Source organism: Rhinichthys klamathensis, unplaced genomic scaffold, assembly GCF_029890125.1.
Source record: "Rhinichthys klamathensis goyatoka isolate OS25496 unplaced genomic scaffold, OSU_Roscu_1.1 h1tg000176l_1, whole genome shotgun sequence".
Classification (NCBI taxonomy): domain Eukaryota; kingdom Metazoa; phylum Chordata; class Actinopteri; order Cypriniformes; family Leuciscidae; genus Rhinichthys; species Rhinichthys klamathensis.
This window is the reverse complement of record NW_026606705.1, coordinates 2,205,392-2,277,480: the sequence shown is the minus strand read 5'-3', so window position 1 is coordinate 2,277,480 and position 72,089 is coordinate 2,205,392. Positions and strand designations below refer to the sequence as shown.

At 38.9% G+C, this 72,089-nt stretch overlaps 1 protein-coding gene and 1 long non-coding RNA gene across 3 annotated transcripts; both read left to right on the top strand.

Annotated features, from left to right (window-relative positions):
* Positions 1-2,281: 2,281 nt before the first annotated feature.
* On the top strand, positions 2,282-5,069 carry LOC130092442 (uncharacterized). 2 transcript variants are annotated; one of them, XR_008807926.1, is made up of 4 exons: positions 2,282-2,453; positions 2,642-2,713; positions 3,594-3,764; positions 4,681-5,069. It is a non-coding gene; the product is annotated as an uncharacterized LOC130092442 (long non-coding RNA). The 2 variants fall into 2 exon arrangements; XR_008807925.1 differs by having other exon boundaries at positions 2,283-2,417.
* A 27,542-nt stretch (positions 5,070-32,611) lies between these two features.
* LOC130092436 (gastrula zinc finger protein XlCGF8.2DB-like) lies at positions 32,612-33,904 on the top strand. Its single transcript, XM_056260295.1, has one exon. It carries the CDS (start codon positions 32,782-32,784, stop codon positions 33,724-33,726), a length of 945 nt encoding a protein of 314 aa, XP_056116270.1. The 5' UTR covers positions 32,612-32,781; the 3' UTR covers positions 33,727-33,904.
* Positions 33,905-72,089: the final 38,185 nt, after the last annotated feature.

The following is a 72,089-nucleotide window of genomic DNA, read 5'->3' as shown; positions in this document are numbered from 1 at the left end:
ACCTGATCTCACAGAATTCCGTGAAATGAACACGGACCCTTAACTCAAAATCCGTGGCAGTTTCACGGAATCGCCGAAAATTCCGTGATGTGCCCACGGAAGTAATGCCTATGTGAGTCAATGACAGGCAGCATCCGTGGTCCACACACGGACAGTTACAACACACACGCACTCCCCCAATTGACGTCGTTTTATAATTTGGAAAGGTATCGCTTTAAATATTCAGAGTTTACTTAAAGTACTTTACTTTAAATATTTAGTTTTAAAGTGATTTTAACTTGATATTGCATTGTTCTGTCGTCGTTTGATCGCTAGGATAACGTCTGGTCACCCTGAATTCCGTGACCGTACCACGGAATATTCAGTGGTCGCCACAGATTGTTTCACCTTCACTGGACGATATTGCCTATTGCTGATTTTGACACTTTAGGCTATTCAAGTTGTCTGTGTTTGCGATGAAATGTAGCCTCATTAAAATGTGAACATATTATCTCCCCCGATCAGTTTGTAACAGTTTTCCTTATTGTCAAATTCTGTGATGGCACCACGGATTCTTCTGTGACTGTACCACGGAATATTCAGTGGTCACCACAGATTTTTTTCACCTTCACTGGTGCCTATTGCTGATTTTGACACTTTAAGTAGGCTATTCATGTTGTCTGTGTTTGTGATGCATGTAGCCTAATTAAACTGTGAACCTCTTATCTCCCCTGACCAGTTTCTATAGCCTTTTGCTTATTGACAAATTCTGTGATGGCACCACGGATTCTTCCGTGACGGGACACACGGATAACCGGATAACTAGAGGCAGGCTTGATCAATCAAAATCCCCATCCATCATCTTAGTGTAAATAATATTTGGACTAATTTACCATTTTTTTTATGTTTACTCAATTGACAGATAGGCATATACAGACAACGAAAAAAAAAAAAGATAAAGACTAATAATAAATTAATGTTAAATCGGACGAGTCTGTTGCCATGACGGCGGCCCCACTTTCACGGTTTTTCCGCCATTGCGAGGATCCCCTCTACAAATCGGTATGTATCTCAGACCTGCTACCTATTTACTATCTATAAATGTTGAATTATAAGTTTTAATGCGTTTTAGATGGCTTGTATTGTTGATTGCTAAATAGTTGACATGATATCTTGTCTGTAATTGTTTTTCTCTAAAAAAGTATGCATTTTTACATTACAAATATTTAAAAGACGTTTTCTCAAAAAAAAATTTTTCATTCTCCAGTAACATTACATCTCATCCTATGTAGCACTATCATGTACACCAAAAAAATATAGAGGAAATCGATTTTTTTTTTCTCCAGTATTATTTTCTAAGTAATGAACGCATATAGGCCCTATCCTGAAATTAATCTGATATTCTTTTTCCATTTTATGTGTAAACAAAATGAAAAAATAATTTTGAACCTGGCTTTATCATATGCATATGTTCAGATTTATGTAACCGAAAATATATATGCAAACTTGCGCATATTTAATGAGATAATGCCTACTTTGCATAATTAAAAATACACATTTCAAAAACTTATAATACATTGTTTTTATATACTTGTGTAATTAATCAACTGAGGAAGTTTCATGGTGATATCTATTATTTTAAAAGTTTACCCTATTCACCTGTAGTGTCTCGCATTAATGTAGACATTATATTTTTTTCTCAGAGATGTATCTAATTATGCTTTCTTGTCTGGTCTACAGATTATTTGCTGTTTTACATCTTATCTCCATTTCTCTATCTCTATATCGTTTAGAAAACAAAGGCACTTTTAAGAGCCACTCTTTCAATCTCTCTCTCTCACTCTGTTTCTCTCTTAAGTCTCTCACACTTTCTCTTTCTCTCCTGCACCCCCTCCTCTCTCTCTCACACAAACACACACACACACACATTCATCTTCATATCTGTATTGTGTGTCTATTGTCTATATTTTTGTATTGTATCTGTGCGTGCGTGCACCATGTCGGAAAACCACCCAGGAGTCTTTGAAGATCCCAATGAGGCCAGGGGCCATATGGCTGCTGAAATTAGCAAGGCTCTTCTCCGTGAGGCCAGGGTGAGAAATTTTGATAAACTTACACCCATGTCTCTGAAAATCACTATTTACATATTGTTTGTTTGTTCTAGTTGCTGTTGAGGTATGATGTTCTAGACATTTAATGGACATTGGAGTAGTGTAGTATTTTATATCTTGTAGTTTTAGTTTTGTGTTTTTTATTGTTAGTTACTTTGGAAAAAAGCGTCCATCAAACATAACAATAAGTCTGATATTCTATCAGAAAACATTAATATTTTATTTTCATATAGGCTGCAATGGCAATGGGAAGCCATGTCCCTCAAAAAAGAAAGAGGACTAAGAGAGGGAAAGCAGTCGCAAGCGTAGCGGCCACAAGTAACAGACGTAAGAAACGTCAAAAAGCAGAACGTCGTGCATTAGGTTCGTTGTTTATAGCACTGTTATAGTTTAATAATGATAATTATCTAAATGTTGGTGAGTGAAAAGATGGTTTGAGCTCACTGAGCCAGATGTATGATGGAATATTGTGAATTTTCTGGACTAAAATATATGATGCTTTACAGTAAGACCCTGATAGAATAGATAACCTATTGTATTGGCCTTTGCAGCTTCTGAAGTTCAAGTGATCACAGTGTCTGAGGAAGTCCCTCAGATCGAAGAAGAGATGACTGCAAGTCTTGGTGAGTATGTGTCACAGTCTTCGCCTGCACCTGTCTGTCTTAGTCATCTTCACTACACTACCCAGAATCCTTCTTGTCTCCACACCTGTACTCACTCCCTCATTATCCACCTGTCCCTCGTCATCATCATCTGTGTCACCTGTCTTCACCTCGTTAGTGTTCATTTGTCTCTGTATTTAGTTTGCTTCTGTTCATTCAGTCTTTGTCGGTCGTCGTCTATGTATGGTTGTATTAGTGTGAGTTTTGTTTGCCTGCCTGTACCTGTTTTGAGTTAGTTATCAGTAAATGTTTAAATTGGAGCCTTCTTGCCTCAGACTCTTCTTCAACCCGCACCACAACCCGTGACAGTATGTCTGTATAATCCCTATAACTATATTTCCTATTCCTCCATATCAACAACTTTTCTAATGGCCCTGTAAACTTTTCCTCGAGTCATTGTTGTTGATGTCTCACACTTCTTCTCCACGCAACTACATTAAAAGTGGTTTGTGTTTGTATTTTGTTGTTGTAGACAGAACATGTGCATTATATTCTAATTTTTACAATTCTACACTCATTGCTTTTGCAAAGCTTGCTTTTAGAAATTCTTGCCTATTTTGGGAAGTGATAAACACTCCAACTCTTCATTTCAAACTGGTCTATTATCGGAAGCATATTACACGGTTTGTGAGACCATTGTGATACAATGGTTCGTGATACCATGATCAAGTCCATATACAGTACATTAAACCAACATTGAATGGACACTGTCGTGTATGGCTTGGTCAAAGTCAGAGTTTAAGTCATAATTATTGTCGTACCATTCAGTATTAAGTAATTTTTATCCATTGTGCCTTCACTCAATCGAAGGGTTGTTTAACAGTTATTTATTTATTTTCAGAAACGTGTCTTCAACAGCTGAGGGACACTCTTGACTCAGTTGAGGTTAATGTGGCAGCTGAAAAAACAGCATGGGCACAGCGGCAGCTACACGCTGATACAAGGGCAAAAGCAGCAAGGCCAGTGCTGCTCGATGCTAAACTGTCCGCTGAAAGAGACTTCTACCAAAAATGTCACAGGTGCGGTGGTGGAGAGGCAGTAATTAGGTGCCTGGATTGTGTGCCACTGGACATGGAGTATCTATGTGGAGGATGCGACATGGAGGCTCACAAAAAGAATGTGTTCCATGGCAGGGAGGCACTTTTCCATGGCTACCTGGAGCCTATTCCCCCCACAAAGGCTGTGGTGATGGGTGAAAACGGCCAGCCTCACTTTTGTGAGCAGGGTATGTGTTTATTAACAATTTATATTGACTAGTAAAGGGTAATTACTAATTACACAAATATTCTTTGTTGATATACTTTGTCAATGGAAAAGGTTTAAACTCTTAATTTGAATCACTCTTTGACTGAAGAAATTGTTTTTGTTTGGCTTTGACTATGAAACGTGCTATTAGTAAGCAAACAGTGATAATGACATGGTAGAGTTGTCTATTTTGTAGATGTTGGTTTTGAATCACTGATCTGACAAGTGATATACCTTCTCGATTGAGGAAAAATGTAACAAACCTCTTTGCATTGCAGTATGTCAGTTGCCATTGCCCGCACATAGGGCACCCATGAGATTGAGGTCACCTCTGGCAAGCATATTTCTGTGGTCACCATGAATGGTAAGTTTGGAAAGTCCTGCTTTTTTGTTTCGTTGTACCGCAGAAGTTAACAATTGCAATCAAGGCAAAGCTTTTCTCTTGAGAAATATACCAATTGCCAAATGTTAATGCCATATCAAATACTACAGTGAATTAATAAGGGACAGTTGAGTTGGAAAAAGTTGATTCTGTGAAACACGTTTAATGTGTCTCTTTTTTCACAGGACGATATGATGTCTGTTTGCCCCGTAAAGTTTGTCCTACCTGCCTTGTGGAATGGACCCCAGGGGTGAAAGAGCTCCTCAGGTACCGTTACTGGCCAAGCGCAAGAAACTGCCAGACACTATATAGTTTTGATGTCTTTGAAGCTTTTGCTCACATCAAAGTATCGGCTCCTTCGATGTCAAGGCATGCCTTTTTAAAGCTACTGGAGCACCGTTCTGTTCAGGCTGGAAGGGCAAATCTGCTTGAATCATTGTTACACACAATCATATTACTGTAATATTGTAATATTTCTTTTCTGTAAACACAATTTTTTTTTTATGTCATAGCCGGGGAATGTCTGTGCAGATACGTTCCAGAAAAGCTTTTTCGAATATTGTTTTTGCAAGCATACAGAAGAGGTGATGTGTGAAGTAAATGACTTTTATTGTCCAGCATGTCACCCAGACATGTTGGCAGTGTGTTGCGATGGCAATCGCAAACATTATCGCTTCAAAAAATCAAGGGGGTATGTTCATATTAGACAGGCATTAATCTCAATATCAAAACCACAGCATTGTCATAGAAATAGTTGCATGTAGAGTCATGTTTGGTCAGTTAAAAGAGGATTTATTTTGTGATCAATTTTAATGGACAGGAATGAGGAACCCTCTCTGTACAAGGGGTTATTTCTTGCCAAAGATGAGGAGGTATCATGATGCGTTCACGTGCTATGGAAAATATGATATTTTCCACTTGTGAACTGGTATTTACCAGTGTGTTGCGTTCAAGTGCTTTTGTTGTCGTAATGTGGTAAAAAGATGGAGATCCAGACCTGTTATTTAGCTAAAACTATTTTAGATTGCTTAAGTCATCTGCTACAGCGAGAAGATGATTTATCAAAACTCAAACGGTAAATAATATGATGTATATTTTCTAGATCATGAATAGTACTAGTACATATTTTTACCGCGTTGCTCTCCGCCATTTTGAAAAGGTCAAAGGTTATCTCATCTCGGCAACTCGTGCATCAAAATATTCTACGAGTTGCCCAGTGGAAAATACCACAGGAGGGGGTGTTCATGTGCATTTTCCACGTCGGCTTTTGGTATTTACCATTATTACGTGAACGCACCATCAGCCTTTCTCAACAATGTCAGAGGCAGCAGCATGACAAGAGCATGTCTAATATTGCATATTAAGACAGTATATCTACTGCTTATGTTTGAGTGTCTTTTGTGTTTTCTATTTGTTAAGACGAGTGATATCTGACTTTACAGGCAGATAACAGTGGAACATGTGGCATTTCAAGGTTCGGGCGAGTAAGGAGACGTCAAAAAAAATCATCGTCAAAAATAGATGAACAGGGGATACAAGTGGCAGTTTGCAGGTATGTGGGTAGATCAGAAGTGTGCAATTGTACAAATGCCATTTGTTACACACTGTGGAAACTCATTTGTGGATAAATGTTTTAGAGTCATGTTTAATTTCCTTATGGGAAGTAAAGTAAATCCCCTTAACAGATTTTTTTTCCCTAGAAGATTGTTTTAAAGCTCAGTTAGTCACATATGTAGAGATTGATGGGGAAATGTGTGTGTGTGTGAGAGAGAGAGAGAGAGAGAGAGAGAGAGAGAGAGAGAGAGAGAGAGAGAGAGAGAGAGAGAGAGAGAGAGAGAGAGAGAGAGAGAGAGAGAGAGAGAGAGAGAGAGAGAGAGAGAGAGAGAGAGAGAGAGAGAGAGAGAGAGAGAGAGAGAGAGAGAGAGAGAGAGAGAGAGAGAGAGAGAGAGAGAGAGAGAGAGAGAGAGAGAGAGAGAGAGAGAGAGACTGAGAGACTGAGAGACTTGAGAGGCTTTGAATAGAGGGTTTTGATTAGCTTTGTTTTCCACAGGTCTTATTGTGTAAATTGATCATTAACCATATTGTCCTCTTGTGTATAAGACACGGGATATTGCTGCGAGGACTGAACCACTACCGTGGCGAGGTCTTCGCCTACTCAATGTTTTTACAGAGGGAATTGTCAGAGAGGGCCAATGTGTAACGGTAACTTACATGTATTCGTATTGAACCGTTTCGGTACGAGGCTTCCGGTTCGGTACGCATACAAACCGAACGATTCCTAGGACCATTTTTCCTGCCGACAAAATCCGCACTGGCGCGACCATAGGGCACGACCACCACAACGTTGCGCAACATCAAAATGGCAAACGTAATGGAAGCGGAACGAAATTGCGCTACTCATTATATTGTGCTTCACGGACAGTTTATCAGTTCGGACCAGCAACATCTGTGCAGCGCGAGCCGATCTTGATCAAGCGACGCTTGTTATACACAGCGCTAAAACATCCAGTGAAGAAAACATTTGAATTCGCCACTGAAGTAATAACATCGCTGCGAGATCTAGTGAGAAGCATTGACATTTCTTCGTTATTAACCGTAGATCTCTATTAGATCAAACAGCGCTGACGTGGAAACCAGGAGAAACATTGTGCCGGACACATCTTTTTCCAGCACTTCAAAACTCAAATATTATATATATAAATATATATTTAAATGTTATTTTGAATGTGATGACCATTTATAAACCTAAAAGTTTTAATATATAGGAAAACTATTTTAAAAAATATTTTTTCTTTTAATAAATAGGACATTTATCTGGCATTTCTTTCTTTTTGCTGTATCGAAAACGTACCGAACCGTGACACCACTGTATCGCATCGAACCAAACCATTAATTTTGTGAACCGTTATACCCCTATATATTCTCTTTTTTTTTAATATACACTTTTTTATTATTTGTTTACGTGCCTGGCCTGCCGGGTATTTTAAGTTAAGGTGCTATTTGTTTTTATATTAGACTTTTTAATATTGACTTGCACTAAAGTCCAAAAGTGAAGAATTTATGTTATTTATTACTTGATTGTTCAAGCTACCTCACAGAAGTTGTTGAATGTTAAAATACGGTGAATTAAATAAAAAATAAGGAACATCCTGGATATGTTTTTTCGCTCTTCTTTATTCTTTTTTTTATGTATTATAGATCGGTATCGACGAACAGAGAACTGCAATCAAGGCATTTGTCGATCGGAAAGATGTGTTTGCCGTCCTTACTACGGGATTCGGCAAAAGTTTAATATATCAGCTGGCTCCGATGGTAACTAAGAAGATGGGACGCAATGAAAACCCTGCGGTCGTTGTGGTTTCTCCTTTGGTCGCACACTCGCACTCATGGAGGACCAAGTCAAAGAAGCAACACTCATTATTTTACTACTTCTTCCAGCGTGCGTGCAGTTGAGTTCTGTTGAAACTGTGCTATGCAACTATGTTGCTGACTTACTGCGTTGCTCTGATTGGTTGTAGGTCTATCCAATTGAGTGCAGAGTTTTTGTTTTTTCCTGGTTCGGTTAAGACACGCCTCATAATCGAAGCCCTATGGAGCAGTATCAGACTCACATTCTGACTAGAATATGAGTATGACGAAGTCAGGCTAGCTGTTTGCACTTTGCACGTTAAAATAAACCCTTTGATAAATATATAAAAATGTTTTGTATTTTTAACGGGTCACAGATATGCGTCAATTTTATTTTTATTTAATGCCAATTCAATATTATAATCTTATCAGTTAACGGTTAATAATCGATTAACGAGCGGCGGTTGTCGGTCGGGAAAATTAACCGAAATGAGCATCCCTACTGGATACATTTTGTTGAAATCACATATGAGGACTTCAGGCTGTGGAGAAATGCAATCCTCCCACTGATCTTTATAATGTCATTATATAGATCAGTGAATCCTCCATAGCCACGGAGCGCTGTCATGACAGCGAGGGTATCACGTCGCAGTTACGGCATCGATAAAAGGAGCGGTGTCCGCAGACTCAATGCTTGTAAAATGGCAAATAATCCTTCTGATCGGTCGGTGTATTTTTGCTTTATACATTTTAGGCTTATTCTCAAATTCAGATTGTGTTAGGGGGGCAGGATTATTAGGCCATTTTAATTGGACAATTTGACCGGAGAGATTTTATTTTGTCGGACATTTCATTTTTTTTTTGTCCGGTAATTACCCAGGGTTCCCGCGGGGTCTTAAAAAGCCTTAAAAGCATTGAATTTATGAATTTGGAAATAATACCTTAAAAAGTCTTAAATTTTGATGTCTGGGTCTTAAAATTTGTGCTGTGTCAGTGTATTTAATCGACGAATATAATGACGAAAACTTTTCTTCAACGACATTCTTCACTGACGAAAACGAGACGCTACCTAAATAAAACCTAGTTTTGAATGACAAAAACTATGACGAAAATCATTGACTTTTTCAATCGTTGACATTTTCGTCAACGAATAAAAACTAGCTGAAAATGTTAGATAGTGTCGATCTGGCAAGCGATCCAGTCAGAACTGATGTCCTGCGTGTGTGCTAGATGCACACATTTGTACTGTAACGTGCTGATCTACCCCGTGGTCTCATAAAATGTTAAAGGTGCCCTAGAATGTTTTTTTAAATTATTTTATAATGTTTCCTGGGTTGCCCTTATAATGTTAGTATGTTTTTTAGATCAAAAATAGTCATAATTTAGAAATAAATGGCATTTTTCCTAGCCTGCTTTTAGCCTCTGATTTGAACACTCTGTTTGAAGGGGCGTGTCTGCTGTGGGATTCAGTGCAGAGCCATAGAGAGAAAGAGTTGCGACACGCTTTGATGTCGCCGCGACGGCTGTCACGTGGTTCATGTAAGCTCCAATAGTTCCAAAACGTACGCGGGCTGTCATGTTCTTCTATGGACAGACAGCAGCGATTGCATTATTAAACGGTAAATATAAAATAAAACACACACCCAAGTACTTTTTAAGCTGTTATTGCGTTTTGTTAATGTCAGTTTTGCATTTGGAGAGGCAGGGTGACAACTTAGATAAGTTTTAGGCTATATTTTTGGAGGGAAACGCTAGTGTTCATGTTCGCATGGGTAGTAATAGCTGGCTTTAGCGGCTCTAACTTAACTTTTCCATGTCATTCATCTGATGATGGACGTCTCATGATATTTATTTTAGCACAACTGGGCTGTATTAGGCTATTGATTCCCGTGATCTTGCTTATAAATTCCGCTTCATGATCACGCAAAGAGGTCTGCAGTCCGTTCAGAATTCCAACCAACATAAAATATAAATAATTACGCTGTGCATGTACAAATGAATGATTTAGGAGGGAATAGACTGCTCCCATAACGTAGAAAGCAACGACTATATACAGCAATGTTCGGTAAATATTCAACCGAAAAATATTCTTCATAAAATTAAACCGGAGAGATAGTTAATGAGTGAATTAACTATGTTCCTAAATACATATAAGCACATGCATAGCCCTAACCCATTTAAATAAATGAATTGTGTGTGTGTGTGTGTGTGTATGTATATAATATTATATATACATATAAAATATTATTAAAAATATTATATATTATATACATCAGGTTACCGTAAGTTAGCTAACGTTAGTGAAGTGTTGGTCACGTAAGCTATCGCTGCAATTAACCTATTATCTTCCAATAAACATTTACTAAAACTGGCTACATAAAATATAACTACAGACTAGATTCACGAGAGGTCGGCTAATGTGTGTAAAAGTAAAAAAAATACAGTAATTTCATTCATTTACCAGCGAACGTACTTCGGAAGCACTGAAAATGAATGGGGTTCAATGGGGGAACTATCAGTGTTTGGAACTATTGGCCGCTCCACGACACGCGTTACTTCCGCATTCCAGAGTTCCTGTGGCGGTCTATGGGAGTGTCGCAACTCTTTCTCTCTATGGCTCTGATTCAGTGTAACCGCGGCCACTGCTGTGATTGGCTGACATGCTTGCATATGAAATAGCTACGCATTACATGTGAAACTCTCTCCCGAATACTTTTACTACTGCTATTATATGTTTTTACTATAACAGCTATCGAGATTAACGAATCGTGAGATGTTTTTAAAGTATTTAGATCTATTCCCATCACATAAAATGTTGCCGTGATGAGCATTGAGCAGATGACAGTCTGTTGATCGCGAGACTGAAGATCTAATCATTGCAAAGCAGTTTCTGCACTCTCTCTGCTTTCACCAATGCAAACACGATGATGTAAATACAGTAAGAGCTTCGTTGTGCAGTGTAACGTGCGTCATTGATTTCATAACGAGTTGTCCAGATAAACTCACGCTGTGTGGAAAGATTGTTCTTTGATCGCTTTCTGTATATAATTTATTCACTATAAAAAAAGGTTTGTTTTCATCCAACTAAAAGAAACGATGTGAAGTTGATATTTTAGTCACTGGCTTGACTTACTGATGCATAAACAGTATTGAACGATTTTGAGAGAGATTACCTGTCTGAACTTGAACAATTACACATCAGAAATTGTTGCTTGGTAGCTCGATCCGAGGCCAGCTCTGTATTGGCCCAAGTTGAGGAAACAGTCGGTGAAATGTTTGGAAATTTCCAGAGAAAATAAAATTAACCCATTGTTTCTTCAGAGGCTCAGATGAAGGAACTAAAAAATACTTTTGTGTTCATGTGTACATCCAAACACTGAGCAACTGCTATGCTTCGGCTGCGCAGATCCGCCCTCCGCCTGGCATTGAGGGCTGGCATTATGCAAATCTTCGGAGGCGTACATATTAATGATCCCGACTATTGCGTCATAGTCGGTATTATGTGGAGATTCGCCTGTTTTTCAGGGGTGTTTTTTAAAAACGAGATTTAAATAAGAAGGAGAAAACAATGGTGTTTGAGACTCACTGTATGTCATGTCCATGTACTGAACTCTTGTTATTTAACTATGCCAACATACATTCAATTTCACATTCTAGGGCACCTTTAAAAATGTAAACCAACCCGAAGCGTGCAGCCGTGCACATAGACAACATACAGCGCGCGAGTACTGAACTGATGAGCTCTCTTTCGTGTCTGAATGGACAATTACACACAACATTATGTCTAAATGTCCGGTTTGGACAGTATTCATGTAAACTATGTCGGTTATGTTAAACAGTTGTATCGGGTGTGCATCAGTGCAATCATATCCGCATGTCATTGGACATGAGCCGATGTCTTAAAGTGACAGTGGCAATAAACATAATGCGGTCTGTGTCATTAATTTTGATCAAGCAACAAAATAAAAAGAGAAAAGCATTCACTGTTTGTTAATAGCTTTATCAAGGATTAATTATATTTAATTCATACAAATAATTGTCTACTTGAAAGAATAAAGGATGATGTATGTAAGTTGTTATAAAGAATGCATATATCATTAATTGAAAAGAAGACTGTGTTTTACTTTAGGAAAAGTGGTTGTATTTAATTTGAAGATATTTTTTTAAGTCACAGTAGTTAAATCTGTATGTATTGCATGTTCAAACTTAAAAATCATTCATATTAATAGGTTAATATGTTTTCTCCGGGAGTGTATGGGTTTGGAAATTTTTAGAGAAATTCTAAATTAACGCATTACAATTTACCTAAAACCATTAGATTTAGTTTACAGTAGATTTAGAAAATCTAAAAAAAAAAAAATCTAAAATCTAAAACAATTCAGATTACTAAAATATGACTAAAATTAGTTTTAGTCATATTTTTAGTCAAAAGACTGAGACTAAAACTAAATCAAAATTTGCTGTCAAAATGAACACTGCTGTATGTAACTTCTCCGTATTGTATTTTTCCTCAAAAGTTTCTTTTGTCAACCACGATTATTATGATTTTCGATGTTTATTGTTCAGGGGTCTCTCAGTTCCCCATATTCCCAGCATGGAATAAGTAGCTAGCTAATGTTAAAACACAACTTAACATTGTTCGGCAAACTTTCTTGTGGCCTACTGAAATGTTTTTATTTTTCACACCTGCTTGGCTTATCATCTTTTACCCATTCCACATTTGAAAAATAAATGAACACAAGTTGAAGGAATTTGTTTATCTTTGCTGGTAGGGACGTGAAATAGGTATTAATTAAAAAAAAAATAAAGTCTTAAAAAGGTCTTAAAAAGACTTGAATTTAACTTGAAGAAACCTGTAGAAACCCTGTTACCGGACAACGGAAACCCTGGTCCTGTGGTAAATTTACATTACTCCACCCTTGTAAAGGTAATCCCATTTGAATAGGGCTTGAGACTGTTGCATTTCATCCTGTACATGCTACCCTTGGGAGATATCATTAGAAAACATACCAATTAACAAACCTAATGAAATGCATCAATATAATATTTTGTTTATTTTTATTTTATTTTTTACATAAAACTAGTAATTTTCTATTAAATTCTGAAAAAAACGGAGGTTTTAATTATTGGACTAAAAACCTCTGCACACTTTAGTCATTTTAATTTAAGTTTTCCATTTAGACAGTCCAAATCAATTGTTTTAAATCCACCATCAGTGTAATCCTTTACAGTCACGGCTATTTTAATACAATGCACTTTAACAAAACAAAGTTGAAATTTAATTTAATTTATTTCCCTTATATTCTGCAGAGAAACTGAGATGATATCAGATAAGGATCCGTTTTAGTTAAAATAGATCTCTCTCTATAGATCTCTCTCTGCAACCACAAACTTGGTTTTTAACTACATATTCTTTATGATTTTGAAATACTCAAAACTTCTTTCCAATCCTTTGTAATACGAAGATCAAGATACTTAACTTTATTCATAATTGAGAATATCACAAATGCTCTGTAGTTGGTATAATTATATTTAGATATAAGCCAGAAGAAAAAAATATCAGTGCTATTGATAGCTTTGGGAATCTCCCATTGATTCTTTGAATCAATCCTTTATTTTGTCATTTTGATGTGTTTTCTGTATGTGAGTTTCTATTATGTGAGGAGGACTTTTATTATGGTGTGGCGACATGATGTCATAAGGCTGCTCCTGCGTCTGTGATTCGGCTGAAGAAAGGTTTGTGTTAAAATCAGTTCAACCCGTTCAGACACATATATAGAGAACTGTGAAATAAGTTAATTATGAATGAAGGTAACATTAGTAATGTATTGTATGATATCTAATAACATCAATGAACGTTTTTTTGTGTGTGTAAGTAAAGCACATCCACACATGAGTAACAGAAAAGGTGCGTCTCATTTCGCTCCCTAGATGTAAATCAGTTCATCAATAACACGCTGTTTGTTGTAATGATAGAGAAAATGGCTTTTTGAAACCAATTCAGAGTCAATTGAATCAAATGCTTCTCAAAAGGATTGACAGTTTGTAAATGCTCGAATCACAGCACGCCGACGACACCTACAGTACAACAGTGTAAATGCAACAAGAACAACAACAACACAAACGTGTGTAATGACAACTACAAATCAAATGCCAATGTTTTCAAGACGGTGTAATCTATTACAAATCTATACAAACCACATACAAATCATAAACGTCTAAATATTAATTATTATTGTTGTTTATATAATCTGTGTTCTTTTATTAATTTGTAGTGCTAGTTTTGAGTGTTTTATGGCTTTGTCATTTAAGGCCATTCCCTCGGGACTGTCTCTTTTACCAGTACACTGACTACTGAACTAGGGAGCTGATTGAGATGCACACAAAGATTTAGCTCAGAATAATTTTTCTTTCTGTTAATTATTCTCATCTTGAACATGACAGAGTGTCAAAACAAATAGAAAAACTCCTGGTGAAGCGACTGTGACACACTGTTATAAAGATGGCGTTTATTAAAGAGGAGAGTGAAGACATGGAGATTGAAGAAACATTCAGAGTGAAACAAGAAAATACTGAGGAACAAACAGGTTGGTTTCATTCTTTTCATTCAAGTCTTTCTTCAGTCATTCTGCGTAATGTACCACTGTATCTCTATTTATAGATGCAACTTGTCACAACTTAAATTAGTAAAACAACAAAGAAATAGCCAAAACAAAACCGTTATTTTGTGTAACATCAAACCGTCAATTTCTATGACTAAATTATGCAACAGTTTCTAAAAAATACATTTATTTAGCAAAAAATGCAAACCCTGAAATGTGAGTGATCAGCTTAAGTGCTGTCTTAAGCACTGTTGTCTAATTTTTTTGTTTTGTTTTTTTGTCGTCATCCTCAAAATCACTATCAAATCAGGGTATTGTAAACATTACTTTTTTTCCTGGCATACTGATTTACCGGTAAACACTTTTACTAATTGAAACTTTGTTGCATTGTTTTCCTGTTATCTCTGTAAAGCTGCTTTTAAACAATCTGTATTGTAAAAAGTGCTATATAAATAAATGTGACTTGAAAAACACTTTTCTCCTTTTTCAGGTACATTGTGTAATATTTAGGAGGATCTGTAGACAGAAATGCGATAGAATATACATAACTATGTTTTCAGTGGTGAACCATTATGTGTTTATTACCTTAGAATGAGCCATTTCTGTCTACATACACCGCGGGTCCCCTAACATTGAAATAGATGTTTAGTGCCGACATGTTTCTACAGTAGCCCTAAACTATGGAGCCAGATCAGACTCATTAATAATTCACGCAAAACATATGATTCACACATGCGTAGACAATTTCACATGCGTGAAACCTAATTCACGTACACACAAAAACAATTCACGTGCGTGAAAAAAAAACATATTCACAAAAAGCAATTCACATGCGCAAAATAAAATTATATATTCATAAAATACATTTCACAAATGCAAAACACAATTCGTAGATATACAACTGTGCACAAAAACCTTTGAATCTTTAAAATGTACGAGTGTGTCCTTGAATTTGAATGTGCAAATCGTCATTCACGTACGAATCGCCTTGGATGTGTGTGTGTGTATTTTTGAGACTTTCCTGGCAGCGCTTACTCGTAAAACAGAGCAGTCGTACTCTTCAGCCAATCAGATTTAAGCTCATCAATCGACCAATCAGTATCACGTGAGGGCGGGCCTACCTGCATGTTTGTCATCAGCTTTCGACCAGTTCATGGCTGAGCAGAGGTAAGTGCAGTTAATCGTTCATTTCTGTGTTAACTGAAGTTAGAGATCAGGTGAAGCAATAGTTTATGAACTATTAACTGATGTAAGCAAGTGTTGTTGTAATCAGATGTCCCATATCGTGTCAAAAATAAAGAAGGATGATGCTTGTTTTGTTGTATTTTAGACAGCTCTCAGCTACAATCATCACGCTAATGATTGCAAAACAATCATCTGTGGTCAATACCCAACCTAGCTCTCTCAGCACTGGCCTCATCAAGATTGTTCTGATAATGGTGAATAGACCTATTTAATGAGCACCCAGTGTTTATTTGCTATTTGTGTATGTTGTTAAATTATTATTAACACTTGTTTCCCTGCATTTTTTCAGGATTACTCACCTTTGGTGTGACATCTGGATAGCAGTCACAGACATCTTAATTCATGTTGTTTCTTTATTCTCTTTTATACTTTTGTTTTTATGTCTTAATTGGTAACACTTTACTATAACGTTTCATTAGTTAACATGAACTAATAATGAACTGCACGTAAACAGCCTTTAATTATTTTTTGTTAATGTTAATTTCAGCATTTACTAATACTTAATTAAAATATTGTTAACATTAGTTAATGCACTGTAAAGTAACAATAAACAGCTATATTTTTAACTAACGTTAACAAAGATTATCAAACACCGCAACAAATGTATTGCTCATGGTTAGTTAATATACATTAAGTAATGTTATTGTACCATATTGTAGTGTTACCAATATTCAACATGCATTTCCTTATGTTTTGTGCTGTATTGTCATCTTAAGGTTTTTAAATAAGGTTTTTTATTGTCATCTTAAGGTCTCACAGGACAATATTGTGAAGCTTTAATTTTACTTTGCTTAGTAAAATAGGCAAATCTGATTTTGTGCTGATAAGACAAAGGTACTGATCAGAGAGAGGCAATTAAGATTATGCGACTAAGATTACTCAGTAAACTCTATTCAAATACCATCACTTAATTTCCCACGTCCTCTGTCTGCACCTCTCGTACTATAGGTTTTTACTATTTTAAATATCAGAACAAAATCTGATATGTCCTAACAGAGAGGTCTACTGATGACTGGATTGAACACAATTCATTTGTTCACTTTTCACTTGATGTATTGCACTTATATTTATATACTTTAAAAGCAAAGTAGACTCTGACTGGATCTCACAACTCTGGAAGAGATGTATATTTCTCTGTACTGAATGTTCATGATCTTCATATGTAACAGGAACATTAATCATGATCAAGTCATTTTATATATATTTTATTCCCAAAGGATTTCGGAAAACGTTAAAATTAATAAAACGTGTACATCAAATTGAACTATGTCTTTGAATCTTTTAATTCTGACAAGAACATTTAATAATGCATGCATAGCAGGGCTGTATTCCTAGAGCGTGTACATATAGTCTGCAGGAGACAAATGAATCATTTGTAACAATGCATCACTTTCAACCTCTTGTTGAAACAACTGTCAAAATGGTTGGCTTGCAACAGGACTGTTTTCAAAGATTTACAGTAGGAATGGTAAGATCACAGTACTGGTTGTCTGCAACTTCATACATCATCTGTCTCGGAAATCTGAAACAATAAAACTACATAATATATGATGCTTAAAACAAAACATGTCTCCTAAATATGCACGTCATTACATACATTATCATCAGTTGAATGTGTGGTGGACAGGACATGAAAATCCATCAATACTAAAAATAAATGTTTATGTTCACATGTGGACTAAACAGCAGTTAATAAACTATTGCATCAACTGATCTCAAGCTTCTTTAACTTCAGTTAACACAGAAATGAACGAGTAACTGCACTTACCTCTGCTCAGCCATGAACTAGTTACTAGTCGAAAGCTGACGACGTAACATGCGGATAGGCCCGCCCTCACGTGATACTGATTGGTCAATTGATGAGCTTAAATCTGATTGGCTGAAGAGTACGACTGCTCTGTTTTACGAGTAAGCGCTGCCAGGAAAGTCTCAAAAATACACACACACACATCCAAGGCGATTCGTACGTGAATGACGATTTGCACATTCAAATTCAAGGACACACTCGTACATTTTAAAGATTCAAAGGTTTTTGTGCACAGTTGTATATCTACGAATTGTGAAATGTATTTTATGAATATATAATTTTATTTTGCGCATGTGAATTGCTTTTTGTGAATATGTTTTTTTTTCACGCACGTGAATTGTTTTTGTGTGTACGTGAATTAGGTTTCACGCATGTGAAATTGTCTACGCATGTGTGAATCATATGTTTTGCGTGAATTATTAATGAGTCTGATCTGGCTCCATACTAAACGGACAAACTACTACAGAGCACGTTTCTTCACTATGTTGTTCTTCGTGTAAAGAAGCTAGCAAAAAAGTCAGCGAATAAAACACTGACACAATGATGAACAATTACCAATAATTTCCACAATAACATATCGTTTTACTGTATACAGGGTTTCCGCAGATCATTAAAGTCTTAAATTAATAAAGTCTTAAAGTCTTATTTTTACTTATGAAAGGTCTTAAATTGTCGATGGCAATTTGACTTAGACATCTAATGTTTTCCAAATTAAAACTATCTAATTAGCGTACTTTTTAATTTATCATTATTCTTTCTTTGTGGATTTGCTTGTTCACGTGACATTTCGCGTCACATTCGCGGCAGCATTGCGTCTGTCTCCTGCACGCGAAACAGGAGGACAGAAGCAGTAGTAAGTTTGTAAATGTCCGTTCAATTGTAAGTTCATTGTGTGTGTAGTGGTGTGCGATGTGCATTGTATATTATGACATTGTAATCAATCACTAAGCGGAGGCACTGTGAGCTGACATTGCTTTCACTGCGTGATGTGTGCAGTTATAGATATGTCCCTAAATTAGTTTTTATCTTATATTTATATCGTATTATGTTGTTATCATACAATATCACATCAGCAAGAGGGCCGTTTTCCCGTGCACAATAGCAAATGTGATATTTATTTTATATAACTGTTAAATGAACAGTGAGTTACATTTTATAGCAAGTGATTGTTCATTGAAATTTTAATGAGAATTCTCGTCAGCGAAGTAAAGGGAAAACAAACAATATTGTTCGTTTTCCCTTTATTTCGCCGAGGAGAATTTCAAAATGAAACCGTAGCAGTCTCAATGCAACATAAAGCGATAATTTTTTTGAGTGAAATCCACGTTTTGAATGAATCATTTTAATGATTCAATGAACAATCACTTGCTTTTCGTGAATGAATCAGCCGTTTGAACAAATCGGTTGAATGAATGACTCCCTAAGTAAGACAGTGACTTTCCGCCACCTACTGGCGGCTTTAGTTTCATATTTAAAGCAGCCTACCCTTTAATTAAAATTTTTAAATTAGAAATCAGTTCATATTTAAATTTATGCAATTGTATGGAGTGGTATTGTGTTATTATTCCAATATAATTTAATTGTTAGAATTTGACATAAAAGATGATGCATACCTCTAATTAAAAAAAAGTCCATATATAGGTTAAACTGCCCCTGGAAATCAATTTAAGGTGGCAAATATTGCCCGTTAATAAAATAAAAAAAATAATTTCTGTCACTGCTGTGAACTGACCACTGCATAGAATGTGAAAAATATGAATATATTCGTGAGTCAGCTGTCAATAACAGGCCTAAACCAGCCCATGGCACCAAGCACAAAAACACAATCAGTAAAATATTATCTATCGAGACATATTTTTGTCAATATTGCACACCCCTAATGTAAGGTATTAATTTTAATTTCTTCAGGTCTTAAAAAGGCTTAAATTTTACTTTATTATTCACAGGGTTTCTGCACACTTTTTAAAGTAAACATCATTTCTTAACCCTCTGGGGTCCAAGGTGTTTTTGGGGTCCTTGAGATGTTTTGACATGCTCTGACATTTGTGCTTTTTTCAGTTGCTTATAAACATATTACTGGCAAAGGTGTAATTACACTCTATTTAGCACAAACAGGGCTATCATAATATGTTATCAACATGTATGTGTACATGTTTGTATTTTTGAGAGAATATTGTTTATGCGTGGTTATTGAAAAAACAAAAACTTAAAGTTTCTGAAATAAGGCCACAAAACACATACTAAATATGTGTCCACAAGACTTTTGACTAATGGATGTTGTCGCCTAGAGTTTTTTCTTCAAAATGATCTGAAAATCATCCCGCCTTATCATTCACATAAAACAATAGATTGGTTTAAATTTAAAAATGACACTTTTTGTTTGGAAAGGCAATATGCGCAGGGGTGTGACCTGCTGTGATTCACACCTGAGAAGACAATGGGCCCACATAATGAGCGCATAATGGGGCTGCATACTAATGAGCCTTTCATTCAGGTGTCGCACTGAGCCACAAGAATGCAATGAATATATATATATAGGCCTATATAATACAAAATTGGTTCACAGTTCCAATTATTTATTTATTTTTCAAATTGTGCTTGCAAATTGTATAATATCAAATGTAAACATTTCTAGTAATTGTGCAGTTAATTCTCATACTGTTTTTACAGAAAGTTTGGGAATATATCCCAAATGTGTCACTAATAAAACACAATACAAATAATTTAAAGAGGAGGCTTATATTGAGCTTTTAAGATTTACCTAAGATTTATTTATATGTAGCCTACATATATTTTTGCTATTTTAATAAAAAGGTTACAATTACAACAACAATTAAAATTTTAACTATATTTCAAATGTAATCTTTCTTGTATACATTTTATCATGCATATTTCACAGTTGCGGATTAATTAGTTTGAATATAGCCTACAATCGAACAAACACTATAATAACATCTTAGCAAACAAGCTTATTTGATGTGGCAGTATTTTACAGTAAAAACGACATCTTGTCTTTCATATGTAACATATCGTTTTTATGATTAGGACATATAAATGTTAATTTGCAGTTTAATACGTTGCTTATACAAAAATATTTTATTTCAACATATTTCAGTCGATTTTTACTCATCTCAGTATTGGAATATAGTTAGGTAAAAGCTGTTCATTCATTCACACACAAAAATGCGATTCATATTCAAACAGTCTTATTGTTTACAGACACTATTTCATATCGCGATTAGAACAAAGCACTTGAAAATAAAGAATGTACCTATTCCTCAGCTGGATCCGTTGCTCCTCCAAATGAAACTACCTGCACTTCTGAGGTAATTTTTTCCAGGATTATTATTAAGATAGTATTATTCCTCACAGCGTTGTAAATATGAGTCTCTTTCGGTGGGTTATCCAGCTGATGTGGGCGTGGATCGCCTCAGAGCGTTTGTGTTTGAATAGAGCGCGCGCTCCGTGGGCGTGGTCAAATTAACTTTAATGACCTGAGACGAGAACGACTATCATCTCTCTCTTTTCGTACAGATTACATAAAATGAGAAAATTAGTTTTTTTATATAAATTACATTTAAAAGAAGATAATTCAGGCTTCATGCCTGTGTGCCTGTATACCTGTTTGACTGAGTATTTGCAGAGTTACAGTTCATTTTTCGGACGCGTTTCAGAATGGACTTCACTGACAGAGAGAACGCAGAACGCGCATCATGTTTATTTTTCTTTATTAGGCGAAAAGCACAACACTTTGTTTTTATTGTGAGGTTCCACAAAAAAAAAAAAAAAAAACTTAACAGGATCGAATGATGTACAACACTTATATGTAAGATCAAAATCAACAGAGTAATTTGAGTCTCTTTTGCACTGATAAGGAAAAAAGTGAGCTGGTATCGCCGGCGAGACCGCCGACCCCAGAGGGTTAAAGCAGCACTCAGTAGGAATTCCGTTTTTGTCAAACAGCGACCCCTAGAGTCGCTGTGGAGTACTTGTACTGTCGTGAATAGCACTCACGCAGAGATGGCTCGCACTCACGGCCGGATCCCCTCCCCCTGTACACCGGTACCTGTTCACTGTAGGATGGATGCTGTAACGAGTGGAAATAAGGTATGGCCCCTTTAAGAGCTGCACACCCAACACCACATGTATACGGCGCCGGGTTATTTCTGTTTGATGCTCATTTTATCAGATATGTTTTTTGCCGTAAAGCAATTCGTTACCTCGCGAGACCTGATATCACACGATACTTCAAACAGAGGTCGGCGGCCCACCGGCCCATAGTTGCAAGGGTGGTTTTGCGGCTCACAGGCACCAGGGGGGTGCGAGACGACCACCATTCAACACGAAATCAGTAATAGAAACATTACAATGACTCCAAAGCTGTTCGGTTAAGGTAAAAAAAGTTACATAGTTCACCTTTAATTTATCTTTGTAATAACCTCATTGCTTAACTGGCTACTCTCTGCTGTCTCAGACGACGACAGCCTTTCCCGTTGGCCACCGTAACTTTTGATGGTTGCAATTCGTAACATAACCACTAGATGGTGCTAAAAATCACACACTGCACTGTTAATTAAGATATGTAATTTTTAAAAAAAATTTTTACATTTGTCTCATATTCGTGTGATGCATGGAAGCTTACAATATTCAGTATTCTTCACAAAAAACTGTTCAGCAAAACTGATTTTAGATTTTAGGAAGAATCGTAAAGCCATCTCTCCTGTGGCTATTAATAATCATGCTGTTGAGATTGTACATCAATTTAAATACGCCCACGAGTTTATGTATTTTTTACGTAAACTTTGAGGTTTTAATGTGAACAGTACTTTTATGAAAATGTTTTATTCTTGATTTATTGAGTCTGTTATTACTTTTTAATTTGTGTGCTGGTATGGATCACTTAATCTTAAAAACAGAAATAGATTACAGGTTACTGTTAAAGTGTGTAGTAAGATTGTTGGCACCACCCTGAATGATTTTAATAGTTTGTGTAAAGCCAGGACTCTGAGGAAGGCCGAATTAATGATTAGAGATTCCAGCCATCCTTTGCAGAATCTTTTTAAGTTGTTATGCTACGTTCACACCGGACGCGAATAGCGCGTCAAATTCGCGCCTACCGCGTCTAGTTATACGCTTGACCACTTTGAATCCATTCGCGCGTCAAGAGCGAAATTGACGCGCGTAAAAAACAAAACTTTGAAGCGAAATTTACGCGCGTCTGAATCGAAACCCGTTGGCGGCCATCTTTTTTTATGTTGATCGAGCATTCATCGAGAGAGTCACCGCTCTGTATTTGCTCTGAATAGCATATATTCTGAATACGAGAGCAGAACGGCGGCGTAGGGGTCATCGTCGCCGTATTTGTGTCCACCAGACCCTTCAAAGGCGAACCCAGTGTGGCGAGTTTTACCATTTGCTCGCTCCAGGAGCTGCGCCTGGATGACGGCCGCTGTCAGCGGTACTTCCGCCTGTCCCGCGCCCAGCTTGATGACCTGTTGTCCCGCCTCGGAGCGAGGATCACCCTCGCCCTCATCCACCTAATCTGTCATTTATTTTTGTTTTGATGATAAATGGAGCCAGCCTCCAAAAGTGATTAATCTGTCCTGTGATTTTTTTCTCTCTCACACACATCACTGTCCAGACACGAATGTTGGTTGTCTTTACATTATAATAATATTTCATATAGGCCTAATCTAGATATGGAATAAATAGCATTCAATACAAAATGAATATGTCTCATATGCCTATATTGAAATCAAGTTTTATGTGATAAAATATTTGCTTTGTTGTGCATTAGAACTACATTAGAACCACCGTCAAATTACAAAATAATTTATTGAAGCATCCAGATACTTCACCACGTGACAGCAGCAAGCAGCTAGGCTCCTGATTGGTTAACGCGGCGCGAATTGACGCAGAAGTTCAAATTTTTGAACTCGGGCGGCAGACGCGAATTCGCGTCAAACGCGTGAATGCACAAAATGCACCATTCGCGCGTAACGCGCCAGACGCTCAATTGAACTTGACACGCGAATGAGGCGTATTCGCGTCTACCGCGCCGCGCTCTACGCCTCATTCGCGCCGCAGGAATTTTTTACGCGCATAACGCGTCTTTGCATTGACTTAACATTGAAATCACTCGCGCCTGACGCGCTATTCGCGTCTGGTGTGAACGTAGCATTACCTTCTAGTCGCAGATATTCTTTACCACTTTGTAGGACTAATAGATTTAAAAATTATTTTGTACCAGCTGCCATTGGTTTTCTAAATTATTTTAGAGTAATTAATTAAGGAAAAATTTATATATATATATATATATATATATATATATACTGTTGTATGTTTGTTATGTGGTGGTGTTTTTTTGTTCTTGTTTTTTCTTGTTGATTGTATGGATTACTGCTGGCTGTAAAACAAATTGCCCCTTGGGGATAATGAAGTTGACCTAACCTAACTCAGTGAGGTTAAAACTGACCTCATCCTCTTTGGAGAAAGTTTTTCTGATGAAATGTATGAAAAAGTATGACAAAAATGTCCAATGGGGCTCACTGTCCAGTAACATACACTCTCATGCGAGGAATTTGGGAGTAATTTTTTACTCAGAACATTGTTTTGACCATTAAATAAATATGGTTGTGAATGCAGCTTTTTTCAGTTAGGTTTCCTGTCTATTCTAAGATCTATTCTTTATGCCAAAGATATGGGAATTGTAATGCATGCCTATTGTATTGCCTTGTGTCTGGACTATGGTAATTCCTTATATCTAGACATAAATGAATCCTTGATTGACCACCTCCCAAATGCGCAAATATGTAGCATGATGAATATGTCTTTGTGTTTTATGTTTTTTTTTTTCATTAAATATATATCATTTTGATTTTCAACTTTGTCAATGCATGCTCTTAGATTGTTAGGTTCTTTTTTTCTTTTTTTTTTGCTTATGCTCTGAGATTGTTAGTTTTATGATTTTGCTAATGCTCTTATGTTGAGCAATTTGTATGGTTTTGAAAGCTATATTAAATAAAAAATTGTTGAATCCTGAGGATCCTAATTAGCTGGTTCAAGAGTGTTTTATTAGGGTTAGAGCTTAACTTTGCAGGAAACAGTGGCGGTTCTACACAATAAAAACACAAATTGAAGGAACCATTAGCTCATTGGTTACTGCCTCGAATTCTATGCATGGCACACTTTTAGTTATGACTATACTTTGTCACGAAATAGAGTTTTTAAAAGTGAAAGTGGCCGAGAGCTACTTATGTAACGCAATACTTATATGTCTCATAACTCTCATATTAACAACTATCCAAACTGTTTTAGACCTAGAGATGAAATGGTATGAAAATTTCATTTCATGAATATAGTGACCAAAATGATCACGGTTATCACATAATCTTGTTAAAAAGGTAGGCCTATACTAATACACAATGAAATCAATTCACCAAGTTTACACCAGAAAATAACATATAAAATTAGCATCAATATGTACTTTTTGTTTACATAAACATTAAAATAATAACATTAAAGATGATGGCCAGATTTTAAAGGAGTGTCTTTTATGTTATCTACTAACATGTACACGTTAAAATAAAGTTTTGACAAAAAAGGTTTTATAAAAAGATAAACCTCACATATTTCAGCCTTTAAATCATTTTTATAAAAAGAATGAGTCAAAAAAGATAAATTACTGACATTTACAATGCATATTAGCTTATCTTTTATTAATAATAGTAAAATTCGGTCCGATTTTCTCGTGGCATCTGTCGTTGCTATGCAACCATGCACTGCGCTCTCCACAACGACAAAGCAGTTTTAGTAGCTAATGGATTTCCACCACCGATAAACGCTTGCTGTAGCTCTGCAACAAGATTTATTTACGGAGAAGAGAAAAACACCCACATGTTTGGGTGCACCCCCATACTGAAAAAGTTAAAAAAAATTCATCTCACTGCCCCTGGAAAAAAAATGAGCGCGTCGCTTCAATTATGAGCGCGCTTCCCGTGCGCCTATATTTGAAATAACAAACTCGAGCGCTCAAAAGATGCGATATGTGAACGGCCCCTTGGTGAGCTACCTCCAATCTGGAGACCCCCTTGACATCGCTTCTGTGCACGGTACCTTCTCAGGAAGCAGGGGCGCCATTGCCAATAATTGAATTGAAATTGTAGAAAATAGAAAACCGCTTCGCGGCGCAGAGGATAATTCTTTTTTTTAAGAGGATAATTCCCCCCCCCGCCCCCCCCCATGTGACATGAAAAAATGCGCTCCGGGCGACTGCCCGGTTCGCCCGTGCCAAAAAACGCTACTGGCAGGAATTTAGATTTCCAGGAAAATAATTGGGCTACACTAAACATTCAGGGGTGCATTTCCCAAAAGCATCGTCAACAACTATGGTCACATCTTCCATGGTTATCAACTTAATTTAACAATTTGCCATTTGCAGAAACTATATTTTCCAATGAACATTAGCAAACAGCATCACAAACTTGTGGTTGGAAATACAGATGTCCATCTGTGGTTAGAAGTATAGTTTCTTGTTAGGGTTACATGTGGACTAGATCATGCTCTTAGGCACAATTACAATAACACAAACTAACATTCAGTGCAATATATCTGTAACTTATTTTAAATATATATGAATTTCAATTAATGTTTTGGCATGTCAACAACCAGTGCCAAAAACCAGTGCATAAATGCATATGACTTAAGAGGGAACCCCATCAAATAAATGAATGCCTCAACCCAGAATTACCAGATTTGTGCCAGTTATATATCAATGATTTTGAATATATGTTGCAACTTACAACGTGCAATTCTTTACAGTTTTTTTCAGTAACAATATCATTCCACCAGCAAGAAACAGAGAACGAAAATGTTCTGGAGTGTAATTTTGTGCCTCTGTGATGGTACCAAGAGCCGTCTCTTATTTACTTCTGGTAGGGATGTAGACTCGTAAGCGTGAGTGGAAATAGGAGGGTGCCTGAGCCTGTGGTAGATCTGTAAGCAAGCGTCAATGCCATGAACTTGATGCGAGCAGCGAGTAGTAGCCAGTGCAGAGAGAAAAAGAGAGGTGTGATGTGGGCCCTTTTGGGTTCGTTGAAGACAAAAATTGAAGTTTGATTACACATGATGGAAGTCCAGCCAGAAGAGCATTGCAGTAATCAAGCCTAGAAAGGACCAGGGCCTGGACAATAAGTTGTGTTGCATGCTCAGTTAAGAAAGGCCTGATCTTCCTGATGTTGTGTAGTGCAAACTTGCATGATCGAGCTGTCTTTGAAGGTCAGCTGGTCCTCAAAGATTACTCCAAGATTTTCTGACCGACCTTGATGGGGTGATTGAGAATGAATCTTGCTGGATGGTGAAAACGTGCTGTAGAGTCGAATTGGTAGGGAGGACGAGAAGCTCTGTCTTTGCCAGGTTGAGCTGCAGGTGATGTTCCTTCATCCATGCCGAGATGTCCGCCAGACAGCTTGAGATCCGTGTAGCTACTGTGGGATCATCTGGTTGAAATAAGAGGTAGAGCTGGGTGTCATCAGCATAGCATGGTAGGAGAACCCATGTGCCTGTATGATGGGTCCCAGTGATGTGGTGTAAATGGACAAGAGGAGCGGTCCAAGAACTGAACCCTGGGGAACCCCTGTGATCAGTTGATGCGCTTTGGATACCTCCTTCCATATAGAAGTCAATGGGGTCCATCAACTGTTTGGTTACCGACATTCTTCTAAATATCTTCTTTTGTGTCCTGCAGAAGGAAGAAATTCATACAGGTTTGAAACAACTTGAGGGTGAGCAAATGATGACAGAATTTTTATTTTGAAGCGAAGTGTTTATTTAACACGATTGTAATAAATAAAGTAATTAATAAAAAAATGAAATAAATGGGTCATAAACAAACAAATTAGTAATATACACTTCAAATAATTATAGTTAATAAAATAAACAAACAAACAATCCTACACCCCTCCCCCCTAGCTAATTTGCAGCATGGATTGATACAGCAGAACAAAATGACATTAACTGATCCCAGCCTGTCTTTTATTGGGACGGACCTCCACTTTACTCATGTAGGTAACTTAAACTTAAAATAAATAAATGTTAACAAAATATACCCTTAATAACTTTTTTTTAAAAGTATTCACCCAAACTAGTCACTTGTGGTATGAAAAATACAAATTGGAAATAAAACTGAAAACGAACCAAATGTGTGTCTGTCATCATTATGAAATCTATAGCATGTACTGCAACAAACGTTTAATCATGAAATGCTAAAAGATAACCAGAATAATGTGTAAACAAATAAAAGAGAAGGATGTATGGGTGTTGTTTAGTTACCGTTGCCGGCTTGGTCAGTGTGTCTGTGTGTCTGGAGCTGAGAACTGATTGCTGTAGTAGTTTTGTTAGTGAAGAAACTAGCTAAATGATCAGCAGTTAAAGGGGTGGTGGAGGAGTACAGAGAAAACAATGGATGTTTTGAGAAGTTTGCGTGTGTTTGAAACACTAGCCGCGTTTCCATTACCCTTCAAATTGCGCTAGGGCTGGGCGGTATGACGGTATATATCGTTACCGCGGTAGAAAATGTCAACCGTAACAGATTTTTTTATTCCGTGTATACCGCGAAATGCAAATAAGTGGGCGTGGTTAACTCGCGTGCAACGTGCGTGAGACTGAGAAACAGCGAATTGTAAAAAGAAACACGGAGAAAGCCGATCAAGAGGATCCACAAAGGAATTACATTTTCTAAAGGGTTGTTGTTAACGTAATATTTTCGGGGGGAAAGGCGCAGCAGTTAACTAGAGCAGTGCAGCACCCAGGCTACAGATTAGTGCACGCTCGCAACGGGGAAAGCTGGACAACAACAGTTCATATATCAATATCGTAACGAATAGAAATAACCTTAAATAATGTATAGTTATCTGCATATTTCCCTCTCTTAGTTTTTAAACACGCAAACAGTTTGCTGCCCGTGGTAATGAACCGGCTTGTTAAAGGGAATGTATAATCCTGTAGCCTATCTGAGGCAAAATGACTAAATATGCATCGCGAGTTATAGCTATATTTCTAACTCCAAACAATTGGCCACCGAACCAGCTGATAAAATCTTCCTTTGATTCGATACGTGATTACAACTTGACACTCAAATTAACCGATCGCATTTTACTGATGCAGAAGACGCGCGCGTGCACACGCACTGAGGGAGCGCGGTGTTCACCGGGCTATGGTCAAATAATGACACAGTTACAAGGTGTGTATAATTTAAACTAGGCTACTTAGTCAACACTAACAGTAGCTGCTGTTCGGTTTTCAAACTGCTGCTCTCCTTCTAGTCACTTCTGAACTTATATTGATTAAAGCGCAGGGTGACGGGTTGCCAGATATCACAAAAAGAGCAAAATAAGCCCCTTAAAAACGCAGTGTAGCCTAAGCAGACATGGCACAAATGTACCGGGGAACACATTGAAACATAACTAGTATTACTATCCTACAAAATTAAAAGGAAATAACTAATTTATCATGAATAGAATAGTTCAATATAAAATATTCAGATATTATAAACGGATTGATGAAGTAAAGCATAACATGAGATTGAAAAATTATTCAGAAACACTTTATTTAAAGTTTAATTGCACCTATGAGTTGTATTTAATATCAATCAGTTGGGGGCAGTTCATCTAAAAGTTGATGAGTGTGTTTTGTTTATATTTAGCTATCTAAATAGTTTACCAAAGAAATAATTGACCAAATAAGAGAAACAGAAAACAATGTGAAGTACTTTTCATTTCTAAAGTATTTGGGTTTATTTATTATACAAAGCCCTTTTTGTCGATTTTTCGAGAATAACTACATATATAAATAACTATATCGTGAAATATATCGTTACCGTGAAATAAAATTAGTCATACCGTGAAATAGAATTTTGGTCATACCGCCCACCCCTAAATTGCGCAAATTGAAAATACGCCCAATGGAAACACGTAAATTTCACAAAAACTCCCATTTATCGCATAAAAGTTTTTACGCATGAGGTGGTTTTTCAGGCAATTCGAAAAAGGAATATTTCGCAAAACTGCAATGGAAACAGTTTTTGCGCATTTACAGGTCAGCTGACGTAGATGGTGCGGTATGTTTTGGGCAGAAGACGGAGTTCTTTATTAAATTCATAAAAGGCAAAGGAATTGCAGGAATACTGAATTTTAAACCTCAAAGAAATGCCACATTCAAGAGCTTGAAGCAGATAGGAGTTAGAAACACCTCATATGTGACCCTGGACCACAAAACCAGTCTTATGGGTCATTTTCTTTAAATTGATATTTATACAGCACCTGAACACTGAATAAATACGCTTTCCATTGATGTATGGTTTGTTAGGATAGGACAATATTTGGCCGAGGCCCGATATACAACCTTTTGAAAATCTGGAATCTGATGGGGCAAAAAATCTAAATATTGAGAAAATCGCCTTTAAAGTTGTCCAAATGAAGTCCTTAGCTACGCATATTACTAATAAAGGGAAATAAATGAAATTTACACCATTGATTTACCACAACTAAACCTTTATACACACAAAATTTCATTAAAATATTTGTGATGCGATCTGGGAAAACCCGTCGGATGTCGCACTGGTACGTTTTCAGTAAGGTCTAAAAATAGATAGAATGTCAGTTTTTTGGTCAAAATTGTGGGTTTTCATTAAATTATTATTCTATAAAATCTTGTCTATCCTCTCTGAATATATCTTGGGGAAATTTACAAGTTTAGTGCAGAAAAATTGCGATTTATAGTGGCAAGCTGAAAAGACTGTCTTAAGCTTTAAGAACACGCACGGAGATAAACAAATCGTCATTTTAATCAATGAAAGAAATATAAACAGATTTGGAAAACAGATTATCAAAACCTGTAATAGGCTATGTCAAATTTCACCATGTGGTGGGTTTTCCCAGATCGCATCACATTTCACTAGGAGAAACATAAATAAATATATACATTTTATATCGTCTAGGGCAGGGGTAGGCAAGTTCGGTCCTAGAGAGCCGCTGTCCTGCAGAATTTAGTTCCAACCCTAATCAAACACACCTGAACAAGCTAATCAATGTCTTCAGGATTACTAAGGCTATAGGCAGGAGAGTTTTTTTTCAGTGTTGGAGCCAAACTCTGCAGGACAGCGGCTCTCTAGACCGAACTTGCCTACCCCTGGTCTAGGGCATCCTCCTTAGCCAAGCCGGTCTCTGGACATTCTGTATCATCTTCCCAATCATTTGCGAAAAAATAATTTACTATTTTCGTTAAATTATTGCTGTCATTAAAGTTTAAATTGAGCAAACGCGCTATCTCAGAATCCATGGCTTGCACCATAACCATTGCGGATTGTGTACACTGTGCACACGAAGAAGTCACCAGCCAATGAGAGGCGCTGTAGCAGGCCATTGCTAAGAAGAAAACAGTTTTTTTTTTTTTACACGAGAAGGTTTTTTTTAAACGCTCTCTATTGGCTTACTGCTCTAATGACGTTGTGGAGAGTTATGAACCCGAAAGCGGGAAATCTAAGCTTGACAATCTAAGATACCAAACTTGAGTGGGTAATTCCCAAAGAGCAGGCAGCAGCGAGCAAAGTTTGTAGGCGTGTTTTCGGACTTTTTTTTTGCGCGATTTTGCTGCATCCACTCACAAAAATATTTTTTATATATACTTACGGTAGGAAATTTACAAAATATCTTCATGGAACATGATCTTTACTGAATATACTAATGATTTTGGCATAAAAGAAAAATGGTTATTGGCTATTGCTAAAAATATACCCGTGCGACTTATGACTGGTTTTGTGGTCCAGGGTCACATATGTGCCGCTCACAATTATAAGGGGCTTTCCTTACCATTAATGCTCGGATAACACGCCTACGTCTCCTTCAATTAAAAATAATGACTAATGCGGTGGCTGGGATATATATATAAACCATATAAACCTACCAACATCAGTTGCCAGATTTTTGGAATGACTGATCGCAAAAAAAATCACATTTTAGTCGCATAGCATCAATTAACCCTCATGTTGTGTTCGGGTCATTTTGACCCGGAGAAGATTTTCTTTTTCCCGAAAATACTAGTTAATGTTATTGCATTGGACTGAAACTTAGTGACTTTGTTCACAAAGGGTATAACTAGTTCTCAAATGTTTTTTGACAATTTTTGTAATTTTTTAAGGGGGGGTTTGTCACCTTGTTACACTTGTGGTGTTCCTGGTCAAAAATTCCCGGATTCAATCTTTTTGTCAACTTGTTTTCTTTCATTTAGAACTAGTTTTATATTTCTATTTGCATCTGATTAATTGTAGGCCTCATTTATCTGAGAGTAGGCATCTAATTTTTTGAGTGAGAAAAAAAAGCATTATTTATGAATAATTTTCACAATATTACATAAAATATGAAGAACAATTGCTCTGTCCATCACACTAGTGTGCTTTAATGTTTAATCAGGGTGTTTGTATTGAAATGCTTTTATTTTGTAAAACACGGCACATAGTCACACTTGTGGTGTTCCCAGTCAAAAATGACCAGCCTACAAAAAATAGCTTATAAATGACTTGTTATGCTATATTATCACCCAAAATTGGATTCAATCTTTTTGTCAACTTGTTCTCTTTCAATCAGGACTGGTTTTATATTTCTATTTGCATCTGATTAATCATAGGCCTCATTTATCTGAGAGTAGGCATCTAATTTTTGAGTAAAAAAAGAAAAAATTAATTCAAAAAAATAAATTCATTATTTATGAATAATTTTAGAAATATTAAATAAAATATGAAAATGTGCACTGTTGATCACACTAGTTTACTTTAATGTTCAAACACACATGTAAACTGCTGTTGATCTTGTTTTGGAAATATGAAGATTTTGCAGCATGGAGACTTCAACAGTAAAGGATGGGAGCAGAGACTGATACATACTCAGGTTAGATGGGTCTTTTGGTTAGCGCTATTTTCGCTCTGCTGCCCCGAGTTTGGTCCGGTGTTCACGCAGAACATCAGATATCCAGGGGAAAGAGGGAGTAGCACGCACTGTCCTGGAAGAGAGTGGACAGATGTTGTCTAGACAAGAAGTTAAAGTGGAACATAAAGTGTCTGTTGTGGTATTCACATCCAGAGATGAGAATTGTGTGGGTGAAGGAAGAGAGGCTGACAACAGGAAAAATGGGAGGGAGAAACTGAGCACAGTATTTGGGACGTGTCCTAAAGAAAGAAAAGAATTAACAATATTGACAAGAGGTTCTGAGAATACAGGGTAACACCTTTTCCCGTTGTTTAGTGGGTTTAGGATTCAGCATTTATTGTTTTACATGTCTAAAAGTTTTCATGTCTTTGTGCCATTAAACTGGTGTTAACTTGTTTTTGTTTCTTTTCACCCTAGATCTGATGGTGCTAAAAGAGGAGAGTCAAGAACTGAATGCAAACAGTATAAGAAAGAAAGATCAGTATGAGAAATGCCATGATTTCATGACTGAAGAGAAATCTTTTACGTACTCACTGACACATAAAACAGAAACTAGAAACCTCCAGATGAGAGTTCACACTGGAGAGAGCCCTTTGACCTGCCAAAAGTTTGGAAAGAGTTTCAGTCTAAAAGAAAGCCTTAAAGTCCATTTGGAAATCCACACTGGAGAGAAACAGTTCAAATGCCCTCAGTGTGGAAAGAGATTTACACAGAAGAAAACCCTTATTGTCCACATGAGAACTCACACCGGAGAAAAGCCTTTCACTTGCAAACTGTGTGGGAAGTGTTTCACAGTAAAAGGAACTCTTAAGACTCACATGAGAATTCACACTGGAGAGAAGCCGTTTGTTTGTGAGCAGTGTGGAAAGAGTTTCAGATATAAAGAAAGCCTTAATCATCACATGATGATTCATTCAGGAGAGAACTGTTTTGTATGTCATCAGTGTGAAAGGAGTTTCACAGACAGGAATCATCTTAATGATCATGCAAAAATTCACATTGCAGAGAAGCATTACATGTGTCATCACTGTGGAAAGAGTTTCAAACACAGAAAAACCCTCGAGAATCACATGATAATTTACAATAGAGAGAAGCATCAAATATGTCATCACTGTGGAAAGAGTTTCGAACACAGAGCACACCTTGAGAATCACATGAGAATTCACACTGGAGAGAAGCCTTTCACCTGCCCTCAGTGTGGGAAGAGCTGCACAACGAAAGGAAATCTTAAGATTCACATGAGAGTTCACACTGGAGAGAAGCCTTACAAGTGTCTTCAGTGTGAGAAAAGTTTCACATATCACACAGACCTGAAACGGCATTTGCAAACTCATTCTGAAAAGAAATTGCCGTCTTCCTCAGTGTGACTAGGTTTGGAAAAATTAGCAATTTCAACAATCATCTGCGCATTCACTCTGCAGAAAAACAATTCAGTTGTGATCAGTCTAATAAAAACATCACACTTGCACATACATATGAAAAGCAATGTTAATGTGAGACCCTGTTTGTGTTTTTTGTTAAAGAGTATGGCAATAGAAAGTGTGAATCTGTTTAAAATAAAGGCTACTTTAACTCTGCAGCTGAATGTGGGTTTCATCTGATTGTCCGCCTTCATGAAAACTTCTTTTATTTGTATTATTACTTTTTATTTATATCCTTCGCCTCTTTATTATTCTTTCCTTTGAGGCTTTTTATTTTTGTGCATTTTTTACTCCAGTGGCCACACCTGACCATCTTCTTTGCTATAGTTTCAAATATTAAGCAGTTTAGGTAGACAGCCTTTAATTTAGACCAGGGGTGGGGAACGTTGGTCCTGGAGGGCCACTCTCCAGCAGAGTTTAGTTCCAACCCTAATAAAAAAAAATTCCTTAAACACGACGTTGTCTCAAGAAATATCTGCGTACACACGAAACCACTGAAACCGACTCAAAACGATGTAGTATACATGCCAGACCAGTATGTCGCACTAATTCTGCCACAGAGATACACTAAAAACGGAGAAGAAGACTTGGAGCATGCACATAAACCTTGCGCGCTGTATACAATCATATTAGACTCAGTAGATTCTTCTTTTCTTTTTCTTTTTTTTTACCAAGAACTTTATTGAACAATATGAACGACCATAAATGGCCTGGTACAAAATAGGAACGAGTCACGATTTTCGAATATTCGATTAGTTAGCATAAAAACCATAAAACTTGCTAGGGTCGACACCTGGGGTGATGACATCATCGTTTCATAAAATATCCGGATTGGCTGTACACACGAAACGCAAGGGTGTCGTTTTCAGATTTATCTAGGACCCGGTTTAAAAAAATAGCGGCTTCAGTCTCCCAAAACGCCGGATCCCTCTGGATGAAACGGCGATACGATACAAAAATTTTACGATACGATACAAAACGACAGTGGCGATCTCATTTTATAACGTACATTTTAATATGGCACCAGTTTGACTAGTTGCTACAAAGTTTATATAACAATAACATGCTTACTATTATGAGTGAATGTCTTACCTTAAAAATCTTTCTCATCTTTAAATCGCGTTCTTCTAGGTAATCCAAGGTAAACAGCACAGCACAAACACAGTCTTCCAAACTCGATGAAAAGTTACTGAAGTCTCTTATTCTTTGTTTTGAGGTGAAGAGGGTGTTAACAGTTTCGTGTTCCTCCACATGGATCATTTGCATGTGAATCGCTCGACCACGCGTGGGTGTGGTCACAGAGTTAATTAGGAAGCGTTTGAGAAACTGTAAATGTCGTTGCTTTCATACGGATTACTTAAACAGAGTATATTTGTTTTTGATATAATTTACATCATTAAAAAATAGAGACCCCAGGCGTTGTAAAGACATAAGTTTCAAGTCTGTGTGACAAACATTCGCTGAGTTATAGGTCATTTTCTGTTGCATTTCAGAATGAACTTCACATTTAGAGAGACCGCAGAACATGCATCATGTTTATTTTCTTAATTTTACGAAAAACACAACATTTTGTTTTTATTATGAGTGTACACAAATAAAAGAAGACATTTAACAGTTTTGAATGATGTGTAACACTTATATGTAAGATCAAAATCATCAGTATTTTGAGTCTGTTTTGCACTGATAAGAAAAAAAGCGAGCAGATCACGCCGGAGTGATTGCCGACCCCAGAGGGTTAATGAAGTGTAGATTGGAAGTGTAGAAGATTGGAACTTTTGAACATTTCCATATGAACTTCATACATTTTTGTTCTGTGACACCCACAATGAGTGTGGCTATGTGACTACCACATGTTTTGGAATTTCTCCAGTCTGGGATGCATAGTTGTGACGAACGGTTTGTTAATGGCTCAGGCTCCGATAGGATGGCTTGCATGTCAGATATGTAATAAAATATTATATCCGGGGTGGTTGGCCACACAAAGGCGTTTCTGCCTAATGTCTGACGCATGCAGCTCACTTCAAGTTCATCATCACCCACCAGATTCAGGACTTGGCCTACAAATGGCTGGGCATCATATTTAACAATCCCAAACCTTCCAACTATATCTGGTGTCATAGTAAGATGTGGTGTTGTTGCTAGAGCATTGGTGGGTAATTCACACACATATATGCAATTCATGTCCACTTCATTGGGACTGAAGCAGTCACAGTAGTTACCCTTCCCTCGGCTGCAGAAGCAGGACAGCTCTCTGTGCCTAAACCGTCCAGGGGTAAGACACACAATCTTCGGGACCGAAGCGTCCCGAAGCACTGATGTCGATGCCCAGATAGCTATAGCTCGTGCTCTTACACACACACACACACAGATAGCTATAGCTAGTGCTGTGCTGCAGGACCTGCTCTTTATACAGGAACTGGTGTTTGTGTTCCTGAGATCTGGCCTTCTTCTGGAACACCATGACTCTGGTTTTGTCCAGATTGACTGTCAGGGCCCAGTCGTGACAGTATTGTTCCAGCAGGGACAGGCTCTGCTGAAGGCCCTCAGGTGTGCGGGACAGCAGGACCAGATCATCCGCGTACAGCAGACCCCTGACCCCTGACCCCTGGCCTGTGTGTGGTGTAGAGTGAGGCCGGGGACAGTAGAGCTCTCCAGCGCTGATGTCAGATCATTGATGTAGATGTTGAAGTGCTCAGACTGCAGCCCTGCCTCACTCCACGACCCTGCTGGAAGAACGCGGTTCTGTGGTTCCTGATTTTCACCGCACTTTTGCTGTTGCTGTACAGAGATTTTATAATATCAAATGTTTTCCGCCGATGCCAATTTGTAGGATTTTGTACTGTAGACCATCGTGCCAAATTGAGTCGAATGCTTTTTTAAAGTCTACAAAACATGCAAATATTTTCCTTTGTTTGCCCTTGATGTTTTCGTTGATGAGAGTGTGGAGGGAATAGATGTGGTCGGATGTGCGGTGTTTTGGTAAAAAGCCAATCTGTGCTTTATTTAAAATGTTGTGTGATGAGATGTGTGAGACAATGCGTCTGTTTAAGATACTGCAGAACAGTTTTCCTAAAGCACTGCCCACACTTATGCCGCGATAATTATTGGGGTCGAATCGATCACCTTTCTTAAATATGGGGCTGATGAGTCCTTCAGACCAGATCTCAGGGAACCTTCCGGACCACAACACCAGATTAAATAATTTGTCTAGAGTTTTAATTATGCTGGGACTGCTGAGTTTAAGCATTTCGTTACTAATGTGATCTTGTCCACATGCTTTCTTTAATTTAAATTTTTTAATATGTTCTAATATTTCAGATATTGTTATAGATTTATCTAATGGATTTTGATAATTTTTAATTGTTTTCTCCAAGTCTTCTAATGTTTTCTGTATTTTACTCTGATCTACCAAATCATCAATTTCATCAATTTTAGCTTTAAAATATTTTTCTCTTTTGTTCCACAAAATTATTTGTAATTTTGCAGACATTCTGAATAAGAAAGCCGTAATGTCTGGCTGGATGAAACTTTGTGCTTTTTGTTAGAGAGTCTCCTTAGCTCTTTCCTGAGACCTGGGGCCCGTTCTTCGTACGTCGCTAACTCACTTAGCTGGATTTGATTGTTGGCGATTTGGCATGATCTTGGATTGTTTGGTTCTTCGACGCTCATCCTGGACTTGCTGTCATAGCAACAGGTGCGCAAGCTTGAACCTGCTCGCGAGCAGGCTTATTTCATGTTAACAGGATTAGATCGGGGCTTCATAAGCGGAGCTGATACGGAAAGTCCTTTAGCGCAGCGCGATAGTGTACTTTTTGAGAGATATAATTTTTCTCATGACTCGTGAAGATGTCGTTTACATCATTAATTTGTTGGAAACACATAAATGTTAGACTCGTCGGAGTCGGGCTTTAATAACAGTGCAGGCAAGTTACTATTGCGATTCTTATCCAGATTAGTAATATTATATCACATTTTAAAAAGGCAGTTGACAGACTAAAATCTCTTAGATGGTGTGTGACTATGTTCCATATCACAAATATGGCCAGGATCTGTGCATGACTCAAGAATTTTCAGACGTTTATGCACATTATTTGAACGTGGTAAGGAAAAATATAAATATCAAGCTCACTGTATTACATACATACCCTTACGCTTATCCTAACAGAACTGATTTTTTCAATTATACAGGTGATTACAACAGGATCCTGCTTGGAGACAGGTGTTTTATGACCCCATTCCCTGACCCAAACCCCAGACCAGTTACAATGCCACTCTAGCCAGGACAAGGGCACACAGTGAAGTGAACTTTAGCCAACTAAAGTGTCTGAAAAGTCTGAGGGTTGCACCTGACAGGGCCTGTGACATTGCATGGGCCATATTACACAACATTGCACCATCATAAAAAATAACGAACCAAAAAAACCTGTTTCATTAAATGTTTAATAAAAGACAAGACAAATTTGCTTAGTTCCTTGAGTTTTATTTCAATTGTTCTTTGTAAAGAAAAGCCAGTTATCCAGTCATCTTTTGCCTGCAATAAGAGATATTATGCAAGGTCAGCATTAGTACTCTGAAATAGTGTATTTGCACTTACTCTGAAGTATCTTTTGAAGCAACTCTATCTCTTGTGCAATTTTTTTCTTTATGGTGTCCAGCTCTATTTCTCCCCCTGATTTTTTTTTTTTTTTTTTTTTCAAAATACTCTGTTCCGCACCCTTAGTCAATAAAGGGGCAACATTGAAGTGGTGGTGTGATTAAGATGGCAAGAGACAACACGTAACGAGGTACTGTGAAAATAAAGTAAAATTTCTTGTACATAAGTGAAATATTAAAGCAAAAAGATGAATAATAATAATAATAATAATATTTGTGGTGGACACAAAGAATGATAAACAAAATATACAGACCGAGAGATTTACTAGGTGCTGCTTTGTGTACGTCACGTGACATATTACCTGTCCGAATTACTCTTGGTAACCTCAAAACACGGCGTCATAGGCAGAACACATTACTCTTGGTAATCTCAAAACACGCCACCATGGCAGAAAGAAAAAACAGAGCGACAGAAAGAAAACAAGCCGTCATGCGTTCTTCTCAGCTTCCTTTTAAACCCTGTCGGTTAACTTGATTGGATGCGGGTGAGCGATGACGTCACGACGTCGATGGAGATTGACAGATCCCTCGACCAACTGCGTACCAGGGGTGAAGCGAGCCTAAGAATATTATAGGGAGAGAGAGAGAAAAGAGAAAATATCCACGCGAGACCACAGGGACGTAACACTTCCCCCCTTAAGAAAAAACCTGTTTGTGAAAACAAAAACACGGACAATTTTTTTCTTCTTTTACACTCTCGAAAGAGCGTCAGCCAAAACATTATCAACACCCTTTTTGTGCTTGATCTCCAAATTATAATTCTGGAGTACTAGAGCCCAGCGCATCAAACGCTGATTTTGATTGTACATCCTGGATAAAAACACGAGAGGGTTATGATCTGTAAACACTGAGATAGGAAGACTACTGGAACCAAGGTAAACTTCGAAGTGCTGGAGAGCAAGCAAGAGAGCAAGTGCTTCTTTTTCAATGGTAGAATAATTAAGCTGATGCGTATTAAACTTACGAGAATAATAGCTCACAGGATGATCTATAACATTTGTATCTTCCTGAAGAAGAACAGCTCCGGCACCAACGGCGCTTACATCGACCTCGAGTTTAAAAGTATGCGTGCAGTCAGGTGCAACAAGAACAGGTGCATTACATAAAAGCATTTTGACACAATCGAACGCATTTTGACACTCCACAGACCATTTAAAAAGTTTAGACGGACTAAGCAACGAAGTGAGAGGAGTAACAACGGTTGAGAAGTTTTAACAGAAACTGCGGTAATAACCAGCCATACCTAAGAATCTTCGCAGCTCTTGTCGAGTGGTAGGGACTGGAAATTCTGCAATAGTTATAACCCCGGAAGTGCTCCCCCGGGGGACTATGTGCTAAAATTTTGGTTCCGGCTTCGTCACCCGGTGACATCTACATGAACACTAGTGATGCTGCTCTTAAGCCACTTAATGTTGTTTTGAATTCTTTATGTAGATTTGTTCTGAGATGTCCTTTTAAAACACATCATTGCTTAATGTATGCACCATTGAATTGGCTTCAGCTGAAATCAAGAAGAGACTTTCATTGGTTTCTTTTTATTTTCAAATGTGCCTACTTCGAATGTCCTCCTTATCTGAGAGAACTCTTGGTTCCACGTAGTTCTTTGTATCCTCTTAGAGATATGCAATCTCTTGTCTTTACCGTACCAGGAATCGTTTCAGCCACTGGTCGAAAATCTTTTCACTACAAAGCTACTAGTGATTGGAATAATCTTCCTTTTTTCCTGAGGTCCATCTTATCTTTTCGTAGATTCAAGTTAACTTTATTCCAATATCTAAACACTGTGTGTGCATGCTATTGATGTTGGACTGAATAGTAATGCTTGTAATTGTCTTTTGTTTATTGGAATTGTCTAATTGATTTATCTCCTGTTGATTCAACCTAGGTTCTTCTTATGTGGCACCTTTTTGTTTACTGATTTCCTGCATTATGGTTCCAATTGCATAATGAGTAAATGTGATGTGGTTTTTGAGACAGTTATGTCAGAGCTATGATGTGTCTTCGGTTTATGGTAATGGTGTGAGCTGCCTAGTAGCTCAATGTTTTTTTTTTATTCTTTTTTTTCTGTTCTTGGTGTTGGTGTTGTTTTATGTTTATATGTATTGGACCCTCTTGAAAATGAGATGTTGCATCTCAAGGGGCTATCCATTAATAAATGAAGAGTTCAGATGCAAAACCCTCTAAATCCGTCAGACTTATTTTCTTTAAATGAGCATTTTTTATCAGGCTCCTATGTTCACGTCCAGTAGTTTCATTTTAAAGGTACTGATAAGGTTATTAGTCATTGAATAAAATAACTTTTTTTCAAAAATGTCACTTGAGTCAATTCAGTGATTTTTAACAAATTCGATTTTCTTTTGCGTCAAAAACAGCTAAATCCACTTGTGCTTTTTTCGCAAAAACCTCTAAATCCACCTCTTTGGGACAAGACATAGTAAATAGCTGAAAAATCAATAAAAATGTAACTAGAAACACTGAAAAAGATTAGAGCACATTCATTTCAAAACTAAACAGTAGACACACCTCTTTACAGGGGGGCTGAATGAGATCTGCGATTATTTGCAAATCCCACCCCATTTCTCTGCAGTCACCTTTCTGCCCTGTCTGAATAAAGACAAAAGCCCCCCCGATTCACACAGTACAACCACATTGGCAAAAAGAATTGGCGATTAAAATAGTTTAATAGTTTTAGTTTGTATAATCAAGTAGAACAGAGCAACATTCTTAAACATCAATATCTGTGCATTTTGTATAAGAAGCTTATAAGACTTAAATAATGTAAAGTAATATTATAATGTATATCTCAAGTATAATAAATCAAATTCCTTCAAAGTTACAGCACTGCACCAAGAACTGTTATGAGTGCATGCTACACTTGCGACCAAGCTATTTTCACTGTAAAGTTACCGATTTTCTTTTGCCTTGTAAATTAACGGGAAGAGTTTTGAGGTAGATAAACGACGTTCTCTTCTGCCTTTTGATGTCAGTAGGACAGGCTCCTCCATTTCATCGTACTCCATCTTAAAAATGTAAAAAATCTGAATCCAAAAACAAAACAATCTCCTCAGCCGTCTCAAAAAATCCGTCTCCTCAGCGCACCGCTCTATTGAAACAGCCTGTACTGATTCGCGCGGCTCGCGCCTTCTGATTGGTTCTCGGGATGTAGTGGCTTTTGCTGCCAAAGGGAAGTGGCGTCTAGAGGCTTTTGCCGACAAACTGATATTTCTGAATGGGCTGAGGCTGAGATTTCGAGGATTTGAAGCAAATATATTTGTTGAACGTGTACTGTGTTCAGATAGCTTTCACTCAATGTCATTATCTCATTTTTGACGGAGGTGGCGTTTAGAGGCTTTTGCATCTGAACTCTTCAAATTGAAATTGAAATTAACTTGATTGGATGCGGGTGAGCGATGAAGTCACGACGTCGATGGAGATTGACAGATCCCTCGACCAACTGCGTACCAGGGGTGAAGCGAGCCTAAGAATATGATAGGGAGAGAGAGAGAAAAGAGAAAATATCCACGCGAGACCACAGGGACGCAACACTCTATTTTCTGTTGAAGACTCCTATAATATATAGGGGACGAATATCACCCTGTTTCATTTGTGAGATGTTTGTGTCACACATGCCTCATGCAACAAATAAAAAGGAAAAGTTGTCTATACACTGCCCACCTCTGTATCACTGCTTTGTGCATACTCTTCTGTAGCCTTTCTGTAGACGTGGACTCCTGCAACTCATATTGCAGTCAGAAATCAAGTAAAGATATTTATGCACTTGCAGGTAGTCTACTTCCTCCAAAGGACAGTCATCTGAGAAGGTTTCTTCACTATCCAGTGCAATGGAAACAAATGGGTATTACAAAGTTTTATACTTTCATTTGTTTTGATGTAAAGTTAGAGAAAGTCCACTTACTGCACATGCTTCAGCCAGCACTTGCTTGGGAACAGATAAAAGTGTTGGTGTATTATGTAAAACTGCAAAAAAAAAAAGAGAAAAACACAATGTCATTTCAATGAACTACACTGGGGAAAATGTGATTAATAACTCATGGCAAAATATTTTTAAATTAACATAAGTTTTTACTTTCACAAGTCAAAGCAATTTATCATTACTCAAGATTTAACAGCTGAAATGACTATACCAGCCAATTTGGATTATAGGCCTACTTCATTTAATGCAGCAACAAATTATTTTACAGTGTACTAAGATAATATAAAGTTCATTTACCAGTAATGAAGGAGTTGCTGCTACTGGTCCCTGGATGTGGGTCTGGAAGAGCGGAACCCAGGGATGCCCTCCACAACAGGTCAACTCACATTCAACCCAAGGGTCAGCTCTTCTGCCAGGGTGCTGGAGCATCTGTTTTTTTTTCTCAGCCTTTTTCTTGGTTGCTTTTATAAACAGACAACCATTTATTTAACAATGCCTTTTTAAAAGAGACTAGTAGGCCTATAAGTAGAATATTCTTGTAGCCTACTTCACTTTAACCATGTTATAGTCAGTGTGTGACTCTGACATGACAATGAACAAAGTAATTATTTGTATATCAAATATACTTTGAGATGTCCCCTGGCATTTTAATTACGTTTTCAAATTCAGCATATCCTTCAAGCAATAACTCTTGCTCTGCTGCGGTGAAAAACTGAGCGCGCTCTTTGGCCACGGTGAGCAGCCAATAGCAGCGTTGCTGATCAATGTTTCTACTATCGATACATATCCCCTTTTAAACCAGCGCATGAACGCGCAATTATCTCAGTTAACTCAATCCAGCTATACTAATCATAACCGGCAGGTGTGTTCGAAGAACCTAATTAGCCGGATCATGATGAGCACGGTGATATTATCTCGGATGTCTCGTTTGATCTCGGATGTTTTAAGCAACGTACGAAGAACGGGCCCCTGCACATTCATCATCGAACCAGACATCCGATTTGTTTTATGTTTGCTTTGCGGTTTAATGTTAGATAGAGTTATCAATGTTTTGAATTGATATTTTGTTGCTAAATTTATTCCATTAATATCTTAAGTGAAATCAATGGACATAAATTCATCCAGCATTTTTAATATAGTAGGACTGTTCATATTTTCTTTGAAACCTAAACTTAAATGGAATCAACCCAACTCGGATAAATTCAAAGGAAACAGTTTTTCAGATTCAAGTGGAGAAGTTTTAGTTATTTCACACAGGGGTTTCAGATAAAGCACAGTTTGGCAGTGATTGGAGATCGGGAGCTGAGGTCTGAGGTCTGAATTATTGTAGCTGTTTCTTGATGTGATATTCGATGAGGAATGAAAGCTGATGAGGAATTTCTCTCTCTCATCACTTGCTGTTGTCTTTCTCTCTCATCACTTGCTGTTTTCTCTCTCTCTCATCACTTGCTGTTGTCTCTCTCTCATCACTTGCTGTTGTCTCTCTCTCTCATCACTTGCTGTTTTCTCTCTCTCTCATCACTTGCTGTTGTCTCTCTCTCTCATCTCTTGCTGTTTTCTCTCTCTCTCATCACTTGCTGGGTTTCATTAAAGGGTATTTTCTTGGTTTAAGCATTGCAAATCGGTTCATGACACTGTTATGGTCTGGTTCACCCACAATTCCCCTCTCAATGGACATCACTGCCAGGTAATTGAGCCTCTGCTGACCCATGGTTCTTCTCAACCATGTGTGTAGGCGACGCAGAGCACTGAATGATCTTTCGCAACTGCAGCTGCTGACAGGAATCGTTAGTGCTGCTTGAAAGACTGATCTCAGGCTTGGGAACATGTCAGGGTGAAGGAACTTGTATACACTTGCCATATCTGAAATGACACATTCATCTCTTCTTTTGATCAGGAACTGTCTAGCCACTGCAACCTCTTCTTTACTGACCTTCATGTTATAGTGTTTAGCAATCAGCTCTAGAGATTCTTCACACAGGAAGTCATTTGCTACTGGATGGCAAGCTTTGATGCCTTTCATTAGCTCTGCACCAACAGCACAAAATCTCTCCTCTAGCTCACTCACCATTCTGTCAAGGCATGGGTAAAATATGTGATTTCTTATCTTATCCCCAGCGCTTACATAAGCCCTTGTGCCAGTGGTGGACTCTACCACATAGTCATCTAATCTCCTCTGCTTGTGTTTGTGAGAACCTCCTGGAGCAGGGGTCTCTGACAGATTGACAGGTTGGCCACAAGAATTTCTTATATGACAGGTTGGCCTCAAGAATTTCGTTGGCCTGATTATGAAACTTCTCTGCCATTTCCTCTGTCCGCATGGACCTAAGTGTTTCAAGGACCGCATCTTTATACAATGTAGCTTGCGCTAAGTCCACATCCTCTTTTTGAAGTTACTTGTGAAATCCCTCTGTAGTGGACAGCAAGACTTTAAACATAACAAGCATATAGACATTTGAAAGGTTGGAAAGCAGTCCAATTGCTGTGGTAGTAGTGGTCATTTCTCTGAGGCACTTCAACAATGCTGGCAGATTTGCGATAACAGCAGTGACTGATAAGAGCTGGCATGCCCATCGCATCTTCGAGAGCTGAACAAGCTCACTCTAAGCCCAAGGCTTTTTGCGTGTCAGAGAAAGACTGATGATTTACTTAAGACACACTGAAGAAACAGTACACACTCTCCAGTGTGTCGAAGAAACCTATGGCTTCTGGCACAGCCCTACAAGTGTGACAAAGCACCAAATTCAGTTCATGTGCATAGCAGTGCACATACTCTGCTTCTGGATGCTTCAACACCCCGAACGACACCGCTTATGACGGAGGCCCCATCGTAAGCCTGAGCCACGCATCGCAGGTCTTGCAGGCCTTTGGATTTTAAAACTTATTTAATGGCCTCTGTGATGGAACACGCATCGAAAGACTTCAGACTTTTAAGTTCCAGAAAACTTTCTTTGACAATGTTCTCATATCCCACAAAACGAACACACACAGCATGGTGTTCCACATGACCATCTCGAGCCTCATCAGCCATCACTGCATACCTTTTTGAATGCTTCATCTCTTTAATAATGGATGCAGTAACTTCCTCCGCACAACATTGTATCATTTCATTCTGAGAGCCTGCAGAGAGATATGTTGAATGGGCAGGTGTGTAGCTTTGGAGAAAGGGGTCGAATTCCTCTAGAAATTTCACCATCTCTAAGAAATTTCCCTGATTGTCAGAGGACTCTTTCTCATCATGGCCACGGAATGTGAGGCCTTGCTTTCCCAAAAAGGTAATGACAGCAGTGAAACGACGGAGGTGTTCTCTTCTTTCAATTATCTGATCAACATTGGCCACATGCATTCTCTCAACAACACTGCCTTGTGATAAACTGGCTTTGTAATTCTTCCAAGCAACCATTGAAGCTTTGTGTCCTGAACTAGTATCATGCTCTGTAAAGCTGTCCAAAGCTTGTTTCCAGTTTGAAAATCCAACAGAGCTGGTTATCATATCTTTGTTTACTCTAGACACTTGTTTCCCAAAGAGCCTGCATGAGAAGCAGAAGGCTGCATTTCAGCTAGCAGAGTACTCTAACCACTCAAATGTCTCAAACCATTTTGGCTGGAAGGCCCTTCTCTGTAGTCCAAAGGTGGTGAGAGGGTATCTTTGAGTTCTGTGATCTTCCACTACAGTACTATCGACCTTGACTAACTCATCCTCTTTCCTGCCTGAATCATTTGTGATGCAAAAGAACAGATACAGCACATAACTTATTACAAATCAGCTTCAAACAACTAATTCATCAAGTGCTACTTATTTAAAATTGTAGACCAATACCAAGCGTGCCGCACAAGCCCTGAAAAGTGAAGCCAAAACGTCTCGATCGCCCCCCGGTGACCGGTCCTGGTATAGGTCATAAACCCCGCCTCCCCATGTAATTCAACGGGACGTGAGACCAACTAAACAATTAAATTACACTTCACATATCTTTTTTTCAAAGACAGTTTCTGTCATTTACTGTATTTTTTATCACGCTGATGTAATTTCAAGTGTTTTTTTTTTTAAATAAGTTTGTTTTTAGTTAGTTATTTGATGCTATAAAATTGGTGCTGTTACGTCATGATTGACAGCTGTGATTGACAGGTTCTCTGAGCGAAGTAGGCACTGAAGCACCAACGGACTTTTTTTCGGGATATTCGGAGGGTTGAGGAGATTGGAGCTTTAAATGAAATATCTCAATTTCAATAATTAATTATTTCACACCGACATAATGGGTTGTTCTGCAGTAGAATGTGCTAACCGATCTGGCATGTCCGATCGATCTTTGAGTTTTTATATGCTAATTATATGCTAATTAGTAAATAAATGTTATGGGGCAGCTAGCTAAAAGACAACAAGCCTGGTTAAAAGCAGGTGATCGTTAGCTAGTAGAAGTTACTAATTATTTTTATTTTATTAATTAATATAAAAATGATGTATAACCTATCGTCTAAAGCAAAGGTTATAGTACTGTACTCGAACTTGATTGAACTTGGTTTAAAAAATCAGTACGTTAGTGTTACTGACATTTTAGATTGGTTTCCAGTGACATTATAGAGTTCATATAAGGTTAGTGATTTTGCTGTTATAAACATTATTATTGCCGCTTGAGAAACGTTTATGTATATTTAAAATAATAATAATATTCTGAATTAACAGAATAAACATGAGAGTAGAAATAACAGTATTGATAAACCATAAAATCCTAAACATTAAAATAAATGTAAATACACCCGATTAAGCAAAACATCTACTCTTTATTATAAGTCCCTTTTTCAGATGCAATTGCTTAAAATTATTAGATGTAAGGTGATAAAAAAAAAAAAAAATTTGCATTGCATGTGTTACATAAATAAGCTTTAAACGTATTTTTTATGCTTACTGCTGTGTACTTATGTATTTACATTTGCTAACCTAATTGTACTTTACTTGATTAAACCTTAAACTTAAAAATCATTCTTATATTTACAAATGATCAAATCTTTAATTGTCCATTTCTTAAGGCAGCCAATTAAAACATTAGTAAAAAAAAAAAAAAACATTTTCGCAGTTTTCCTTTAGGTAAGCATGAAGCAGTAAGGCGTAAACAATCGTTGGTGAACATGAGACGGAAGGACTGGAAACCAACTACATCATCTCGTCTTTGCAGTGCTCATTTTGAAGAGGATGATTTCACCAAGGACTCAAATGTAAAAATCTGCCTACACAAATCAGATTCTTTTTTTCTTTTTGCTTGACCACCTTGAGACCAGCATACGCTTTGTACTAAAGAACATACAGTAGCTTGCTGTTAACAAATGTGTAGAAAATAAAAAAGTGAAAACATATAGTTAAGTGTAGAAAGGAAAAGGAGAAATTAAATGCTACAATATTCAGTGTTAGATAGGCTACTGGTGAACACTGGAACAATAGTCTGCTCCTACAGACTCAATAGACTCACAGATTCCAGCTTTATTATGGTTGCAAAATCTGAATACACAGTTAAGTAATTGACTGGGCATTTTTATTGTACATTCAAAGAATATTCAAAATTCAAAATTTTATTTGACATCCTCATTTAATAGTACATATAATTTTGTCAACATTATTATGTAAGTAGACATGTGAAGTAATTAACAATCAAAACAAACAGAAATTAACTGATCCATATCCTTTCTTAAAATTACATTAACATACTTAACATTCATATGAGACTGAGAAAACATTTCAATTGCATCTAGAGTAGTATGGTTCTACAAACGTGATTTCCATTACACGAGAGTAGATGTTAATACTTCATGCTGATTTGTACTCGGCTTTCGCCAAGATAAGCAACATTAAGACGTAGCTTTACAGTAAACTATGCTTCATCCATATACGCTTCTTTCCATATGGTGGTGTGACTCCCCTTCTGTCCGGCGTTAACGGCTGCAGTGTACTTGGCGCGTCAGCACACACGACGGCTGCAACTACAGTGTGGTCTCCCTAGTGGACCAGCACGACAACCGTCTGGATTGAGCCGAGTAGGGGACATCTCTAGGGTCTTCAAGTGGGCACCTTCCGTCCTCAGTGTTTCGTCGACTAGCCCATGACACCTCAAGAGGGCTCGACAGTGACTCTGGCGTCCCAGAGTCACCCCCCTCCGTCCCCCACTCAACTCAGCCCAGCTTACTGACCTCTACATCCCTCCTGCTGCTGAGACCTAACCACAATCTCTCCGCAACCCAACCATACGCGCCAACCCGTTTGACTAAGGCTGTCGAGCCCCACTGGTGCGTTAATATGCAGTTTCAGTGGCAACGGTTCCGTATGGCATACCACCTACCGCAAAAATACAATATCTGCCCAACCACCCGTCATTCACGCAATATACACAGGAACGTAATGACTGTAAATACTATACAACATATCCAAATAAACCAACAGACTCTTCAAGTTTTCAATAATTCTACGAAACCGTAGCATGGCGGCCTGTACACAGCCAGCTAGAATACACAGGAACGTAATGACTGTAAATACTATACAACCTATACAAATAAACCAACAGACTCTTCAAGTTTTCAAGAATTCTACGAAACCGTAGCGTGGCGGCCTGTACACCGCCAGCTAGAATCTTTCCGTCTCAACCACAGCCAGTTGCTGCTCCTTTCTGCTGCTTCAGATAAGTTCTTTACTGTGCGACGCAACTCTTGGCCACTGAATCCGACGTCTCTGAGGAACCAGGTTGTAGAGTGTGCCACAAAACCTCGACAACCCACTTCCACTGGATAAACCTGGACTCTCCATCCTTGCTGTTCTGCTTCAGTGGCCAGATGAGCATACCGCAGTTTCTTCCTCTCATATGCCTCATCTACCGCATCCTCCCATGGCACTGTTAACTCTATCAGTTGAACAATGCGTGCTGATCCAGACCACAAAACAATAACTGGTCGTAGGTTAGTGGTGGCAATCTCAGGTGGAAAAATAAGCCGTTGATCAAGATCAGCCAGCATCTTTCAGTCCCTAGCAGCTTCCAGTTGCCCTGGGCGAGAATTAGTGTTAACACCTTTTCTTGGTGGTTGCTCGCCTGGGCGGAGGAATATTGTCTTCTGCGTGTAATGTTTTGCTAGAACAGGCGGCAACTTATTGGTCATACTACGCTTGGCTTCCAATGCTAAAGCCAAACATTGCAATACTTGGTCATGGCGCCAAGTAAACCGACCTTGGCTAAAAGTCACCTTACATCCTGTCAAAATATGTCTTAATGTGGCAGGTGATGAACACAAAGGACAAGAGGGATCCTCTCCTACCCAGAGGTTTAGGTTCTGCGGTGATGGAAGAACATCATATGTTGACCTTATAAGGAAACTGATCCTACTCTCTTCCATTGACCAAAGGTCTTGCCAGCCCATCTTGCGTTGTTCCACACTCTCCCATCTCATCCACTCTCCCTGCTTGGCCTGGGAAATGGCCTTTATACACCTCATCCTCTCCTCCTGCTTTTGCGCCTCGTTGACTACCAGCTTCCTCCTTTGAGCTGGGCCTGCCTTGTGCCATTTAGGAGGAGCTAAACTGAGCCCAAAACCCCCTCTTCCATGCTGTACCTGTCCCACGATATCCCCAATTTGAAGGTCAGCCTTTGCCTCTACTACAGATTTCTTTGCTGACCACTTTCTACCAGTTTTTAACACAGGGGCTGCCTCCCTTACACATTTGTCGCGTGACTCTACTAATGTCATTTCCAGTCTGACCTTGGCACATTTAAACTCCTCGGTTAAAGCAGAGACTGGCAGCTGCAATATTCCTTTACTATAAAGTCCCACTTTGCTGAGGCAGCGTGGAACTCCCAACCATTTCCTGATGTATGAACTTATTAACGCTTCCAGCTTATCCACTGTTGTCAAAGAAACCTCGTACACAGTCAGTGGCCACAGCAACCTCGGCAGTAGACCAAACTGAAAGCACCAGAGTTTTAGTTTGCCTGGTAGAGCACAGCTGTTTATGCTCTTCAACCCTTCCACTGCTTGTCGTCTAACTTCTCCCACTCGAACTGTGTCCTTTAGATCCCCATCGTACCATCTCCCAAGACTCTTCACTGGCTTCTCAGAAACTGTTGGTATTGCCTCACCATTAATGAAGAATGTTTTATCTACTACCTTTCCTTTAACTATCGAGATGCACCTTGATTTAGAACAACAACATTTTATATTTAAAACAATCTGTATTTCATTTTTTTTCAGTTCTTTAGGGAAATCTTCGCCTTAAAGCGTACAGCAGTCCCAACCATGTTCTCAACTCATCTAGTGAGATCCAAGGGTAAGAGTGTAAGACGCAAGATTTTTAGCAATAATAATACAGAGGTAAGTGCCCCTTTGTTGTCCAAAATTTCAGGGGACAAAAACGAGGATTAAAAGACGTTTAAAAAGAAAAGTCTGCACCTTAAACGGGGTCACAAAAGAACTCAGGAAGAAGCTGTTAATATCAAATCGATGTGCCTCTTTGCTTGAGTCAATTAATGAAGTGCCAAAACACATATTGCGGAAAATACAGCAGGGGAAAAAGTCAGCAAAGTACTCCGAGGAGCTGAAGCAGTTTGCCACCACACTGCACTTTTACTCCCCAAAGGCATTTGAGTATGTCCATGACAATTTTCAAAAGGCTCTGCCACACAGTCACACCATCCGCAATTGGTACAGCAGCATCTCAGCCGATCCTGGATTTACTGTGGCGTCTGTCACAGCATTACGAAGTCATGTACAGGTAAACAATGAGATATGAAAAGAAACTGTCTGTGCCCTAATGATGGATGAAATGTACATTCACAAGATGACTGAATTTGCAGGGGACAAGTTCCATGGCTATGTGGATATTGGGACTGGAGAAATTGACAACACACTGGCCACCCAGGCCTTGGTACCCATGGTTGTTGCTGTCAACGAGTCATGGAAAATTCCAATAGCATACTTCCTCATCACAGGTATGGATGGAAAAGAGAAGGGAAATGTCATAAAGAAGAGCCTTAGCAGGCTTCATGAGGTTGGTGTTAAAGTTGTCTCACTTACGTGTGATTCCCCCACAAGCAACTTGAGCATGATAAGGGAACTTGGCGCTGACCTAAATATCAACAACATGAAGCCCTACTTCTTGCATCCTGAGGACCCTGCACATAAAGTACATGTCTTCTTGGATGCATGCCACATGCTAAAGCTTCTTCGGAATGTCTTTGCATCTTCACTAGAATTTGAGACAGAAGATGGAAGGAAGATTAAGTGGAAGTACTTTGAAGCCCTCAATGAACTCCAGGAGAAAGAAGGTCTGCGACTTGGGAACAGGCTAAAGATGGCTCATATACAATGGAGGAAGCAAAAAATGAAAGTTCACCTGGCAGCACAGCTCTTCAGCAGCAGTGTGGCAGATGCTATGGAGTTCTGTGAGCAAGGCTTGAAGTTAGAGGAGTTCAAGGGTTGTGCTGCAACTGTGCAGTTTGTGCGCACTGTAGATGCAGCTTTTGATCTACTGAACAGCCGTAATCCTCTCGGAAAAGGTTTCAAAGCCCCAATCAAGCCAACAACTAAAGGCCGGGTTAAGACCATTTTGAAGCAGGCAGACAGGCTGCTCTGTGGGTTGAAGGTTCAGCAGTACAACAAGATGGTGCCACTTCACACGACAAAAAAGAAGACTGCCATATATGGCTTTATTGCTAATGGCAGAAGTGCACTCAAAATCTACCACGATCTTGTTGAGAGGGCCAATGCACCATACAGATATCTTGCTATTCTTTTCTGCCATAAGAGCAAGGGGTGGGCACAATGACAACCCCAATGCCAGGCAGTTCAGGGGAGCATACAAACGCCTACTTGTGAGGCACCAAGTGAAAACAGGCACAGGCAACTATTTGCTTCGAGACAACACTTATACGCTCTACTCAACACCTGCAGCTGTAAATGTTGCCCGTAGAATTGAAGTGCAGTTGGTGGAAGTGGGTGTGCCTGAAGATGACACCATTCCTGACCTCCCAGATGTATACAGTCTTTCTGAATACAAAGAGGCAGCGATCAGCTACATCACAGGATTTGTGGTTAAGAAGATGAAAGAGAAAATCACCTGCTTACCTTCCTCACAGGCATTGACAACTGATGGTGCTGCACATGATTTTATTCATCTAAAAGACAGAGGCGGTCTGCAGAAACCATCACCAGCCATGGTGTCTGTGTGTCTGGCCACAGAGAAATGCATTCAGAGGAGGATCAAAACAACTAGAGGTGAGCTTCCCTGTGGACGTGGAGTCACATTGACCATTGTCAATCAGGTTCTTGCAGATTGTGCCGACCACACATAAGAGGACAACAAACAAATATGTCAACTGCACCGGCCGCTGCTGTGCCATTCATTGTAAGCTTTGGGTTTAAAACTTCAAACAAGACGGCCCAAACAAAAGAAGCGCTCAATGCTAAATATGCGGTATCAGGATAAAAGATTCTGGCTCAACCACATCTAATTTCATCAGGCATCTGAAAACACACCCTGAGGTCAGTAAACATGTTTAGCTCAACATTGACCATCTACCGTTAGCTTGCTTCTTGCTTTAGCTACAACCTAACGTTATGGGAGGTTAACTCCGACTGTCTTCCTTATGAAATATTAATGAGCGTTTGTTTAATTGCCAAACTTGTGGTGGTCGATTAACGTTATAATTTACGTGCTGCTAGCTTCCATTACGTTAATTATTAACGTTGTCTGCAAACAGGTTACAGGATTATTGTTGTTTCATTTAGTTATAACGTTACATTGGTTTGAGAGTCTGGGATGTGTTGCTGACTTACAGTAATTTATAAGCTATGATTAGTTGTGTAGGCAGTGCACATTAGGCCTACATGGATCTGCAAGTGATAGCGGGGGCGTGGAAATCACAAGCCACACGCGGCTGAGAGATCGCACAAACTTTTTCATGGAAAAATACAGATATTATATGAAGTTCCTAAACGTAAGTTAGGGAGGAGCGAGCCCATCCAATCTTTCAATCAACAAACAGAGTATATAAGCAGCCGCTTACCTCTCCCTAGTATCAGCTGTTCCAGTATGCATTACTGCCGCAAGGAATAATGTCCGACATCCCGGAAATCCAACTCTTTCCTTCAGACGACGAACTGACAAGCCTTCCTGGGTCACAGCCAGTCACACCCCGCGTGAGATCGAATCTTACGGATCATCTTCATGAGCGTTCTGATCGAGAAATCCAGCGCTCATTAAGGCAACGCTCTCCTCCATCTTCAAGATCACCAGTTTTAACTAAGCCTCGTCCATCTTCTCTCCATTCTTCCGCTGCTAATACACAGATTCCACCCATTTCAAAATGTTCAGTCAACAGCCTACGTCAAGTCCTCTCCAGCTCCGGAATCCATTTCTCCTGCAGATCAGCAAAAGCTCAACTCTACAATCTTTTCATCAGTTCTTACAGTTCCAGCATTCCATCAAACACTTCAACATCTTATAAAAGCAAGACTCGCACCTCTTCTACCTCCGTTTCTCTCCCGGTTTGGCGTTCTGAACCCACACAATCCCAACGCGCCGATCCAAAGGCCGCCGGCGCCGCCGCGGCTCACACTTCCTTGTCCGCCGGTATTTCCACCCGGCCAGCAACAGCGGCCGCAAAAAACAGTTCCGCTTCTTCTCCAGCTCTCACAAACTTCATGCAGTCAGCCCCACTCCCCAGGCAAGAACCAAACTCACAAACACATTCCTCCGACTTCCCTCTGCTTCTCCAGTTTTCTCTGAACTTCTTTATAATAACCCTTGTGCCAGGTCACCCTCGCACACAGTTACATTTTCTCTCACCCTCAAACCAACCTACTCAAAGAGCGGATCCTAGCGCGAGGTTGCCTTCGCTAGCCATCTTCCCTCTTTCCTTCCATTCCAATTCACCTCACCCTTTTTCCCCTTCTATCTTCCAATTGTCTCCTAATATTCTTTCCAGTTCACATCAGAGCGTGAGGTTGCCTCAGCAAAGGATTTCTACACTTTTCCACACAAAACCCCCCCTTCCTCTCACTTCAGGCCATGCCAGCCATCTTGGACACCAGCAGTGTTCTTCTTCTTCTTCGTCTTTTACCAACCAATTGGAGCATTATTGCCACCTACTGTATCTTATTTACTTTTGCTTAAATCCTTAGGTTTAGTCCAGTTTGTTGTAGATAAGATGATATGATTTTAAGCACCATCTTTCTGGATTTATTTGAGAAGATATTTGTAATGTTCATTTGTTTGATTCCTTCATGTTCCAGTCCATTCCTTAAATCCATTCTTTGATTTGAGTATTTAATACACTCAAACAGCACATGTTCCACAGTTTCCACCAGCAGTGTTGGGGAGTAACAGAATCTAGGTACCGGCGTTACGTATTCAGAATACAAATTATGAGTACGCCCATCTGTATTCCGTTACAGTTACAATTTAAATAGTTGGTATTTAGAATACAGTTACATTGTTGAAATCATTGGATTACATTACGATACTTCTGTTTCACGAGTTTAGTGACTCTCTAAATAAATTAAGGCAACTCAGCATTTCCCAGAAGCCCCAATGTGAAAACGAAAAATGCGCGGTTTGCGTGATCAGTCACAATGAGTCGGAAGAGGAGCAGCGGGAGCTAGAATAGAGATGTAGCCGGAACTACAACAGAGACAGGGCAAGAATGCGCTTCGATCTCGGAAATTCAAACAGCATTTCACTTTAAAGAAAGAGAAGGGAGAACGAAATATAGCCTAACTGTGCAGTGCAACCTCTGCTTGCCAGCAACCAACCTCCTTTCAGCGTCCAAAGCAAGGGGGTAATCCATCAGCCGGAAGTTGAAGCTGCCTCCGGGGGCCGCCATTGTAGCTGGCTATCACCTGCTGTTAGCATCCCATTGACTCCCATTCATTTTTGCGTCACTTTGACAGCGAATAACTTTACATTTGAGGCGTCCAAAGACTCCATTTGTCCATTATTTATTTCTAAAGAAACACGACAATGTATAAAAGACTCCATTACTTTGTATCTTACACGTTATGGCCCCGTAGAAGCCATTCTTGTAAAAATAGGCTAACGATTGCGTCATAACCACGGGACGCTCTGTCGTACAGTAGAGAAATTACCGTGTAGACAGAAGTAGAAGCTCGTAGGCAATCGTTTACTGTCTATGAGGCAATCGGGTGGACATGGAGGCATAAAGTCAAGGGAGAAGCCCATAGATAGAGAGTTCATAAAAGCAACGGGACAAAATATTTCAACAACAGATTTGTTTCAGATTTCAATTCAGATTTGTCCCGGCACAGCTACTAGAAGGTCAGATTTGTCCCGGCACAGCTACTAGAAGGTCAGCTCGTCGTCAAGCTCAGTTTGAGCCTGCGCAGTGCGCTTGGCTATCAGGAAGTGAGTGCCCATGTTGGGCTTCAACTCTCTCCGTTGAAATCAATGGGGTCGCTGTGTCCATTTCTTTTACTGTCTATGGTCCAAAGACTCCACCTCCAACCTGAAGAAGCATCTTAAAGTACAATCCGCTTGCCAGCCCATTCACTCTCAACAGCAGTCCATCTTCCAGCTTCTAACAATGCAATCGCCATGGAACCACTACCAGTCCCAGCCCATCTCCGTTCCCTAATTCTATCAGGTGCAACTATCGATCTTCCTTCTCTACTGACTTTCGTCCCTCTCAATGAATCCCACCGCTCGTTTGACTTAAATCGTTGATCTTACAAATTCTGTACAACCTTCAAAACGAGTTCTCACACTTTCAGAATTCTGCGTTGCTTTTGCCAGATACACAGAAGTAATTTGCTCTTCATTTCCAGCCAGACGCAAGGAATTAAATGACTACCTCTCTACCATAGCAGAGTTCAGTCTCTCTTTCGGAGGTAGTAATTTTTATACATACCATAAGCTTTTTCCAGCTAAATGCGCCGCCCGCGTCACACCCTGGAACCAGTGTCCTTACTGGGGAGCCTTGGACCTCGAACTATATAACAGAGTCTTCTTAGGCGTTCGAAGCCCTTCTTGCGCCATCTGCAGGTCTATCATTCATTCTACTTCAGAATGTCCCCAAACCAACTCAGATCTTCTGAACCATCCAGCTCCTTTCAAAGAAAAATCCACTTCATATGTCCCTCAATCAAGGAATGACCGTAACCAGATTTCTACCTCAGTTCCAGGCAGACAAGTGTGCAACAGCTTTAATTCATCACGTTGCAACAGACAACAATGCCACTTCCTCCATGTCTGTAATTTCTGTGGTGGAGCTCACGCCCGTTCTATTTGCCCTGTGCGCCGCTCCTTTAGCAAACTTTAACCGTCGACATTCTTAGCGTCTGCCTAACCACTCTCCGCTCAGGTCTTGTTCTCCTAACAAAACAAGAGCCCCAGGCGCCATGTTCAATTTGGCTTTCTTCCGATCACCAAATCAAAATGCTAGGTCGATGGTCGTCCCTAGCCTTCGAAACATACGTTCGTTCAGATCTGCATAACATTAGACAAGCACAGCAAACACTAGCATCCCTCTAAGTCTGGACCGCTTCTCCCTACTATTTTGCATCTCCCCGCTTACCTAGCCCCGCAGGGCGTGTATTCATCTGGATGCAGTGAGAGCTCTCCCTTTTCAGATGTGCGTGACCTACCACTCCTGGAGTGGGGTCTCCCATCTGAATCGCCGTGTGGGCTCTTCCGTTCAGATGCATCATAGGCTCTCCCGTTCGACTTGCTGTGCGGGCTCTCCCGTTTTGATCGCCGAGTGAACTCCCTATTTATACATATGGGGGGGCTCTCTCCTTCGAAACGCAGCGGGAGCTCTCCCGGTCGAATTGCAGTGTGAGCTTTCCGTTCGGGCGCCGTGGGGGCTCTCCCTTTCCGAATCGCTGTGTGATCCTTCATGTTTTTAACCATGGAGGCTCTCCTGTTCGGATCGCAGTGTGGGCCCTCCTATCCGAATAAATCAGGACTGGAGGTACCAAGGATCGTACGTCCCTCAAACGCGACGGGCCATTATGTCTTTATGTGATCTCCGCCCCCTGCGTCAGAAGGATGGTAGTTCTGCATTTCCTATGTATACCGTAGGCTCCCTCTTGCTGCGTAGGGAGTTTCGCTTCAGACACCGGTGGCCCGTTCGCCTTTAGGGACGAGGACCTTCTTCCCCATTTGTGACATCTGGAAGCCCCATGTTCTCTAACTCCATGGAGCTCCATGTCATGGATGTGGCAGGGCGTTCTCCAACCTCGTACTCAAACCTCCAGTCCCAAGATACTCCCGCAGGAGTAATTTCTGAAAGTCACTGCCGCAGCAGTGCAGCGGTGAGATGCACCCCAGTCAAATTTCCACAAGCCCATGTCGTTTCACTCCACAACGAACGCAGGCACACTCTTTAAAACACAGCTCCCATAGGAGCTCCACTCATAGCCCCACATGGTGGGCATAGGGAGACGCAGTTCCAGCCAGGAGCCCCATTAAACATATCACTGACGCAGCAGCGTCCATCCATGCTCCATACAGCTTTAAATTTCCACTCTTTTTGGGGGGTAACATACTTTAAACTCTTAGGCATCCTGTATTTGATCACGTTATTCTAACTTGCTGTCCCAAATATTTATTCAACACTTTTGGGGGGTATATCAGAGCTCGAGTTGAAGCTGCTTCATCGAGGCCCTCTCCAGCGGACAGCAAGCCAAATAAGTTTAACCTAATATCTTAAAGATTTTATGGGCAAACGAACTCGTTAAATTGACATAAAAGTAAAGCATTCTTGGTGTTTTTGTCATGTTGCAATAGCCTGTTTACACTGATTATATACCAAAATCAAAGCTGATACTTTATGCTAATAGATAAAGGCGTCATAATAACATATTACATGCTTTGAATTCCTTATATATAGATATGCAGTGTTCTATGCAGCCTGGATGGGTCGCTGTACGTGATGCAACACTTATTATAACCACAAGAGACTTCAGACTTGACTTGGACTCTAGCTCAAAGACTTGAGACTTGACTTGGACTCTTGCTCAGAGACTTGTGAGCATCTCTGCCACAACCATATGTTTGATACATGTGTTGAAGTGAACCACATTCATGTTCTGGTGAAGATGGCCTCCTTGTGGTATTGCAAAGTCAGATTTAACCACTTTGCCAGAAGGAAAACTGAAATAGCAAAATCTGGCAAGATGGTTGACTAAATTGATAAATTTTTATGGTGAGTAATTTCAGTATATTTGTCGCCATCACCTATTACCACCTACCAAATTACTCCCCTGTTATTGATGATTTCAGCCCATTCACAACATGAGCATGGTAATGAAGCAACTAGTCATTTATTTATTTATTAAAAATTATTAGAATATACATATGTTTTCACATAGTTTATTATTAATACTGCAATTAAATCAATACTAAGTAAATATTACATTAAGTATATAAGAAAATATGATATATTATAATATGTAATTAATTGTATATAATTGAAATAATAGTTATTATTAAACGCATGTATTGTTACAGCACAAAGGAACAGTCAAGGATTCAATAGCAAGTGAGTACTGAAGAGCAGAGGTAGTGCAGGTCCAAAAGCAGCCAGGCAGGCGACAGAACTGGGCTAGCTAGGCAACGCAGGACTCCGTGGGCAGACGACGAGACCGGGTCCACAACGATCCTCCAAAGTGGTCAGAATCCACAGCAACGGGAAACAGGAACTGGAGCGAGGAGAAAGGATAGTGAGCCCCGGAGACCTCCACAACCATCTGAAAAAGACAAGACGAAATGTCAAACAATATATAGGACATCCTCATTCAGAACAGCTGGTGCTGATCGGCTCATCAGCGGAGATAACAAGCCGTGCTGATAAGCCGCGCCCATTCACTCAACACGCACACACATAGCGAGAGCGAGTCAATTGGTTCCTTTCCTTGCTTCCTTTCCTCGCGTCTCAGCTCCACCCCCTGCAGTATGCGAGGGAAGGCTGCAAGGAAAAACAATGAGAACGGAGGAATTGAATGAAAGCTTTTTTATACATTGGAATACTTGATCACTCGAGCGTCACTTCACTGCGTCATCAGCAGTGCTCAAAGGATCTGCCCTTACGTTGTTAAAGTTTGTTTATTTAAGAAATTCATAATAAATAATAATAAAGCAAGATACCTTGTTGAAATATGTGAGTTGTGTGGTTTATGTAAACTACAAAAGTAAAGTATAAATTCAAATGATTGTGGCAGATGTGATGGGGGAGGAGAATTGATACGTGCGTCATGTTTAGTTGATAAAACTCTTCCGCAAAGGGTACACCTGTGTATCCTCGCTCATAGCTCCTCTGGAAGCCTCCTCGCTCCTCGATCCTCGCCTCCTCGCGGTGCAATTAGAGAATTGAGATGTCCTTCAAGATGGCTGAGCTCGATTGGTTTCCGGGTCATAGGATGGAGGACAGAGGATCGAGGAGACGAGGAGGGATATTGAGAAGCACCCAGCGAATCCATGAACCGTGACATGTATAGTGCCAGTATCAAAGCAACACCCAGCGACATTGTTGCTTGTGGTGTAAAGGGGTCCACATCCTCCTGAAGTTCTGCTACTGCTGGTGATGATTTACAGTCCGCATGAACAGGACTGAATAAACCGCATGAACAGGACTAAATAAACCGCATGAACAGGACTGAATAAACCACATGAACAGGTCTGAATAAACCGCATGAACAGGACTGAATCATTGACTAGATCCCTCATAAGCTGTTTGATCACAGGAAGCACTTGTGAATAAATTAATGTTTTACTGCACTTTCATGTAAATAAGTTTAATATAATTATATACTAGGTTAAAGTTTAAAATTGTAATCGTCCTTTAAGTTAATAGTTTGACAGTGTTTTTCTAAATATAGTTTGTACTCAAGAGTTTCAAGTTTAGAGTACATTATGAGTTTTGTAAATCAGTTCCCACAGTTTATACTTGGCTATGTTCATAAATATAATACCAAAAAACTTAAAGAAGCATCCCTTTCATTTGAGTTTGATAAAATGAAAGTGTTCACGTTATTTATGTTACATCTACAGACAAGAACGGATATTGAGAAACGGCCTGAATGTCAGAATGGGAAAGAAAGGTGATTTAAGCAATTTTGAGCGTGGCATGGATGTTGGTCCCAGACGGGCCAGTCTGAGTATTTCACAATCTGCTCAGTTACTGGGATTTTCACACACAACCATTTCTAGGGTTTACAAAGAATGGTGTGAAAAGGGAAAAACATCCAGTATGCGGCAGTCCTGTGGGCGAAAATGCCTTGTTGATGCTAGAGGTCAGAGGAGAATGGGCCGACTGGTTCGAGCTGATAGAAGAGCAACTTTGACTGAAATAACCACACGTTACAACCGAGGTATGCAGCAAAGCATTTGTGAAGCCACAACACGCACAACCTTGAGCCGGATGGGCTACAACAGCAGAAGACCCCACCGGGTACCACTCATCTCCACTACAAATAGGAAAAAGAGGCTACAATTTGCAAGAGCTCACCAAAATTGGACAGTTGAAGACTGGAAAAATGTTGCCTGATCTGATGAGTCTCGATTTCTGTTGAGACATTCAGATGGTAGAGTCAGAATTTGGCGTAAACAGAATGAGAACATGGACCCATCATGCCTTGTTACCACTGTGTAGGCTGGTGGTGTAATGGTGTGGGGGATGTTTTCTTGGCACACTTTAGGCCCCTTAGTGCCAATTGGGCATCGTTTAACCCCCTGGGGTCAGCGGTATCGCCGGCGATACCAGCTCACTTTTTTTCTTATAAGTGCAAAAGAGACTCAAAATACTCTGCAAATTTTGATCTTACATATAAGTGTTATACATCATTCGATCCTGTTAAGTGTCTATTTTTTTTGTGTATACTCACAATAAAAACAAAGTGTTCTTTTTGTCAAATAAAGAAAAATAAACATGATGCGCATTTTACCTTCTCTCTGTCAGTGAAGTCCATTCTGAAACGCGTCCGAAAAATTAACTGTAACTCAGTAAATACTTGTCACAGAGACACGAGAGACTTCTCTTTATGAAGCTGAAATTCTCTTCTATTAAATGAATTTATATATTTAAAAAAACAATTCTCAGTTTATGTAATCTGTATGAAAATAGAGAGATGTCAGGCTTTTTCCTTTCACCTAATTATAGCGTATGACGTGTTAATGTGACCACGCCCACTGAGAGCGCGCGCTATTCTAACGCAAGTGTTGAGGCAAGCCATGAAAACGCCCACATCAGCTGGATGAAACGTCCAGTTGAATAATAATCTTGTACTTTACCTCGTATTGTTGCACTGTGAGGAATAATACTATCTTAATAATCCTGGGAAAATTACCTCAGAAGTGCTGGTAGTTTCATTTCAAGGAGTGGATCCAGCTGATGTGGTAAGTCATTTATTCTTAAGTGCTTTGTTCTAATCGCGTTATTGAATAGTGTCTGTAAACTGCACAAAGACTGTTTAAATATGAATTGCGTGTCGGTGTGTGTGAATGAATGCATGGCACAGACGCGCGCGCGATGTTGTTTACTACAGATGTACATCAGATCTGTGCCGTTCATTCACTCTTGCTCCTACGTTATTTTACATGAACACATCCAAACTATATTGCTAGCCTTCTGAAATTTGTTCTAATCGCGATATAGATTAGTATCTGTAAAACCAAAAAGACTTTAAATATGAATCGGTTGTCTGGGTGTGTGAATGAACGAACGCACAGATGCGCACTGTTACAGACAAAATATAAAAGACAATATTTAATTGACTAGCTTTGGATAGATTATAAAGTTTTTCCTATAAAATAGAGATCAAATAAGCTTTTGTTAGACAGTTTCTGCTCATATGTTAAATATATAGTATGTTTTGTCAAAAATAAACTAATCAACTGTTATAGTGTTTGTTCCAATGCAAGCTATATACAAATAATGAATCCTTAACTTTGAAATATGTATGATAAAATGTATTGGCCTACTTAAAAAAACTTTATATGGAAAAAGAATTTTCTTTTCAAGATGTTTCCAACTCTAACTTTGAACCAATTCTATAGAATGGCCCATATAACCCTGACCAGGATTTTTTTTCCAGGTATGACTAAAAATGTGCTTTTGACTTTCATTTATATTTTGATTTTATAAATATATATATTAGTGCTGGGCAACGATTAAAAATTTTTAATCGCGATTAATCGCATGAATTTATTGCGATTAATCGCATTGTTACGGGCACGAGTGAATGAATTCTAAAGAAGTGTATTGCGCACTTTTGATTTAAATGTACTGCTATATACACAAAAGTGCAATAACATGTGGTTTGCAAAAACTTTAAACAAATAAGGTGCTTTATACCAGCAGTATTCCCTTTACACAGTAGCAATAAAATATTTATTGTAAATCTCAACTTAGACATTAATGTAATCAAATCAAATATTAAAACAAAGCTATGCCACTGCCAGGGCATTACCTTTTATCTAGCTTGTTAAAACGAGTCCATATATATGTACATACATGTTGCTCACATATTATGGTAGCCCTGTTTTTGCTAAATAGAATGTAATTTCACCTGTGCCATTAATATGTTTAACCCTCTGGGGACCAGAAACGCGCCGGCGCGTTTTGCTCGTTTTCTTTCACAAAGCAGAAAAATAGACTTAAAGTACTACCATAATTTCTGTTCATACAGAGTTCAGAAATATGAGAAAATAATCTGTTAAATGTCTACTTTTTTATGTGCCCACATACAATCGAAATAAAATATTGTGCTTTTGTAAAATACAGAAAATAAACAGGGTGTGCGTTCTGCCTCTCCGTCACCGTGAACTTTTTTTCTGGAGCACGTCTCTAATCTTCAACACAACTCAGCTAATACTATTCACCCAGCCATAAGCAATATATCTTTTAAATCATTTGAGTTTGTACTTTTAAATGATCTGATTCAAAACTAAAATAAATATTCTCTGTTTATGTCATCTATATAAAAAGAGAGACGTGTCAGCCGTTCTAATTATCTTTCTCTCAGCTCATTATCTCTGGTAATGTGACACGCCCATGGAGAGCACGCGCTATTCAAACGCAAATATGTGAAGCAACACATTGAGACGCGTTAAAGCCCATAAACTCTGAAAACACTATATTTTTTAGTCAGATTAATCTACTGTCGTCTTGCGCGGCTATATGAGGAACAATCCTGGGACATTTACCACAGAACAAGTGCCGGTTTATTTTCACTTCGAGGATGAGCAACAGATCAGCTGAGAAGTAAGTGTTTTATGCAAGTGCTTTGTTCTAATCGCGATATAGAATAACGTTAGTGTCTGTAAACGGAAAGATAACATACTGTTTAAATGTGACTCATGTTTGTGTGTGTGTGTGTGAATGAATTAATGAATGAATGAACGCACAGATACGCACTGTTACAGACTAAATAAAAGACAACATTTCGACTAGTTTTGGATAAAGTTTTTACTCTAATATAGACATCAAATAAGCTTTTGTTGGGAGTTTCTGCTCATATGTTAAAAATATAGTATGTTTTGTCAATAAACTAATCAACTAAGATGTTAAAGTGTTTGTTCCAATGTTGTTTTCGTCAACGATGACGATAACGAAATGATTTCGTTGACGCACTTTTTTTTATGACGATTACGCGACGATGACTAGCTAAAAATGGCTCTAAGCTGACTAAAACATGACGAGACGTTTTCGAGTTTTCGTTGACAAGACGAGACGGAACGAAAATGACTATAAGTCTGACGTTCGCAATGCATGTCATTTCTGCCTATTTTGCGTGAAATCTGTCTGTTTTGAGCTAAAAAAAAGTATCAGCAATGCTGCTGCTTCCTATCATTGTTTTGGGTACCCATGCCGCGCGCGCACCAGAGTCCACACAACAACACACCTGCGGCTGCGGCTAGTCACTCACCACACATCTTCAAAGGACCATGGCGGCGAAGCCAATAAACGGGCTTGGTGGTCGGAAACGACGAGATGATTTATGGACATACTTTCAGTTTCAGTATAATCCAGCGGTTCTCAAAGTGTGGGGCGCGCCCCACTGGCATGACAGGTCTCCTCCAAAACGGGAGGAAATTTTCTGTTTTATGCCTTTTTATCTTTATTCGTTCATGGCGAGTCCGCATCGTCAAATTCATCTTTGCAGCGACACCGAAAACACCAGTTTATTAATAAACAATTAAATGTCTCCTTGGTATTTTTTTTACACATTCATAATCATTACTTTTGCCGGTTCTTTGTGGCAAGCTTTATGCGTGCGGTCGTGGGCTTGAGTGCGGCTATAACGCTCAATATCCCGTATAGCCTATTTAAGTAGGCTAATTAAATTAATATAAAGGGGCGATTTGTCCACTAATGGCTTAAATGAACAACTACTAGTCGACTAGAATAAAAACTTTAGTCAGAGGCAGCTCTTATTCCACATATTCTCGAACCAGCAGCCGAGGAATATTCAGAAATGCGCTCTCCGCTCACATGCTCTGATCGGAACAAAGGAATATTAAAGTAATTATCATTAGTTTATATCTTATACACTGCCCATACACTACCCATCATTTTAATCCCATATCAAACACAGTATGTTATGTCTATTTTATCTATTTAAAAAAATATATAGCTATATGACGTTTTTAAGTAGGCTAAAGGCAGAGAGCTGTGTGTATTCTTCTTCCCTTTGCCACATCATATCTCTGTGAGATGGGCTTTTCAGCTGTTTCAGTTTCACTGAAAACAAAGTACAGATCTCAGCTGAACATTGAGCTTGACTTTTGAGAAATTGTGCAATTCAAAACAGGCTCATTGCAGCCAATAATGCAGGATTAAATAGACCTGTCTTGCCAAATGGATTTCTATTCTTTTCTCTTTTTAACAGATTGCACTTTTATTTCTTTTCTATTTTTGAACTTGATACCAATTTTGACACAGCATTTTATTTTCTCTATTTTTTAAAGACTTTTTTTTTTTTTTACTAAAATTGACTAAAACTTGATTAAAACCTTTTTTTTGTTTTCAGCGACTAAAACTTGACTAAAACTATTAAGTTTTTAAGTGACTAAAATGTGACTAAAACTAAAAAGCATTTTCGTCCAAAAGACTAAGACTAAGACTAAAACTAAAAGGGCTGCCAAAAACAACACTGGTTTGTTCCAATGCAAGCTATATCAAAATAATGAATCCTCAACTTTGAAATATGTATGATCAAACTAAAACATTTATGGAAAAAGACAATTTTCTTTTCAAGATGTTTCCAACTCTAACTTTGAACTTTGAACTGAAATAAAACCATGTCTATATGGTGAAGGGTGTGTGATAGAAGTGTCCAGACGTATGCACCCTGTATTTTAAAGAAGAACATTTAATTATTTGCGATACATTATTCATTCACAAAGAATTCAAGGACATTATTCATGTCCCTAAAGGTTGGAGTTTCTCATTTTTTTAATTAAGGCATTAAGATTTTTTATTCCTCTTTTTAGTCAACTTTAGCATGGGTGTGTTCACTTATTCTAAGCAGTGTGTGAGTGTGTGTGTGTGTGTGTGTGTGTGTGTATGCGTGTGTGTGTGTGTGTGTGTGTGTGTGTGTGTGTGTGTGTGTGTGTTGTAAATAAATCCAAACAATCTAAAAGCCATTCTTTTTAAAATATCCTCATTCTTTGTGCAAGGCTCCTCGTAATAGGGCCTGATAGCACCTAATAGGGCCATTATGGGAGGGTCTTTGTCTTTCTCAGGTGTGGAATGCCATACATATTAATGAGAGATCACGCCTCCTCGCATAAAGCTTTCTCAAACAAAACACGTCATTAAAAATGTAAAATACTTTATTGACTTATCTGAATGAGTAGTCAGGATGATTCTCACATAGTTTTGGAGGAAATATTCTAGACTATGTGATACAATTTTCAAAAAGTCTTGTGAAGAAATAATCAATATGTGTTTTGTGGCCTTATTTCAGAAACTTTTATTTTTAAGTTTTTCAATAACCATGCATAAATAATATTCTCTCAAAAATACAAACATGTACATGCATGTTGCTCACATATCATGGTAGCCCCGTTTGTGCTATATAGAGTGAATTTACACCTTTGCCATTAACATGTTTATAAATAACTGAAAAAAGCACAAATGTCAGTGCATGTCAAAACATCCCAAGGGCCCCAAAACACTCTGGTCCCCAGAGGGTTAAAAGCAACTGAAAAAAGCACAAATGTCAGGGCATGTCAAAACATCTCAAGGACCCCAAAACACCTTAGACCCCAGAGGGTTAAATACCACGGCCTACATGAGCATTGTTTCTGACCATGTACATCCCTTTGTGGCCACCATGTACCCATCCTCTGATGGCTACTTCCAGCAGGATAATGCACCATGTCATAAAGTTCGAATCATTTCAAATTAGTTTCTTGAACATGACAATGAGTTCACTGTACTAAAATGGCCCCCACAGTCACCAGATCTCAACCCAATAGAGCATCTTTGGGATGTGGTGGAACGGGAGCTTCGTGCCCTGGATGTGCATCCCACAAATCTCCATCAACTGCAAGATGCTATCCTATCAATATGGGCCAACATTTCTAAAGAATGCTTTCAGCACCTTGTTGAATCAATGCCACTTAGAATTAAGGCAGTTCTGAAGGCGAAAGGGGGTCAAACACAGTATTAGTATGGTGTTCCTAATAATCCTTTAGATGAGTGTATTTCTGCTTCCAATCAAAAACAATCCCGGGAAAACCGGGACGGGTGGCAACCCTAGTCTTAGGTTTATTAGAGATGCTGAAGAGAAAGGATACTTAATGAAGGTGAGTAAATTATTAGATAATATCTTTGGTTGGACTAATCCATTTTTCCTGTGACTGATCTGCAAACTCTCTCTTAGTAAAACCACTCTGCTTTATGCTTCTCAGATTCATGCAACCTGTCCAGTAGGTAGCATCAGTTACCTCACACCTAGTTCACCAGCCCGTGACAACATGGAGGACTCACCAAAATGTGCAGTTATCATCCATATCGTTTATGTGATTCTTTGCCTTAATATCGGAGTATCTGTTTGTAAATGAAAAACTGAAATAAATCAGATTCTAAAAGGCCACACAATGTATTGTCATTTAAACCTGCAATAGGTGTAGTAAGAAAGTAATATGTTACACATAGACAAGATGGACAGGTCAATACTGATTAAATAATTATAAAAATGTCATCAACTTCTCCTGTTTCCGTATCCTAGTTGATCTGAGACAATAACATCTTCTGTCTTCTTCCCAGGAGTATGAGAAATTTATTTTTTAAAGTAAAGTAATGTATGCTTTCTTTGACAGACAGAAGACAATAAAACCTCATGTAATATAAGGTAATTTAAGGTGGAGGCCTTTCGGTTGAGCCAAAACATTTACTCTGGAATAAAAAATAAAGAGACTTAAAAATTAGAATATATACAGTATTCATTCATATAAAAATATGCAACCACATACAAACTCCTGACTACATTCACCGTGGGGAAAAATTGAAGGATCAATTAAAGGATCAGGATTACGGTGGTTCAGGTGGAATGGCTGGGGTAAAGCAAGGGGTTTAGAGAAGGAGGAAGAGGAAGGGAGAGGAAGAGCTGTGACATAACTATGTGATGATTAATGTACAAAGGGTAGCCATCACACTAAGTATAAAAATTCTGGACTACTTTTGATGCCAAAACTTTTGGTGGGAAATCCAAATCCAGCATCACCCTACTGGATTTGGTCTTTCAGACACCGGGCAATATTTTTTAAAAACAAATCATTTCCCAGAGGGGTGAAATGAACTCCATCGTGCAGAAATTGTCCTGCATCTCTATGCTTTATCTGAGGATGATGTACAATCTTTCCTCCAAGAGTTAAACCATAGGAAGACATCCCACTGTTAACAAAGCATCCCACTGTTAACTTTGTCTATTTTCTTCGGCTGAGAAGACCTCCACCAGCATCTCTGGGTGATTGCAGAGAAGATGATTTTTTTCATCTGAGGGAACTGCCGATGGAGGTCTTGCAAGTCCTGTTTGATCCCTGCAACAAGATTAACGCTTTTGGTGGTCCCAAGGTCATTTCCGCCACAGTGGATCAACAGGACATCTGGCACAGCTCTTCCTCGAAGGCACTGACGAAAGAAGGAGAGGAGATTTCTCCAAACCATGCCACCTCAGCCAAACCTCCGGAGCTGGGCATTCAGACCAAGTTTGGTCCTGATGGTCTCCCTCGCATGTTTTCCCCCACGGCGAATGTAGCTGTCCCCAATAATGTATATGTTGGGTCCTTTTGGTTGTAAAACAAAAAGAAAACAACATTACCCTTAGTAAAAAAAGGATCAGGTGTAATATTAAATGTAACTTAAAATATATTTATTTTTTTCATATTTTGTCAAATATAATTATTTAAATTTCAGTTTATTTAGAGCTAGATTTATAAAATTCTCAAATTAAAAATGTAATGGTGATTTTATTTCTAGATATTTACATGTAATTTTTACTTACTCTTGGCCTCTGTGGAGGTGAATGATACCTGCTGCGAGGAGGTTGTTCGGTCTCTTGATGCCATTTTGTCTAAAATAAGAAAATTTATTAAAAACTTATCTTTAAGAAATAAATAAGACAATGACTAACAATCCATTCAAATATATTCTATTTCTTCTGTATGAGAAAGCAGAGGTGTGTTGCATTAATAACTAGTTGCTAACATATTGAATGCATGTTAACAATAAAGTATAGGATGCTAACCTAGCTAAAACAGACTGCATGAGCTAAATATGAAGTTGATTTAGCTGTCCACCAAATTGTGATAGTTGTTTAATTGTAGTAATATGAGTACTCGTAATTTACAGTATAGGATATATTAATGTGTTAGTTTTTAAATATGTGGTTAGTATATTTTAACGAGGTACTGCAATCAGCAGACATCAAAATTGAATTTTGGCGCAGAACGGAGCAGACAGAGGCCAGTTAAAAAAAGTGCAGGGGCGTGTGATTGCGATTGATTCAGCGAGAGTGAGGGTGGGGCCTTGTTTTCGTGGCTTCACTTCCTGCTCACTACTGCGCAGACTCAAGTTCCAAGATGTCAGCGCCATATCGGGACACTGCCGGCTTCACTTCTCGTCAATGAAAGAGAGCTAAGGGGCGTCGTCCATCTTTTTTTACAGTCTATGACCAATACCATTGAAGAAAATATATTGGGAAGAACAGATCAGTGGGATTGCGCTAAGATCTATCATGATTCTTGAATTTTCATGTACATTACCATAAGGTTATCACAAAAGAGTCCACCGCTGTCCCGTAGAGCAGGGGTTTTCAAACTTTTTGTGTGTGTGGACCACTATTTGTAATCAAGAATTTTCGCGGACCACCTCATAATACACATAATAAAATATGTCTACACACAGTCCTACCTGAATTAATCCACACCTCTCAGGGGCGTCAGTTTGTGTTGAAAAGTGGTGGGGACAAAAGATCAGATGAAAAAAAACATACAACAATATAAAAAAAAAACAATATCGGCGCGCGTTATTCGCCAGCGTTTTTCAACGGGTTTTTTGTGTTCACACCCAAGCGATTTTCGCTGACGATGAGCCGAGTGAACATGCAAATTCATTCCCTGACATTAGATGGCGCCCATTTGCTCTGCAATACCACTCCATAACAGTTCTCTTTTATCAAGATTTTTGTAGTCGCTGTCGCGTTTATCATATAGTTCTTTATGTTCCGACACCAACGAGACCAGCAGCTCTACATTCATCTTGCCTTGCATCTTCATCGTCTTATTTCTTCCCGGCAGTGTAGACGCTACTTGGCGTATATCTTCTTCGCCGTTACGTATGTGTGCTCGGCAAGACCGTTTTGTGTTTGAGCGCCCCCAAGTTGTGTTTTACTGTAACTTCAGAAGCTCCAGACACGTGAGCAAAAGCGCCAATCTCATTGGTCGGATAGTTTTTGACGCGGTGCGGCAAACTAAAAAAACGAACCCGAGGCGTTTTTTACGCGTGGCGTTTTTCGTGTCGGTGTGCACACTCACATTGGCGCCCTTTGTTTAGTCACGAGGCGTTAAACGTCGGCCGGTGTGAACAGGCCTTAAAACCCCCAACAATGTCGACTGCACATGTAACAGTCCCTGCAACACCAGCTCAACCGAACAGTGCCAAAGCACCATACTACAGGGCTAAACATTAACACTTGTCCGCTTGTCCGGGACAAGTGGGTTTTTTGAAGGGACAAGTAAAAGTGAATTTTACTTGCCCAACCGGACAAGTAGCCTCCACAGGCTGTGTGCTCGTTTGTCCCCGGGGACATCACACACGAGGAGAAATGGGGCCAAAAAAATCCAACATGTTGGATATCCCCGATTAGAGATCTGAGCGGTCCCGGCGTCCTTCCGAGCAGACGAGAGGAGTCCCAACACACCACACACGGCAGGAATATTATTTTATGATAATCGGAGCATCCTTAAGATGGTCGGAAGGGGTAAATCGGGGCTAAAATCGACCTAATTATCCTGCCGTGTGAACCAGGCTTTACTGATCGGCGCATGCATGTTTTTGGGTCATTTTAAAATCAGTAATAGTTTATTTTGTTTAAGTTACTTTTTTGGACAATATACATTGTTTCTTTCTGTATCTAAACTGCATTGCATGTTTTATTTTGTGCAAATAAACCTTTAACATTTCTTGGTTCGCTTGATTTTTCAGAACATTTTAACCAAATGCTTTCAAAAAGTGGTGGGGACAAAATCAGCCATTTCAAAAAGTGGTGGGGACATGTCCCCAGCGTCCCCAGTGTAAATGACACCTATGACACCTCTAAATAGGCTTACTAGCACTAAAACTATAACTGGTCATCACATCAGTACAACAGCTTGTTAAAAGAACGTTTACTGCACACAACGGCTGCCACATATTTAATTTATTTATTTACTCAAGCGCCCGAGGGCATAATCGGGTTCATTTCAGGGATGCAAACATGTATGGTCAAAAAAGAGAGAGGTAATCGAAGCCCTCGCCCCGCGGCAAATATCCAGATACTTACATTGCCGCCAACCCCTGCCACCCCTATAGGCACATATAGTAAAATGAAATTCAAATAAAGTTTTGTCAAAAAAGGTTTTATAAAAAGATAAACCTCACATATTTCAGCCTTTAAATAATTTTTCACAAAAAAGGTTTTATAAAAAGATAAACCGCTAAAAGATAAGGCCACTAGCCTATTTTAGTAATCACACAATAACTTGACAATTTAATTTAAATTTTATATCAATATAGGCCTACATAGCCTATTCTTTTTACTTTTTTTTATAGGAATTTCCTGGTAAAATGAAGGTAAAAAAATATTATTTTGTATTTTATTTTTGCCTTTCCACGGACCACCTGCAGTACCCTCACGGACCACTAGTGGTCCGCGGACCACAGTTTGGGAACCACTGCCGTAGAGTTTAGCTCCAACTTGCCTCAACACACCTAATAAAAGCTTGATTAGCTGGTTCAAGTGTTTAATTGGGGTTGGAGCTGATTTCTTCAGGACAAAGGCTCAACAGGAGCCTGGTTAGACGATGAAAAAAGTTAACGTACAAATGTGAAGTGCTGTTCTCCCATTTTGCACACTCAACGGCTGTCCGACATCGCTTACTCGTTTTTCATCAACGTCCTCCATCGACTCGGACTCCTCTCCTGATCCGGAGGAGCGCGCGCGCGCGTACATGAAAGAGTGACATCAGCAG

What these genes read in the sequence shown, in the direction of transcription:
- LOC130092436 (XM_056260295.1), top strand. Translation starts at nt 32,782, where the DNA reads ATGGTGCTAAAAGAGGAGAGTCAAGAACTGAATGCAAACAGTATAAGA.